The following is a 57,500-nucleotide window of genomic DNA, read 5'->3' as shown; positions in this document are numbered from 1 at the left end:
GGAGGGGGAGAGAAAGAGATGTTGAGAAAGAGACAGAGAGCGAGAAAGTGAGAGAGAGGTTGTTGTGGAAATAAAGTTAAAGTGATTACAGTGTCTCTACTTCCTCTCCAGCTGTTCTTCATTTCCTTTACACCTCCTCCCCCTCCAATTCTCTCTCTCTCTCTCTCCCCTAAACCTCCTTCTCATCTATCTCTCCTCTTTATCTCTCTCTCTTTCACCCTCCCATCCCCCCGCACTCCTCTACACATTTCTTCTGTATCTCCCCTCTACACCTCCGTCTCTTCTCCCTCTCTCTCTTTCCTATTCACCATTTCATCCCTCTGTCTCATCTGTTTTTCTTCTGTCTCTTCTACACTTCCTCACTGCTATCATTCCCTGCGTCTCCTCCACCACTCCTCGTCCCTCTCTCTCACTCCGGGGCGTCGCTGTGCTGCCGTGTAACTGTGTTGGGTTTTGTGACATCACAAATGCAACAGACATATGGGACGGTGTGGATGGGAACAGTGGGTTTTCAGGATACAGGCTCTTTAACGTAGGAGGGAGGGAGGTTGCCAGATCCTCACCAACTCAGACCAGGATGTGTGAGTGTCGCTGGTGATTTAGATGAGAGGCTTTGTTATTATTGTTATTATTAATATCATTAATAAACGGATGTAAAGTCCTGGGCCTTGTTAGAGCTGTGGGGACGTCTCCACCTCGGCGCTGACTTCTGTCCAAACACAAAGCAGCGGATCTAATAAATGCCTGAGAGTGACTTATTTCCCGACTTCCAGTGGGATTCTCTCCCAGACGCAAGAATCGAGGCAATGAATCCATTTCCACTCGTCCTAATATACACACACTCTCTCTCTCTCTCTCTCTAACTCTCCCCGACTGTCTCTCGCCCGGACAAGTCCGCTTCCTAAGCCCCATGCGCTTCTTACATTTTCCTGGGTTCCTTCCATCTCACAAATCCTGGCTTTAGTGAGGGATTTTGCTCTGAGAAAGACGTCACGGAGGTTATTCATGAGGTGTTTTAAAGAGAGAGAGCGCCATCGCCGAGGCTGGAGTCCTGGGTTTAGGTTTTCACACTCCTGTTGTTTCATTTTAACGTCTGTCTGCAGGAAATGAGCTTAAATATGGCATTTTCTGCATAACTTCACGGTAAAATCAAACACGACGTTTAAAACAAACTTTCCTCCCTCATCTCCACAGAGGAACACAGTTCTGTTTCTCACTGACCCCCCACAGCAGTGTTCTCCCCCTGTGTAAACAGCCCCTGTTCAGAACGCACCTGTTCCTTTAAATAATAATGAGCCGCTCGCTGTTCACCCCGACCCCGAGCGCACAGCAGTGAGGAGCGAGGAGCAGAAGCTCTGGTTTTTAGCCGTTTTCACTCTGTTCTCTTTCTTCTCCGTTTTTACTCAGTGCTCTTATTTCTCCGCGCTCGTTGTGTCTGTTTTGCTGAGTTTAACCTCGTCTTTGTGCACTCACATAAACACGGGTCCAGCGCTGTGATTGGACAGACTCAGACGAGGGGGCGGGGCCATTCTAAAGTCTCTGCACTTGACGTAGAAGCGGAGCAGAATCAGAACGACTCGTTTTACCCCGTGTTTCTGACTCAGGCAGCGCACAGAGAACTGACTGGGGTCTTGTTTCACTGTGTGTGGGTTGGTGGGCTCACATTTATGTGGACATGTGCTGAATAATACATCCCCTTTGTAATGTGCCAAGCAACAAAAACACAGAAGGCAGTCTGATCTGGAGAGGCGTGTTCTTTAAACATGTCCAAACCTCTGCACACGGCTGTATTTACCAGCGCCTGACGCCACATACATAAATAGTACAATATGCAAAGTCAAACAAATTGACACGGCCTCATATCAGCTGCATCTTCACCATTGTTCTTCTTTAGGAGGAAAACAACAAAGGCCTCTGTTTATGATCCATTTGAATTTACGCAAAAACACACAGATCAAATATCACTGATTTTCCAAAAGCTATTTCACAATGTGCCCAAAGCAGCTGGCGAACAGTGCAGCTACAACTTCAGCACACACACACACACACACACACACACACACACACACATATATATATATATATATACACACACACACACACACACATATATATATATACACACACACACACACACACACATATATATATACACACACACACACTTACACACACACACACACACACATGTACACACACACACACACACACACACACATACACACACACACACACACACACATACACACACACACATGTACACACACACACACACACATGTACACACACACACACATACACACACATACACTCACACTCACACACACATACACATACACATATATAAACACACACACACACGCACAAATATACACACACACACACACATGCATTTTTGTCATTGTCCAGTGACTGTGTGTCGTATGTGACTCTTCTCAGTCTCAGTCTCAGTCTCAGGCTCAGTCTCAGTGAGTGTGAGGAGATGAGGACATGCTCCGTCCAGTCCTCGACACAAACTGAGCTTCTGACACAAACACGAGCATCAGGACTTCACTCACTTCACAACATAAATACAGGCCCCGAAACGTACATCTGCATCTGCCAACACTCACTGCATCTCAGCCCTACTACCACACACACACACACACACACACACACACACACACACACACACACACACACACTCACAGTGATGGACACTCTCTTCCATTACCTTCTCCCTCTAAAGACTTTTAAAAGTTTACAACCTTACATCAGGCTCTGAGAGAGAGAGAGAGAGAGAGAGAGAGAGAGAGAGAGAGGGGGGGGGGAGACAGAGAGAGAGTTAAAGAGAGAAAGAAAAAAGAGACAGAGGGAGAGAGTGAAAGAGAGAAAAAAAGAGATAATGAGAGAGACAGAGAGAGTTAAAGAGAAAGAAAAAAAAAGAGAGAGAGAGAGAGAGAGCGAGAGAGAGAGAGAGAGATATTTGTTATCGTTAAAGTACCCTCAAATATCGTGGTATTATTTCAGAGCCATATCGTTTGTGATGTTTGTGATGTAATAAAAACAGCATTTGATTGATGGGGAAATCGTGAGAGTATCTGAGGTCACGTGACCCAGAGCAGCGCTGATGCAATCGTCCCGCTTCACTTCAGGACGCGACCACAAACATCCAGAACCTGTTCCAGCCTGCACTCACTCCTCCGACTGACGCTGTGACGCTGTGTGTGTGTGTGTGTGTGTGTATAAACACACACTGCCCTCCTCTATCTCTACTCTCTCCAGGAGGAAACCAGAATTTTCCTCAAGGCACTTTTCCAAAACTTTTAGGAACACACCACAGCGTTCTTCCCCACAGATGTAAACCATGTACAGAACTACACCCCGATCAGCCACAACATTAAAACCACTCTCTCCCCTCGTCTCACAGGACCTCACTGTGGGTCGGTTCTGACCACGGCACACGGAGAACACCCCACTCCACGGTTTACTCAATAAACACAGAGCCCAGTAAAACCTGTGTGTGTGTGTGTGTGTGTGTGTGTGATGGAAGTTGTCCCTTAGTTTTATGACTTCATTAATGACTTAAAAAGGGTCTGAACACTTTCCAGCACATCTCTGCATCCTCATTTCACCTGCCTCTCAGTCCACTCCAGCGGCCGTGGTCCGGTTCCTGCACCACTCTGGAGACCCTCTCCTCTCTCGGTTTAAAAGCATTACTTCATGAATAATTTCTCAGGGTGTAAACCTTGGGCTGAAAGCCGGAGTAAATCTGTCTCGGTGGTTTACAGGGCGTCGGGCTGCATCAGCACTTCCGCAGTCGGGCTTCAGGGCCTCGTTACCACTTTATACGACCGTCGTGACTCGGAATAAAAGCGTTTTCATTCCCAGTGACGCAGACGTCTGCTTAACCGGTTTCATCTGCGCGCCTGCGTCACTCTGACCTGCGACTGCACACGTGTCAGACCTCGGCTGCGGCTCTGTCTCCGTACGTCGCTCCTCCCCGGGTCGGCTCTCACCGAATTACAGTGTGGGTGGACTGAGGATCCCTGTGAAATACAACTACAGCACTTACGCGGCTCTGTAAACTACATCCGTCTCCATGGTAACGCATTCACCAGTTTCCATGGCAACTCCACACATATTCCCATAAACATGCTACAGACACATCCACGGTCATGAACGCCCTCATCTGTACTGTTTTCATCATTTACAGTCGTTTCCATGGTAACACTTAGTCGTTTCCACTGTTACACCACCTCAGTTTCCATGGTAGCACTACAGCTGTTTCCATGGCTGCACAACAGTCATTTCCACTGTTACAATACATCTGCTGCAACTGTTACACTACAGCTGTTTAATATTTCCATGGTTACCCTACAGCCAAATTAAGGTTTCCATGGTTACACTACAGTCATATCAATTTCTACACTACAGTAGTATCTATGGTTACATTACAGCCATTTAAGGTTTCCATGGTTACACTACAGACAAATTAAAGTTTCCATGGTTACACTACAGTCATTTCCATTATACCTCTACAACAGTTTCTATGGTTACCCTAAAGCCACTTAAGGTCTCCAAGGTTGCACTAGTCATTTCCATTATTACACTACAGCGGTTTCTATGGTTACACTAAAGCCACTTAAGGTTTCCATGGTTACACTACAGCCAGTTCATATTTCCATGGTTACCCTAGAGCCAAATGAACATTTCCATGGTTACACTACAGTCCATTTCTACACTACAGTGGTTTCTATGGTTACCATACAGCCACGGTTACACTACAGTCATATCCATTTCTACACTACAGTAATATCTATGATTACATTACAGCCATTTTAGCTTCCCATGGTTACCCTACAGACAAATTAACGTTTCCATGGTTACACTAAAATCATTTCCAATATAAATCTACAATGGTCTCTATGGTTACCCTACAGCCAAATTAAGGTTTCCATGGTTAAACTACAGTCTATTTCTACACTACAGTGTTTTCTATGGTTAGCCTACAGCCATGGTTACACTACAGTCATATCCATTTCCACACTACAGTGGTATCTATGGTTATATTACAGCCATTTAAGGTTTCCATGGTTACCCTACAATAAATTAAAGTTTCCATGTTTACACCACAGTCATTTCCATTATAACACTACAGCGGTTTCTAAAGCCACTTAAGGTTTCCATGGTTACATTACAGCCATTTGATGTTTACAGGGTTTCCAAAACCCATCAACAGTTTAATGTTTCCATGGTAACCCTACACCCAATTTGACATTTCCATGGTTCCAAAACAAAAATAATTATTTCATATGGTTTCAGAGACAACACCAAGTTTCAGACCCTCACTCAGAGGAGCCACAGAGTCACAGCGGAACCTCATTCATTCACTGGAGCTCATTCTCAGCGAGCGGCGCTAATCCTTCAGCCTCGCTCTCGCCCGGAGTCTGTAACTCAGCTGAAGGTCGGCCCACAGTGACCTTTCCTCGCCGTTACGTTCTGTTCTGGGTTCTGCTGATAACCTCAGCTCAGAGACTAATGATAGTCCTGAAGGGATCCTGATTCATCGGAGCGCAGAGGACCATCAGAAACATTCACTCTTCCTTCTCCGTTTTTACTCAGTGCTCTTATTTCTCCGCGCTCGTTGTGTCTGTTTTGCTGAGTTTAACCTCGTCTTTGTGCTCTCACATAAACACGGGTCCAGCGCTGTGATTGGACAGACTCAGACGAGGGGGCGGGGCCATTCTAAAGTCTCTGCTCTTGACGTCAGAAGCGGAGCAGAATCAGAACGACTCGTTTTATCCTGTGTTTCTGACTCAGGCAGCGCTCAGAGAACTGACTGGGGTCTTGTTTCACAGTGTGCGGGTTGGTGGACTCCAGACTCCAGCCAAAAGTAAGCATTAGTCAATTCAAACCTTTACAAAAACATATATTACATTTATATAATCATAGTTATTGATTGAGTGGATTCAGCTGATGATCTCCGACAGAACCGAGCCCCTCCTGCGCCCTCTGCTCCCCGCCGCTCTCTCCGTGGACGCTCTGATGGTCACAGTGCCATCGTCACAAATTAAAGTCAACAAGGCGCAGTGGACGCGGACCTGCTGGGATTAGATCAGACGGGAGTGACATCAGCGAAGGCCAGACGTCCGACCGAGAGTCACGCATCTGCTCGGAGCGCGTCAGAGCGGATTCTCACGCATCTCCATCATCAGAAACGGTCCTGAGCCTTCGTCTCGGATATTAACGTCTCACAGGGGAACAGAGGAACGGTGTTACACTCCTCACTGTGAGAGGAACAGAGGAACGGTGTTACACTCCTCACTGTGAGAGGAACAGAGGAACGGTGTTACACTCCTCACTGTGAGAGGAACAGAGGAACGGTGTTACACTCCTCACTGTGAGAGGAACAGGGGAACGGTGTTACACTCCTCACTGTGAGAGGAACAGGGGAACGGTGTTACACTCCTCACTGTGAGAGGAACAGGGGAACGGTGTTACACTCCTCACTGTGAGAGGAACAGAGGAACGGTGTTACACTCCTCACTGTGAGAGGAACAGGGGAACGGTGTTACACTCCTCACTGTGAGAGGAACAGGGGAACGGTGTTACACTCCTCACTGTGAGAGGAACAGGGGAACGGTGTTACACTCTTCTCTGTGAGAGGAACAGAGGAACGGTGTTACACTCCTCACTGTGAGAGGAACAGGGGAACGGTGTTACACTCCTCACTGTGAGAGGAACAGAGGAACGGTGTTACACTCCTCACTGTGAGAGGAACAGGGGAACGGTGTTACACTCCTCACTGTGAGAGGAACAGAGGAACGGTGTTACACTCCTCACTGTGAGAGGAACAGAGGAACGGTGTTACACTCCTCACTGTGAGAGGAACAGAGGAACGGTGTTACACTCCTCACTGTGAGAGGAACAGGGGAACGGTGTTACACTCCTCACTGTGAGAGGAACAGGGGAACGGTGTTACACTCCTCACTGTGAGAGGAACAGAGGAACGGTGTTACACTCCTCACTGTGAGAGGAACAGAGGAACGGTGTTACACTCCTCACTGTGAGAGGAACAGGGGAACGGTGTTACACTCCTCACTGTGAGAGGAACAGGGGAACGGTGTTACACTCCTCACTGTGAGAGGAACAGGGGAACGGTGTTACACTCCTCACTGTGAGAGGAACAGAGGAACGGTGTTACACTCCTCACTGTGAGAGGAACAGGGGAACGGTGTTACACTCCTCACTGTGAGAGGAACAGAGGAACGGTGTTACACTCCTCACTGTGAGAGGAACAGGGGAACGGTGTTACACTCCTCTCTGTGAGAGGAACAGAGGAACGGTGTTACACTCCTCACTGTGAGAGGAACAGAGGAACGGTGTTACACTCCTCACTGTGAGAGGAACAGGGGAACGGTGTTACACTCCTCACTGTGAGAGGAACAGGGGAACGGTGTTACACTCCTCACTGTGAGAGGAACAGAGGAACGGTGTTACACTCCTCACTGTGAGAGGAACAGGGGAACAGTGTTACACTCCTCACTGTGAGAGGAACAGAGGAACGGTGTTACACTCCTCACTGTGAGAGGAACAGAGGAACGGTGTTACACTCCTCACTGTGAGAGGAACAGAGGAACGGTGTTACACTCCTCACTGTGAGAGGAACAGGGGAACGGTGTTACACTCCTCACTGTGAGAGGAACCGTCTACAGGAAGTGAGCGCTGCTGGAATGTGTTACTGCTCCACAGTGATGCAACTCCAGCATCTGGATCCAGCGATACACCCCCCTCCCCCTGACCCTCCCAACACAGTTTAATGACCGCACAGAACACACAGCACTCCTCCCTCCCTCCCTCGCTCTCTCTCTTTCCCTCCCATTCTCTCTATCACTTTCTCCCCTTTTCTCTTCCATTACCTTATTTGCATACTGTCTCTCTCTCTCTCTCTCTGTCTCTCTCTGTCTCTATTACCATGGGGTCCATATCACTTTGTCTCTTTCTGGTATGGTTTCCCTTTCTCTCTCTCTCTCTCACGCTCTCTCTCTCTTACTCTTACTCTTTCTCTGACCCTAGCCCCGCCCCCTCGTCTGAGTCTGTCCAATCACAGCGCTGGACCCGTGTCTATGTGAGAGCACAAAGACGAGGTTAAACTCAGCAAAACAGACACAACGAGCGCGGAGAAATAAGAGCACTGAGTAAAAACGGAGAAGAAAGAGAACAGAGTGAAAACGGCTAAAAACCAGAGCTTCTGCTCCTCGCTCCTCACTGCTGTGCGCTCGGGGTCGGGGTGAACAGCGAGCGGCTCATTATCATTTAAAGGAACAGGTGCTGAAAGTGGGCGTTCTGAACAGGGGCTGTTTACACAGGGGGAGAACACTGCTGTGGGGTTTCATTAAGAAACAGAACTGTGTTCCACTGTGGAGAAGAGGGGGATAAAGGATCTTAAACATATTCTCCCGCTTGTTTTTGGGGGTGGTGAACACTTATTTTAAGGCCCTGGTGCTTGTTCTCAGGGCTTTTCTCAGAGTCGGTGCTCCAGGAAAACAGAAAGAGCTCCAGAAATCCATCGTCGCCATGGGTTACGGCTCTCGCTCTCACTCTCGCGCTCGCTCGGCTACGTCCCAAACGTCAGAGGGGGCCGGGGTCAGATTACACTCTCAGCTCAGGAATTCCTCCCCCTCCTCTCTCAAACACACACACACACACTCTCAGGAGAAAGCTCTTACTTCGACTGAATACTGAGTGAAAGACGAGCCAAAGAATGGCTCCTTAGGGCAGTTCTAGAGTAACACTTCTACATAATACACCACAAATCCCTCTCTCTCTCACACACACACACACACACACACACACACTCCCGTCATGTCGAAGGATGTTCTCATGCACCCGGCCAAGCTCCATTACTTAAGAGAGCAGACCCAAAAAGGTCCAAAAAACCGTCCAAACATGAACAGGAAATGACTATTGGGGAAAGATTCCACCGCGAGGCCGGAGCGGAGGTGAAATAAAGAGCTTCAGCCTCAACATCCTCGGGACATTTTCTCACCTCCAGCGGACCCTCCCTCGTCATATTCACTCAACTCAGCCTCTTTCTCCCAGTTTCTCCGTCTTATATAAGGTCCACAATGAAGTAACAGTAAAAACGCACTCCTCTAGAACCCTACGGCTTTTAAAGTTTAGCCAAAAGATTCTTTCATTTTCCAGAGAACATTCAAGCAGTTTCTGTTAAAGCAACAATATGTAATGCCATCAAATTCTCACCGCAATGTTCCAACATCTTTATCAAATCCTTCCTAGAGGAGTTACATGTGACTAAACTCCTGATTAATGCCCTTCGTCCCAGAATTAACTGCCGAATGTGTGAATTTATTGCTGTGACAGAGTGTAATACACAATGGGAAGTGTAGGGGGCGATACTATGGTTTGAAACACATTTTTAAAGAAAGAGTAATTCACCAGCGAAGAAAGATAAAGCACAAATATGTAATAGCAATAATAGTGTAATTAATTGATTCATTTTTGGACAAAGTAGTGCACAACAGATTTAAATAAAGAATTCAGTCGTCAAAATAAAAGTCATCTGCCGTAAATGTTTATTATTACAGTCTGTTACAACCCAGTAAAGGTCTATACTGCTCTAGAAAGACTGTAAACCCGATGTCGGAACACTTGCTGTGAGGATTTGATGGCATACATCCCCATAAACATCGGTGAGTTCACAGATTTACAACATAAATATTATTCACTTATTCATAAACAAATTATTAATTATTCATAAGCAATTGTTATTAATACTATTTACAAAAACACAGAGCTTTTATCGTTTTTAAAAATAATGTTTATAATAAAGTTAATAATAAAGTTTAGAACAAAGTCTGTCAGGAAGCTGAGCAGAAATCGTAGCTGGATTTTCCAGAAAGGCGGAGGTCAGTGCGTCATCGGTCAGGCGTAATTTACTGTAAACATTAAGTTACACTGCTCATCGCTATAGCTCTTCCTGTAGCGCATGCTTTAAACCCTGCTTAGACTACGCTAACCCATCCATCAAAACACACACACAAAGCCCACTGGTCTGAAGGGAGTGTGTGCAGATGTTTGTTTCCAAGTTGTATACGTTAAAAGCATGAGAACCGTTCACACAGAATGACTGATAACTCACCTTTAACCCCCTGTGGACAGTTAGCAAAGAACGAGAGGCAGCGCTGCAGTTACAGCCACAGTTATGGCATTTAGCAGATGCTCTGATCCAGACTGACCCACGATTTCAGGCTTAGACCAGAGCTAGGACCACCTACGCGTTTGGAAGGGTGTTCCTGTCCGAGTGGGGAACTGAACCATTAGCAACTGAAGTACAATACAATACAGAGGGCGTGTGACTCAGTTTATACGGACAGAACTATTTTACACTGTCCACCCAGAAACAGCGCTGTGTCACTCTGACGTATTGTAATAGCACTCAGGAAGTGCAGGGGGCAATAGAGTGTCTACTTTTTTTTTTTTTTTAATGGACTTTATAAAGCTGTACAACCTTCATATGATCCATAAGTCAAAGACCTTTGGTTTTTATTGTTATTCAAACGATAATTTAACATTTTTTAAAAACACTAAACAGATTTTAGTAATCTAGGTTTTTATTGGTTTTAACTTGAATCTTGTACAAGGACCGAAGATAAACTCTGCTAAACGTTTGTGGCCGATATAAACATCGCTAACATTAACAATATAGCGCTGGTTAGCATTGTTTTTAGTGTTCTCTGTGTTAAATTAATGAGAAACTCATTTTTGCTGCATCTTACATAGACAACAGCCAATTCAGAATGGCCCCGCCCCCTCGTCTGAGTCTGTCCAATCACAGCGCTGGACCCGCGTTTATGTGAAAACACAAAGACGAAGGTAAACGCAACTAAACAGACACAACGAGCACTGAGTAAAAACGGAGAAGAAAGAGAACAGAGTGAAAACGGCTAAAAACCAGAGCTTCTGCTCCTCGCTCCTCACTGCTGTGCGCTCGGGGTCGGGGTGAACAGCGAGCGGCTCATTATCATTTAAAGGAACAGGAGCGTTCTGAACAGGGGCTGTTTACACAGGAGGAGAACACTGCTGTTTTGTGTCAAACGTGTTGGGTTTGGACCAAAAGCAGGTCACAGACGTTTCACTGAGACACAGAACCATGTTCCAAAACGTCCCCTTTAAAGGGTTCAGGACACTGACGGAGGTTCAGTCCTCTCTCTGGAAGGTTTGAACACCCCTAACACACAGAGCCAACGGTGGTGGAGATGAAAGACAGCGGGAGGAGCTTCACGCCGTAAATGAATCATGCCTCATAAGAGAAGGATGAATCGTAGATCAGCGCCGTAAATCCCGTTGTTGAGTCTTCCTGCCCAAACCGTCCTCGGGCCGGAGAATAAAGGAGAGGAACGGCCGGCGCTGATGAGTGCTGTGTTTAGTTTGGGGATGACGGGTCTTGGCTGGGTTTTCTTAGTGATTTCGGAAGTGTGTCTCTAGCCGTGTAAACACACTGTGTGGCCTGTAAACTCGCCCTCTTCCTGTCATCGGCCCCGAGTCCCGCTGTTGTGGCTCGTGCCTCATTTTCAGTTTGAGGCGCAGCGCTGTCAACAAAACCGAGAGAGAATCAAACATGCCGCCGAGTCATCGCTCATCTGTGACTCGATAAATAACACGCACACACACACATGTAGATGACTTTGCAGCCACACACACGCTGAATTAATGGCCTTGGAAAGCTGTGAGAGCACAGTTTAACTCTCTCTCCATCAGCTGTGGCCCAAGCCGTGCACAATCAGCCCACAAACACAACGTACGCTCAAACACACAACACGCAGCAACGTCAGCAGCGTTACCAAAACAACACACACACGCTGCCTGATCCTCTTACAGAAGCATGCACTGGTTTGTGACATCACAAAACCAACAAATTCAAAGACAATGACTGAATTTTAAGCAGTGTACCAAACCGAACAGACACGAGAGTGGCTATAAAACCCTCGACCACAGAAACTTAAAGGGCACTTCTGCTGCACTAATAACGTTTGTAGACATTAATGTAGGAAAGTCGTACGAATTTGCCACTGCCCGTTTAAGGCTGATATATGCAGATGAACTGGGCTGTGGATGCCTGTGCTGTACTGTGTCCTAAAAGGTTGCTTATAACCTCAGCGTGAAGAAGGGCCTAACTTCTGTAGCACATCTGCAAGTGGATTTGTGACATCACAAACACAACTGACTCAAAAGATGCTGTTTTTGTGGGTTATTTTCCAATGAAGGCATACATTTTGACACATTACCCTATCCATAACCTGTGTAATATATTTGTAATCAAAATCCTGGGTTTGTTACAGGTCAGGATTTCACTCATTGGAGACGGTTCGGCTCGTTTCTACCGGACCAGAACTTGCGTAACGCCCACCAGCTGCCGTGCACATTGTGCAATGTCCACAGGTGCAAGAAAGTAATGAGAATAATAATAAATAAGGGTTGTGGGGCTGTGCCGAGACAGAAACTGTGCTGCACATGCCTGACCCTCCACATAATTCAATTCCAGAAGCTAAAGCCTGTCCGAAAGCACGGTGCGCGACATTCCCCCGGTACACGGCTCGCTCCCGGCTCGGATTGGGGAGGGCGGCCCGAGGGATCGGTTTAGGATTCCAGGGGCAGTTTAGAAAAAAACCTGGAGCCGTGCCACTCCCATTGAATTTAGAGGCATGACTCCTCTGCCTCTGCGTATTTACCCTGTCACGGATCCCGTCCATTTTACCCAGAGCGCCGGCAAACACTAACCGGCTCCGTCCCAAATCTCCATATATAACAGTACGGCTCGGTGGGTCTCTCCCTCTCGGTCAGGACCTGCTCATTTATGGTCATCTCCAGGTCTAAGAGCAACAATGGATAAGAACTGGACGTACAGAGCTGCGTGTGCTGACCATGGGCTTTCTGGGGAATAAATCGCACATCCATCGCATGCCAAAAGACACACGGGGCCTCGGCGGACGTCTGAGAAAGTTCACAATGACACAACCGAGAGAGCGAGTGAGCAAAAGAAATCAGAACAGAAAAGGACAAGCCACACTCACTGTCCTTATACGGGCTGCACGCCGCGGCAGCAATCATTTCAGAACAGGAACACAAAAAGCTCCAATCCATCAATAACGTGATTGGTCCGTACACGACACGTGGACATCACCTCAGTGTTCCACTGTGTTACTGAGTGTTTGTTCATATTTTGGTGCAATCACATAATTATGCTAAAATATTATCACTACATCAGCGTCATGAGATTATTTCTGGGAGAATACATCGACCACAGGACATTCCTATTGTGACCTGCTCATGATTCTACCACCACTGCCTCCTTCAGAACCCGACGGCCCACTGAACGCAGCCCTGGGATTGGTTAGAGAGCTCATTTGCATATTGTAGACGGCTGCAACATCAACACCACCAACTCTCATATCACAGTACAGATAAAGAAATGATATATTGCGCAGCTCTAACATCAGCTTCTACTACTAGCTTCTGTCCACAACTGGAACCAGCAAAGCTTCTGTCTGCATCCAGAACCATTCATTCATTCATTATCTGTAAACCTTATCCAGTTCAGGGTCGCAGTGGGTCCAGAGCCTACCTGGAATCATTGGGCGCAAGGCGGGAATACACACTGGAGGGGGCGCCAGTCCTTCACAGGGCAACACAGACACACACACTCACACCTACGGACACTTTCGAGTCGCCAATCCACCTACCAACATGTGTTTTTAGACTGTGGGAGGAAACCGGAGCACCCGGAGGAAACCCACGCAGACACAGAGAGAACACACCACACTCCTCACAGACAGTCACCCGGAGGAAACCCACGCAGACACAGGGAGAACACACCACACTCCTCACAGACAGTCACCCGGAGGAAACCCATGCAGACACAGAGAGAACACACCACACTCCTCACAGACAGTCACCCGGAGGAAACCCACACAGACACAGAGAAAACACACCACACTCCTCACAGACAGTCACCCGGAGGAAACCCACGCAGACACAGAGAGAACACACCACACTCCTCACAGACAGTCACCCGGAGGAAACCCACGCAGACACAGGGAGAACACACCACACTCCTCACAGACAGTCACCCGGAGGAAACCCACACAGACACAGAGAAAACACACCACACTCCTCACAGACAGTCACCCGGAGGAAACCCACGCAGACACAGAGAGAACACACCACACTCCTCACAGACAGTCACCTGGAGGAAACCCACGCAGACACAGAGAGAACACACCACACTCCTCACAGACAGTCACCCGGAGCGGGAATCGAACCCACAACCTCCAGGCCCCTGTGTGACTGCGACACTACCTGCTGCGCCACCGTGCCGCCTGTCACTCAGAACCAACATGTGATAAATGTATAAGAATACATAATAATGCTCATAAGCCGAGGCTCAGACGACATTCACAGCTAATGCAGTTAATACGGCAACAGCAGCGTGGTCAGTTCACTAGAGAGAGCAAGAGGGACACGAGAGTGAGGGCAGTGTGTCTCGCGCCGAAATAAGAAACAATGCAGGAAACAAACTGAAAAAAATCTCAAATATTACAGCAGTCTTTGTTTCTGTTTATTTGGTGTATTCAGGGTTAAAAAGCTGTGTTCACTCAGGAGCACGTGTGTGAAATGTGTGTCAAATAAAAAGCAGGGATCCTCTCTGCGCCCAACAGTGCAGCTCCTAAAGCAAACGCCCCGCTCCCTCCGTTTGGGAGTCCCGGGCTTGCACAGCCACATTAAAACAATCCCGTAAATCCTGCTACATTTCCCCTGACACAGATCCTCGTGTTCAAAACGAAACAGACGCAACTTGGGGGTAACCACAAACCAACATCCATCCGCCCTTCTCCCTCGCTTCAGACGGCGAAGAGAGCCGTGCAGCTCAGGCCTGACTCGGAAAAACTCACTGGAGAAGCCCTTTCCCACGAGCGCCCTTATCATGAGGAACCGAGTTCTCACACCCTGACCTCAAATACGGCTCAGAAAGACCGCTCACGAGCTCAGCCCTCCTCTTCCCCTTCTTTCTTCCTCTCTCCAGAACCGACCACTGGGAGACGAGACCAGACACACAACCTGGGGCTGTGCTTTAACTGTCAACAACAAAAAGTATCGTAAATAAAGTATCGCAATGAGAGGCCCGCCGTTATCGCCCACACTTCAGTGTGTGTTACGTCCTAACGGTGGGCTTCTGTGTGTGGAGTCACTGCTTTAGCTCCCAGGTCACGTTTGGGGGCTAAATGCACCGTCCCTGTACCTCTCCCAGTCTAAAGAGAGAGTGCTCGTCGATATGCGACAAGCACCGCAGCATCACGATACCTGAGCTGCTTTATTAACGATACTGTATCACGATGTTTTGGTTTTTGAAAATAATTATTCAATTACAATGGAGTTTATCCCAATACCAATATCACACTCTGAGTATCATACTTCTTCCCTATGACTCCCTCCTGAGACAATACCCAGGGCCTAAATACAGACGCCATCTTCAGTTCTTACACACTCCTCCGTCACTGGACCACACTCCTATAACTGTCCAGGCCCTGGGTCCAGTTATAACTCTGGCCGTCCACCTCAGCCTGGATTTGTAGCTTTTTCCAAAGCAGATAAGACTTCAATTGTCCAAAAAAATGAGCTCAGCAACTTTTACACTCGGAAAAAGCTGGACCGTATCAATAGAGTGAGGCCTTGGGCTCCAGAGGAAGCGGCGGTTTGTGCGGTGGAGAAGAGCGGCGTTTCTCTCACGTTATCAAACGTCCACACCTTGTTATTTCGTGGTTACTGGCTCTGTGTTAGAGCTGGACCCGTGTAAAAATATTACACTGTGATCTGTGACAGTTTTTATATTTAAATTAATGTCTACAGAACGTTAAACACCGTTTTTACCAAATTAACCCTTAAATTACATACATTTAATCATCTTGTCATTATTAGCACATCAGGGACATCACATATACTTTAAAATGCTAACATTTATCAAATATGAGTGAGTGAGTTTAAAATTAAATTAATTACCTATTTAGCATTTTTTTATCAAAGAACTGGCTTCTAATTCACTCACTCACACACACACTCTCTCATGTTTAATAACTGCGCCACAGGGGGAGCTATTCACTGGGCGCAAGGCAGGAACACACCCTGGAGGGGGCGCCAGTCCTTCACAGGGCGACACACACTCACACACTCACACCTACGGACACTTATCAACCTACCAACGTGTGTTTGGAGCAGCATAGTGTGTGAGAACTGAATTAATTTCATTGCACCTGTATTTAAAAAACGGCCATTACTGTAAGTATTATCATACTGTAATTATGACAATGCAGTTCTTCTCTGTATCGCCCACCTCTGTCACTAACACATGCCGATGTGAGTCATTTCAGCAGAAAGTGTCACATCTGCCCCTTGAACACTCCTCTTTGTGATACACGATAAACAATGCCTTTGTGAACAAAACGTGGACATCATTTGTATCTGTATCATCTGAGTCAGTATCGTCTGAGTCTGTACCAACTGAGTCTGTATCGGCTGAGTCTGTACCGTCTGAGTCTGTACCAACTGATTCTATGTCGTCTGAGTCTGTTTCACCGGAGTCAGTATCATTTGAGTCTGTATCACCTGAGTCTGTACCGTCTGAGTCTGTATCGTCTGAGTCTGTATCGACTGAGTCTGTATCGACTGAGTCTGTACCGTCTGAGTCTGTACCGTCTGAGTCTGTATCGACTGAGTCTGTATCGACTGAGTCTGTATCGGCTGGGTCTGTATCAGCTGGGTCTGTATCGGCTGGGTCTGTATCGGCTGGGTCTGTATCGGCTGAGTCTGTACCAACTGAGTCTGTACCAACTGAGTCTGTATCACCTGAGTCTGTATCACCTGAGACTTTACTCTGAGTCTGCATCGTCTGAGTCTGTATCGTCTGAGTCTGTATCGTCTGAGTCTGTATCGTCTGAGTCTGTATCACCTGGGTCTGTATCGTCTGAGTCTATGTCGTCTAAGTCTGTTTCACCTGATTCAGTATCGTTTGAGTCTGTATCGTCTGAGTCAGTGTCGTCTGAGTCTGTGTCGTCTGAGTCTGTGTCGTCTAAGTCTGTTTCACCTGATTCAGTATCGTTTGAGTCTGTATCGTCTGAGTCAGTGTCGTCTGAGTCTGTTTCACCCGAACCTGTATCGTTTGAGTCTGTACCGTCTGAGTCTGTATCGACTGAGTCTGTATCGACTGTCTGAGTCTGTACCGTCTGAGTCTGTACCGTCTGAGTCTGTACCGTCTGAGTCTGTACCGACTGAGTCTGTATCGACTGAGTCTGTATCGTCTGAGTCTGTATCGGCTGGGTCTGTATTGGCTGGGTCTGTACCAACTGAGTCTGTATCACCTGAGTCTGTATCATCTGAGACTTTACTCTGAGTCTGCATCGTCTGAGTCTGTATCGTCTGAGTCTGTATCATCTGAGTCTGTATCGTCTGAGTCTGTATCGTCTGAGTCTGTACCAACTGAGTCTATGTCGTCTAAGTCTGTTTCACCTGATTCAGTATCGTTTGAGTCTGTATCGTCTGAGTCTGTCCTGTCTGAGTCTGTATCGTCTGAGTCTGTTTCACCCGAGTCCATATCGTCTGAGTCTGTATTTTCTGAGTCTGTTTCACCTGAGTCTGTATCGTCTGAGACTTTCCTCTGAATCTGTATCATCTCCCAATGATTCATTTCTGTCTATAAAGCCGTGTCTTTAGCTCTCAGCTCACGTCTCTCCAAACACAAACACAAAAACACCATTTCTGCCTGAAAACCGTGAACGTCTCGGGGCCTAAACGTGGCCAGAATCGCGAGCTCGTGCGTCCTGCCGGCTGTCTGCGTTTACTGGCCTTTACGTGCAGAACATCAAACGGATGCAGGACGTTTTTTTTGAATGTGATTTTTTTTATTTGGTCCAGGACCGAGGCTCAAAGCCTGAGCTGTCAGAACCAGTGACGAAGAGGAAAAGAGGGGGAGAAGAGGGGAGAAACCAGGAGGAAAAGGAGTGTTTAATTCGTTTTTAAAGCAACACAGCATCTGTTCATCATCGCTGGGAGAAGAAGAAGTGAGATTACATCATCAGAGGAGAGGTGCAGCGCAAAAAGAGCGGGGGGTTCTTATAATAATCACATTACTATTGTTATTACTTTAATGTTCATTTAAATATGATTCGGCGACACTTACCTTCCCTGGCTTTTAGGAGTACCGTGTTGGCAACGATGTTCTCCAGCTCCATTAAAAATCCACTTTCGATATTCGCCCGGGGGAGGCAAAAAAAGAGGAAAAGAAAAAGAAAAAAAGAAAGAAAAGTCAAGAGCTTCTTCGCTCCACCTCCTCCTCCTCTTCTCTGCGTCCAAAAAAATCCCAAATGAAAAAGAAAATTGCTGTTTGTCTTTAATCTTTTTCTTCTTTCTTCCTTTGTGTGCAAACGTTAATAATAATTGTGAGAATAAGAATAAAATCAAAGGTTGTGCATTGTTACAGTTTCCATCTCCTCCACCTCCTCCTCCTCCTCCTCCTCCTCAGCAGCAGCTTGTGTGTGCACAGAGAACAATAAATAAATGATGCACGAGTGTGTGTGTGTTGTGTGTGTATCTGTTAAAAAACAAGGTCCCATCAAATGAGAGATGTGCACTAGGCCGAGCCTTCCATCCTCCCCTGGTGATGAAGATGATGAAGGTGATGAAGAGGAAGAAGGGGATGATGGTGCATGCCACACGGAGCGGATAGAACCGAAAAGAAAGAGGGGGAAAAGAAAGAGGGGCTCTTGGTGAAAAAGCTCCAGCCCGAGCCCCAGCCCCGCGGTCGCTCTCAGAATCTCCGTCCGGCCTCGGTGCGCTCTGCCCCGGCCACAGGCTCCAGCCGCGCCGCCCTTTCTCCCGGTTCTTCTTCCTCCTCCAGAGAAGAAGGAGAGGACGAAGCGTCGGATCCTCTCCTCTTTTCCTCTCCTCCGCTCTCACCCCCGAGTCCTCGCCTTCGTTCTCTTCTTCTTCTCCTCGTTTCCAGCCCGTTCGCCGTGGCTGCATTCCCCGCGGCTCCCGCGCGCGCGTCCGTGGAAAGCGTCACACACACACTCTCTCTCGTACACACACTCACACACACGGAGCCGAACGGACGAGGCGGAACGAGCGGAACGAGCGCGGGCCTACGGCGCGTGCGGAGCGGTTGCCATGTTCTCCGCATTCACAGCCGCTCACCGCCAGAGAGGAGTCAAACTCCCGGAGTCGACTCCCGAGAGTGAGTCGGTTCCTCAAGAGTCGATTCCTGTCTAGATCATAGGCAGCCGAAGATGGCAAGGTAGAAGGAATTATTTAGACGCTAAAGCACGATTTTTTCAATTTAATAAAGTTTTCTCTCAGGTTTTACTACAGTGTCCCCTAGATTTAATAAATGATTCCTTTAATAAACTCTTCCCTCAAGTTGTTCCTTCAGATTTCAGTGGTGTCTCTTCAATTCAATAAATCACTCTTTAATTTAATTAACTGTTCCCTTAATTTACTCCTCGGTTCATTAACTTCAAAACAGCAAAGTTTCTACGGCTGGCAAATTTCCAAAAAAAAAAAAACCCAGGGCAGGACTAGTAACAAAGTTTGACATAAAACCATGTAAAACATGAATGTCACATCGGCGTACACTAATTTAAGAAACGGTTTTAACAGTTCCTAACAGCAATTTTCCATATTCTTTTGGAAATAAAGACTTGGTTTTATGAAAGAAGTGGTGCAAAAAACAAAAATACTGACAGCTCTGATACGATGACTGACAGCCAATGAGAAGTGCGTTCTCTGTGTAAAAGTATGGAGTATCTTCCCACTTTAAGTGTCCAAACACGGGACAGTTCCTTATTTCACAGCACGGGTGACAAAACCAGCAGGAACCCCACACTACACCAATCCCTGGGCAAGACTCCTAACACTGAACTAGCATGCTAACGATACTATAATAGGGTCAAACTGAATGGTGCATGAGTTCATTTAGAACTCATATATTTATTTAATTTGTCCGACAGAAAATGTAAATCTGAATCAGAGCTGAAACACTCGTTATAAATTCAGTGTTAGTGGGCAGGGCTTCGGTGTTAGTGGGCAGGGCTTCAATGTTAGTGGGCAGGGCTTAGGTGTTAGTGGGCAGGGCTTCAGTGTTAGTGGGCAGGGCTTTGATGTTAGTGGGCAGGGCTTCAGTGTTAGTGGGCAGGGCTTCAGGGTTAGTGGGCAAGGCTTCAGTGTTAGTGGGCAGGGCTTCAGTGTTAGTGGGCAGGGCTTCAGTGTTAGTGGGCAGGGCTTCAGTGTTAGTGGGCAGGGCTTTGGTGTTAGTGGGCAGGGCTTCAGTGTTAGTGGGCAGGGATTCAGGGTTAGTGGGCAGGGCTTTGGTGTTAGTGGGCAGGGCTTCAGTGTTAATGGGCAGGGCTTCATTGTTATGGTGATGGCTTCACATTTGGATGCCCTCCAGGGCCAGTGATGGGACCAGGATGGGTTAAACACATTCCCATCTGGGCTGTGTTGTGGGTACCAGGGCGCCCACAGTTATAAGCAGCCCCTCAGGATCTTATTTATAGCCCATATACCGAACCACACAGAGCCCATGCCCACCCTGAACTCAGCCAGCCCATGTAGACCACACTGAGGTGTGCAGTCTGGGTTCTGGTTCCTTGTTCTTATCACAAACTCCTTTAAATCTAATTATTCAAAGTTTTACCTGTTGTTTTTAACATTTGTAATAACTTTTCCCTACAGTAGAAATACTGCTTTAAAATATTACCAAATAAATCGTCTTTAAAACAAACTAGATATCACCAAAAAGGGTTCGGCTACTGTTAGAAAAAGCGAACCCATTTTTGGTTCTGTATAGGAACCATTTAGCTTGGAGATTTGCTGTAAAAAAATCAATTCGTTTAATCAAAAGATTCGATTCTTCTTTGTGTGCTGAGTCAATTAATGTGATTCACTAAAAAAGATCCGGAATGCCTATCACAGTACCGCTATAACCACGCCCCCAGCGGTTGGAGGGGTGTGGTTTAATAACTTAGCTTAGCAATCTCTACCATGTATATATTTTTATGAAAACAAGAACGTTCACTTTTCACATTTAACATTCGCTGGCAACGCTAGCACTGGGTAGCATAATGTTTTGTCACTTTCACACTTAAACACCTAGTTAGCACTGCATTAAGCATAAACCAAAATATTAAATGCTTTTTTTATTCCAGTACAGGGCTCATATAACGGCCTTTCTGTGCTCATAACGATATATTTCCGTTATAATAACGGATAAGTTGTTTGTTTCGCTTTCCACTCACTATGCCACATTAGCTTTAGCCTAACTTCCTTTGTTTTAACCATTCAGTGCTCCGTTAGGATTAGCATCAATGCTAGCGCAGCTTAGCAAAGTCCCTCCATTTACAATGGCAAATTAGCCTTAGCATCATTAGCTTCACTGCTAACTTTGCTAGCGCCGGTAAATCTGTGTTCCAAATGGCCCGCTGCTCCCTACGTAGTGCCCTACAAAGGTCGCGAAGACAACTCAAGTATAATTATGATCAAAATAGAGAAATATATAATGAAATTAAAGTCTTTAATATGCCTTTTCCCATATTATTACAATATTTTAATTAAAGTTGAAATGGAAGTGGTCTAAATAGCAAATAAATAAACATAGATGACAGGTTTGTGATTTTAAATATATTTATACCATTGCAATATACTGAAATGTTCACAGAATACATTTTTTGTCCGAATTCCTTATCTATTTCTCATACTGATAAATATTATAAAAATACATTGATTTTAAATGTTTGAAAGGGAGTTTGATCAGGGAGTTTTTTTTCCATATTTTTGTTTAATACATTTACCATCATTAGCTCAGTCTGACTTATTTACACAAGGCCTGTTCATCCACTGTTTAATTTCAATGTCAGTTTTACAGATCATGAAGGATTCTGTGGCTCCAAACTGTTCATATCTCATCATAAATATCACCCCCACTATCACTTTAAAATCATACCTTAATTTGAAGTGGTGTAAGGGTTAACCACGTGATTTTGAGTGTATTTTATTAGAAATGAGATACAAGAGAGTTAAAGCCCTAAGAGAACAACATCACTGAAGTCTGGAGGTATTAAAGGATGTAGAAACTGCTGCTGCTTTTCTGTCCTTTCTTTAGCTACATGGTGTAATTCCGCTGAAACCTTTCAGAAAGCTGGCATTTTTGCAGACCACCGAAAGCACTGCAGATCTTTGCCAGAGATAACGACGCTTCGCTCTGAAGAGTTACTGCTGATACGTATCTGCAGTTTTTATCACGTTCAGCAGCTAACAACAGGAAACCTTTGGTGCAGCTGCTGCAAAGAGGCTTGTAGGTTTTAAACCTCCACCAGGAGCTGCTGGCACTGTGTAAGAGCTTTGATTAAACAGAACCATGTCACAGTGATTACATCAGAAACTGTGGGAGAAACACATACAGCAACTTTAAGGGCTTACAAGGCAGTGGCATAAAATGGAGGCTGTTTTCCCCCTAAGACGCAGCAAATGTAAAATCTGAGCTCAGAAATTGTTTAGAAAGGTGTTGAGATGTGAGACTTTAAAGAACTAGAATTCCTCTTTAAACACACCGTGAGAAACATGAGCTCAGACGGTAAAACGGGGCCAGTTCTGGAGTCAGACTTCAGATAACGTTCATTCATCTTCTTTAAGAGCCTCATAATGGTCAGGGATGAGCTCTCTCTCCCTCTCTCTGTCTCTCTCCCTCCCCCCCATCTCTCTCTCTCCCTCCCCCCCATCTCTCTCTCTCTCCCCCTCCCCCATCTCTCTCTGTCTCTCTCTCTCTCCCCATCTCTCTCTCTCTCTCCCCATCTCTCTCTCTGTCTCTCTCCCTCCCCATCTCTCTGTCTCTCTCCATCTCTCTCTCTCTCCCCATTTCTCTGTCTGTCTCCATCTCTCTCTCTCTCTCCCTCCCCCCCCCATCTCTCTCTCTCAAATCAAGACCAAAGATCACTGTTTCAGTACAAAATAGGTTTTAATTGAACAAAAATATCTTCAGTGTTGTGTGTGTGATTTCACATGGCATTAACAACATAAACTCCACTGTACAGTCGCACTGACAAACACAAGACACCGAGCTCACGCTCCTCACACTCCTCTTCACAAAACAAAGTTCAAAACTAAAAGCCCTAAGGCCAAGTGCTTGTTTTCGCTCCACCTCCTGCTTCTGCCAGACGTCGGTCGGCCGAGTAAAAGATGGCGGGGGGATCACGTGATTCACGTGATTTATTTATAAAACAAAAAAAACCTCAGGATCACAGTCTCCTGTGACGCGCTGAGAGAAGGTCACGTGTGTAACTCTACACTAAAACAGAAAGAAAAAAGGTGGTCAAGGCATTTCAGAAGTCGTCCAGAGCGTCTGCCTTGGGGATGGATAAGCCTCGCTCCTTCACCGCCTGCATCTTCTTCTTCTCGGACTCCTGCTTGGCCTGCTGCTCCAGCCGCTGCTCCTCCAGGATCTCCTCAATCGACACTCTCTGTAGGATCTGATCACATTCTTTATCCAGGTCCTGGAACAGAGAGGAAAACCAGCCCCAGTCAACTTCATTTCAAATGTTATTTTTGTGTGGAACATAATTCTGATTCTAAACCAAACCCCACAGCAGTGTTCTCCCCCTGTGTAAACAGCCCCTGTTCCTTTAAATGATAATGAGCCGCTCTCTGTTCACCCCGACCCCGAGCGCACAGCAGTGAGGAGCGAGGAGCAGAAGCTCTGGTTTTTAGCCGTTTTCACTCTGTTCTCTTTCTTCTCCGTTTTTACTCAGTGCTCTTATTTCTCCGTGCTCGTTGTGTCTGTTTCGCTGAGTTTAACCTCGTCTTTGAGCTCTCACATAAACACGGGTCCAGCACTGTGATTGGACAGAGTCAGACGAGGGGGCGGGGCCATTCTAAAGTCTTCCGGCGTCAAGTACAGAGCGGAGCAGAGTCAGAACGGCGTGCGTCATCCCGTGTTTTCTGACTTGGGCAGCACACAAGAAACCGATTGGGTGGTTTTGTTTCACAGTGTGTGGGTTGGTGGGCTCCATATCTTTACAGTAATGTGCACATGCACTGAACAAGGGGTTTATTTATAATAATAGGTGCCCTTAAAAATAATTAATGAATATTAAAAAAAAAAAAAAAACCCAGAGCAAACCGAGGTCTGCACTCACGACTTCTCCGAGCAGGACGACGTTCTCTCCTCGGACCACAAATATCCCTCGGGGAATGTCTCCAAACTTCTTCTTGACGTGGATGCGCTCCACTGTTTGATGTAAAACTAAGTTAGCTGTGGGTGAGAAGAGGGTGGACATTAACTGAGGTGTTGTGTTAATTCAGGTTTGACTTCTGTGGTGTGATTATAGGAGCATTTCTAAAAGATAACGAAGTAGAAACAGCTCTGGTTCTGACACTTCTCTAAACACAAGCGAAGGAGGGGACACAGCAGCGCGGACGAACACACTCCATTACAACACAAGCATTTAAAGCAACACTAGGTATGATTTAGTGCATTTTCTCCTGGCTTCAGTTGAGGAGCGCAATTTTCTACCCTCTCCCAAAGGTTACATAGTGTAGTTTCTGCAGTGCTGAGCTTGGAGCAGCAAAGACAAAGGCTCTATTCTGCCCTTTACACCTCAGTGGAGCAGCACAGGGATTTAAACTAAAAATACTGCAGTGTTGCTTTAAAAAATAAACAAATAATAAATAAATTTATAATAATATATTTATCAGAGAAGGACTTTTGTAAATATGACGCTCACCAAACTGATCTATGCTTCTGAGGATCCCAATTAACGTTCTCCCATCTCTGAGAAGAACGAGGTGTTTTTCTGGAAGAAGGAAAAATATAAAACTCCATCACACAGAGGGAAATATTACAGAGACCCGAATACACTCAATATTCCACTACTTTAAAGCAGCTCTGGACTTCAGTTTAAACAAAAACAAATGACCCCCTGCTCATTTCACACTGTGGAGAAACTGACTTTGAGCTGGAGTTTTAAGGTGGAATACAGCACTGAAATAAAAGCCCAGCTTCAGCTGAACTGAGGTAACTACTGCACTATTTAAGGTGGAATAAGAGGTTACGTTTAGGTTAATAGGAGCATCTAGTGCATTATTTAAGGTGGAACGGAGAATTAGAAAAAGAAGCCCAACTTCCAGCTACATTATAATCTGAGGTTTTACAGTTTAAACCTTTACTAACTTACTGTCTATATCCTCGATGAGGCTGGCGGTGCCCGGCATGTAATTCATATTGCAGACATCCAGAGACTTTAATAAAAATAAATAAATAAATCACAGAAAAACTGTATATGTATTAAATCTCTAACCGTGGACAGACAGCTTCAGCGGCGGCGCTTTCCACAAGAACAACCGGGTCACGGCGAGCCTTTAAAGGGCCGCCCGCCTGTTTCTCTGGCGTTTTTAATTTACTTTTTATTTTAATTTATTTTGCAAATTTTTAACTTTCAATTTAGATTTCAATGATCGCTGTTTGCTTTTTATTTACGGGCTATTTTTATTTTATTTTATTTATTTTTTTAACCATGCTTTTATTTTCTTAAATTTTAACGGTTTCGTTTTTTTATCTTATTTTTATATTTTATTATATATGTATATATATTTTAAACACTTTTATCTTTAATTTCTTGTCGTTTATTGTTCATATATGTTCTATTTATTTTGCGTTACATTATTTATTTATTAATATATTTATATGTTACATTTGATCATATTTAATAGTTTTTTTTGTATTTTTTAATTTTCTATTTTGATTAAATAATTTTTTTACATTTTTAAAAATTTGTTACCAAATTTAAAATGTTTTATTATATTTCACAATGTATTTTTAAAATGTAATAAATTATTTATGTTCTATCATTTGTTTTCATATTTATTACAGTATTTTTACTTTCTTAATTTTTTATATTACGTTAATAATTTTATTTGAATTAAAAAATATATTTTAAAAAATGATAATTTTAAACGTCGTTTACTTTGTTTTTCGTGAATCAACTGTGGTTACACGTCACTGCTCGGCTGTGATTGGCTGGAGTATTGAGTACTTGTCTTCTGATTCGTTCGTTCCTTTAACTTAATGGGTTCCTGTCTATTTGTGATAGGGCTGTTTTATTTTCACCTTCTCGTATATGATTGGTTGTTGGGTTCCCATTCTCGTGTCTCGTTGGGTGTTGAGTAGTCAGTCTCGTTCTCTGATTGGCTTTTTCTGTTTTTATGCTTTTAAGTAGTTTAAACTAATAAAGATTTTTTGTTGTAGTAAGGAATTGAACGCGGTTTATGGTTGAATATTTATATTTAAATATTTAATCATTTATATATTAAAATGACAAAGAAATATTGGCTCGTTCGTGTCTGGGTCGAGCAGCAGCGCGGAGACTGAGGAAGACTGCAGCTACGTCCGACACGATGGCGTGAATAATAATGAAATAATAGGAATAATATTAATAATAACAGTAATAATAACGACCTGGGACTGTGAGCGGAACGTATAGAAGCTTCACAACGAGCTGGAGATCAGAATTAAAGCGGGAGAAAGCAGCTGAGACGCAACAATGGTAAAAACCGGGGCTAAAATAACACAAACTGGCTGTGGCTCGTGTCTGTGTCGGTTCATTGTTGTTGTGTTTACCTCCGTGTTTCCCTCAGTCTCTGATTAACGTTGTTCTGGAACTCACCCGCCTGGGCTTCACTGCCCCGTTACCCGCCGTGTGTTATCAGTTAGCTCTTAGCTCTCAACAAAACAACATATGTAACGTTTACAGCTTATTTGACGTTAACTGGGGCTCACCATTGTCTCCTAATGTATCAGTGCACTGTTGTGAACCGAGGAAGAGTGAAAAGGGCTTATGTTTCTCAAGTATTAGCAGTTTGTTTTTATCACCATGAAGTTAGCCTCGTCTCAGACTTCCTCACAGACACTAAGCCTCTGTATAGACTTCATTTCATTTGTAAATAACAGGTTTATCATCAGTTAATCCTCAAACATACGGCGTCTTGGATAAAGAGCTGAGCAGTGTTTCACAGACAGAGGTCCCTCACTCTTTGAACACTTCTTCTGAAATGAAGGTCATAATCTGGAAACAGCACTGAGTGTTAGAAGTGATGTCACAGACACTGAATCCACACACACCACTCAAAATGTAACGGCCGGGGCTCCATCGCTTCCAGAAAACACACTTTCACTGCTCCACGGCTGAATGCAGGGAGGTGTGTGCCCCTCAACTGTGATCAAAACTTTAATGTTGTATTTAATTAATATGTTTTCCGTGTTCATAAGGACTCAAATCCATATTGCGGCTATCCACCAAACTACTGGTACCCTCATTCTCACGCAGCTGGGCCTTATGGGAACGCCTACCCCTCGGGAGCAGAGGTCAACGGACAAGCGCCGTATAATCCCCAGGTACAGTATGAGTCCAGCCTTTAGGAGCTTTCCCTGTGGGGTCTGTGTGTGTGAGGAGCTGATTTTGGTCTCCAAAGGTAGACAAATGAGAAGTGTATATGTTGGATTCATAGTGGATTATAATCACTCAGGGGTTATTCCAGTCAGACTGCAAAAACTACACACACCATAAACTCATTCTGGACTAAAATGACTCCACAGTTATCGCCTGGTGGTGAGGAACTGGGCGTGTAACTGGAAGGTTGCTGGGTCGATCCCCAGAGCCGGCGGGCCCTTGAGAAAGGCACCTAACCCCCACCTGCTCCCTGGGTGCCGTGGCTAGGGCTGCCCACCACTCTTGGCACTGCTCGCTGCCCCCTAGTGTTCACTAGTATGTGTGTAAATGTGTGTTTCATGACACGAATTGGTCACTCTGTGCAGCACAGTGGCCAGTAAAGTGATTCTGATTCTAAGAATAACATACTGGTCACTCGTTATGGAACCTCCCCTGGTAAAGATCACCCAGCTTTGTACATGCTCAGAACCCTGACTGTCCTGTGTCCTTTTCCAGGCGATGTCCGGTTACCCGAACGGAGTCTACACCCCGGGACAGTACTCTGCGAACATGCTGCACCCTTCCAACCCGTTCTACTGCAGCGATCAGCTTCCTCCAAGACAACCACCTCAGTATCACAGTCAGGGCCCCGACAGGACCTCGGGAAACTCCCCCCAGCCCCCCTACCCCGTGCCACACTGCCAGGGGGTAGGTGTCGAATCAGACTCTTAGCACATTGCCCTGTAAATCAGAGAACGAGAGGCATGTGCAGTTTCCCTTTACTTGTCTACTCACAGTTTATCCAACAGTGTTTCTCTCCTCCTTCACTCTCTTACCTCAGGGTCCCGGATATCCCCCCGGTTCCTATCCGCACTACGGAGACGCCTGCCCCCCCAACGCTCCGTATCCCTCCCAGCAGTCCCTGCATGCGCGGCCCCAGCCGGAAGCCTGGCCTCATTCAGGCGGATACGGAGCGGCTCCGCAGCAGCAGTGGCAGTCCGGCAGCCAGCCGGCTCACGGGCCTTACGCTAACCCGGCTAATCATGCTAATCACGTACGACCTCCTCATCCTCCGCCCTGGCAAGGCCCCGCTCCACCTCCGTACGAACACAAGGTAAAAACCTGCCTCGTTCAGAAGCGTAGAATTGTAATCCAGAGTTCAGACATTCTCCACTCTTTCGTCATTTTACGGTGACTGTTATTCGTATTAAAAATCACAATTCTGATTTTATTCAACAAAAAAAGAACCTAAAAATGAAGCCGTGTGAAAAGTGAAGAGTTTATTGGGCGCTGCATTCGTTCTGAAAAAGCTGTTATGGGTTTGTTCTGATCAAATTCGACTCGTGGACGGAGCTGTATCTCATTAACCAGTGAAGAAAGACCATAGGTGAGAAATAGCGCCCCCTGTGGTGCAGGTGATAACCGTTAGTATGTGAAGGGACATGTAGGAGACCCACTCTGTGGAGCATAAACTGGTTTATTCAGAGTCGCACTTGTAAAACTAATACGTAACCACTCTCATGAACATATTTAGCTGTTCCTCGCAGTCGTAAAAACAACTGATTGCTCCTTTAATGTGACCTCAGACCGTCGATAGTGTTGTATAAGTCAGAGAACTGGAGGCTGACAGTGGAGCGTCCTGTGGAAGAAGTGAAAAGTCTCCGAGTTTAAAACCTAAGGATGGAGGAGTTGAGCTCTGTTGCATAACGTGCTTTCAGACGTCAGTACGGCCACTCAGGGTCAGCCCAATGTGTTTTCTTTAAGCTGGAGTTCCCTTAAGCTCCTCCAGTGTGTGTGTAAAAGTAAGACATGAAAAGACTGGACTGAACTCTGCTCAGTTACATCACCCGGTCTGACCCTGGATGTCTTCAGCTTTTGCGCACGTTTTTGACGAACGTGTCTTTAACCGCCGCAGCGTCCACTTCTTCAGAGTTGAGGAGTCCTTGGGCCACGAGCTTCTCCTGAGACGACGTTTATAAATCTCTAACTGTTAAATATGATGGATGACCTTGTGAGGGTGGGACTGAGGTGGGCGATGTGATGGTATCACGGGTTCCAATAGGTTTTAAAGCCTTTTTTGTGTAATGTTTAACTGCGATTCAGAACTCAAACCTAACTCTGCCTCGTATTAAAATCACATTCTTATTTTATTCAATTAAAAATGGAGCCGTGTGGAGAGTGAAGAGTTTATTGGGCGCTGCGTTGGTTCTGAGCTCCATCAGGAAAAAGCTGCAGAAGACTGTGATGGGTTTGTTCTGTTCTTGGGGACAGTACTGTGTCCTAAAGTCCGTGTGAGTGTGGGTTTAGACCAGTTACAGATGGGGGTTTGGATGTTAGCGAACATGAATGTAGCGTATTAATGATTTTTTTTATTTAAATACTTTTTAATGCTTTGTACAGGAACTCAAACTCAAAAGACACTCCTCCAAACTTGAGAAGCAGTGTGGCCTTGCCCTTAAGCGAGGGGACGTCTCGGACTCTGTGGAATCGCCAGAGACCAGCATCGACTCAGCAGAGGTGGCATAGGAGCTATGTTCGCTCAGTCGGTACAGCAGTGTGCAAGCCATTCACTCGCTTAAGGGCAAGGCCTCCCTGGTTGGAGTTTACCTCTTGACCTTTGAGTTAAAACAAACCACTAACATAAACCTACCTCGCTCTCATTTTTCAGCAGGAACCTCCGTATCCCGGTCCTCCTCACATCCCTCCCCGAAATCCAGTAACCGGCCCCAAACCTCGGCCCAACGCCCAGAACCCGAACCAGAACCAGGGCCCACCCAAACCGACCGAGTTCAGCGCCCCTCCTCAGATGTACAACAGAGGACCCGCCGGCGGAGGAGGAGGAGTGAAAAGCGGTGGCGAACCCAATCCGGCTCAGAACGACCCGCAGTATTCAAGCTCCGCCCCCTCCGTGGCTCCGCCCTTCGAAAATAACCCAGGCCTAGCTCGAGTGTGTCAGGTCCTGGCCAGAGTCCAGCTGCTCCAGGAGGACGTGGACGAGTTTGTGGGCAGAAAGACGGACAAAAGTTACCGCTGCCTCGAGGAGCTTCTGACCAAAGAGCTGCTGGAGCTGGACTCCGTCGAAACCAACGGCCAGGAGAGCGTCCGTCTCGCTCGCAAAGAGGCCGTCCAAAAGATCCAGGCCATCCTGGACCGGCTGGAGAAGAAGGCTTTCTAGACCGCCCGCCAGAATAAAAGCTCCCAGTCAGGGCTGAACTATGCGTGGAGGATTCGGTTCGGTTCTGTTTGTCCACCAGGATGTGTCCAGGCTCAAGGCTTGTTTTTGGGCCACATTTCCCCACGTTATAAAGGAAAACGGAACTCCTCCATATTGCGATTTCATGGTGAAAATGATTCGTGGTTCAGTCCTGCTCGGAGAGAGCGGGTTTGATTGGCACTTGGTTTGACTGACGCTCATATCTCAGTTTGTAGGGGTTTTTTCTTTGGTTTTGGGTTTGGATTTGTGTTTGTTTTGTTGGTTTGGTGTTTGAGACTGAATTCAGGGCCTGTTTCACAAAGCCAGATTTCTCAGTGTCGCCTGAAAACGTACGCCGCTTTTCCACTGCATGTTACCTACAAGACCACGGCGTAATTTTACGAGCTGCCGTCGTGAGTCGGATAAAAACAAACGTGATCTCTGCTGCAGCTGGAGATTTTACAGATGGAGAGTTGGTGCTGGTCGTCTGCGTTGCGTGGCGTAGAGTGACGACTCTCTCTGGACGATCAGCGCTCTGCAAGGTTTACACGCCACGGTTTAGTCCCTACTCGACTTGCTCTGAACCATGAGAGAACAGCCACTAAACAAGAACCTGCTTCCAGAACCAGGACCTGATTCACCTGGTGGAGGAGAGTAGGGACCCTGCAGTGGAAAAGCAGCAGTAGAAACTGAGGGTCAACTGAGCTCAGGCTCGGTTTTGACTTCAGTATTTGGCTTCAGCAAATACCCACTCTGTCAATTCTCTTCGGCCAGTCTTCCTACCCTCTTCCAAAAGTTACATAGTGCAGTTTCAGCAGTGCTGAGCCTAGAGTAGCAATAACTGAGGCTCTGTTCTCCTTATTACAGCTCAGTGGAGCATCACAAAGATTTGGAAGCTGTCATTTTAAGGTGGAAATGCTAAACTGTGTTGCTTTAAGAGCCTTATTTCAGGCTCCGTCTGGCTCTGTGGAACTTGTCCCAGTGTTTGTTTTGTCTGTTCAGTGTCTGGCAGGTGCACTATTCTCAGGACGGTGTCCTCATATTGCTCTCTGTGCCATGAACATCAGCTCAGCTCTTTTCTGATTCGTTCCCAGCGGTTTAGAGTTAATTTAATGTGGGTTTAACACGGTGTAGTTAGAGAGCGGCCCGTTACGAACATCACTGGACACTCTTAGGGATTTACGACGTGGTCCTGACAGTGACTGCAGGGTTGTGATGTCATTAACGGTGCCATAGCTCCTCGGAACCAACACATACCCTCCACTGACTGTAGCTCGTGTGTAGATTTCCCAGTCACTGCCGTCTCCACGCGTCCTGCTTCATACACAGCAACGGCTTGAGGAACGAGGGAACGTCTGCTTTTCAGCTGTTGATTTCTTTTCCTGTCTGTTTCTGAAAACGATAAACATTTTTAAATATCTATAAATACGACAAATTCACCTGTAGGGGTTAAAAAGAGGTTTTTATCTGGTGTTTGTTCCTCTTTCTTTCTTCCAGAAAGGCTTCGTGTCAGATTTCGGACCATTGCTGTGAGAGTTTGATGGCATCCTGCCACATACGCGTCGGAGGATTAGCTCCGGGTCCCAGCGCCTCACACGTGGTGTTAGATGGAGCTGTATCTCTTCGTAGAGCCCAGGTCCACGTCGGCTTTGGGCCGTGGTGACCTCGGGCCGGTGTCGTGATTATAACTCACAAACGATACGTTGTACAGCCCCGAGCTCATAGCTGTTGTAATAATATTGTGGTGATGACTAGACGATCGCCTTGACTTGAGCTGTGACAGTGTTTCTGAGCTGTTTCTGGGTTAGTCTCGCTGCTCCAGCACACGCTCACGCTCACGTTTCCCTCCAGAAGCAATACCGACAGCCCTGTTTACGAGGGCTCACGCAGCCTTGGACGTCTTCTCTCTCCTCTTCGTTTGGTTTGTTTCTTCGTTTCTCCGACTCTTTGTGAGCGTGTGTCACCGCGGAGACGGCGGCGAGCGTCCGGCCTCAAAACAACCGCCGTTTACAAACTGCGGAGGAGGCCTTTTTTTAAACGCAGCGTACCATTTGTATCTAAACCGTCTGAGGGAAGGCCGGGCGACTTCGGGACTTTCTCGAAGCAAGAAGAAAAGAAGAGGATGGAAAAGAAGAACTTTATGCCACTCTTTAATACTTTGCACCAAAGTCACTTTGCCCCCGGAGCGTTGGCTGCTCTTCCTCCAGTCGCGAAGGATGTTTTGTAAAGGGGAAATATAATCGTGCCATGTTATCGGCAGGTGCTTTTCATACACGACGGTGAACTATAACATACCTGAAGTAACAGTAAGTCGAAGGTTGTACTCTGCATGTGATAACGTCCGATTACTTTGTCGTCTCTGTGTTCCCTCCCTCTCTCTCTCTCTCCCACTCTCTCTCTGTCTCTCTGTACAATCTCATTATATCAATCAGAAATTGTATATTAGAAGAAGCTTTACAGAAGAAGGAGAGTATATTTGTATTACATGTACATAGAGAAAACACACACAACCCAGAATAGGACCAAAACCTGCTTGCTGAGGTTTCCGGTGTAATGCATGTTTTTGAACACAAGAGGGGGCGCTTTCCCCCCCACTCTCATGATGATAGGCTGATCACAATAAAAATAATATTGAAGTAAATTGTGTTGATTTGTGTGTTTCTGATTCACTATCACTTTCACACACTCACCCAGACACTCACACACACACACACACCTGTGGACAGTTTCACACACTCACCCAGTCACTCACACACACACACACACACACACACCTGTGGACAGTTTCACACACTCACCCAGTCACTCACACACACACACACACACACACCTGTGGACAGTTTCACACACTCACCCAGTCACTCACACACACACACACACCTGTGGACAATTTCACACACTCACCCAGTCACACTCTCTCACACACACACACACACAAATGTGGACAATTTCACACACTCATCCAGTCACTCTCTCTCTCACACACACACACCCAGTCTCACACACACACACCCAGTCACACACACACTCACCCAGTCACACACACACACTCACCCAGTCACCCGCGCACAAACACTCACCCAGTCACCCGCACACACACACTCACCCAGTCACTCTCACAAACACACACTCACCCAGTCTCACACACACTCACCCAGTCACACACACACACTCACCCAGTCACTCACTCACACACACACACACTCACCCAGTCACACACACACACACATACACTCACCCAGTCACTCGCACACACACACTCACACTCACCCAGTCATTCACACACACACTCACCCAGTCTCACTCACACACACACACACTCACCCAGTCACACACTCACCCAGTCACACACACACACACTCACCCAGTCACTCACACATACACACACTCACCCAGTCATTCACACACACACTCACCCAGTCATTCACACACACACTCACCCAGTCTCACACACACACACACCCAGTCACTCACACACACACACACACACTCACCCAGCCATTCACACACAGTCACCCAGCCATTCACACACACACACATACACTCACCCAGTCACACACACACATACACTCACCCAGTCACACACACACACACACTCACCCAGCCATTCACACACACACACTAACCCAGTCGCACACACACACACCCAGTCACTCACACACACGCACACTCACCCAGTCATTCACACACACACACTCACCCAGTCACACACACACACACTCACCCAGTCACACACACACTCACCCAGTCACACGCACAAACTCATACCTGAGGACAGTTTCACACACACACACACACACACACACCTGTGTACACTTTTACACACTTACCAGGTCTCACACACACACACCTGTGGACAATCTCTCTCTCACATACACAGCTGTGGACAGTTTCACACAGTCACTCCACTCTCTCTCTTTCTCTCTCTCTCTCTCTCTCTCTCTCTCTCTCTCTTTGTCTGTCTGTCTCTCTCTTTCTCTGTCTCTCTCTCTCTCTCTCTCTCTCTCTCTCTCTGTGGGGGCATGTCCTGTGTCTTTTTGTCTAAACAGATCTGTGTTGACCCCCGAAGCTCACTCTGAGTGGCAGTAATCTAGGGCAGTGGCTGTATTTAGAAGTGCTCCTCATAAAGAGATTCAGGTCAGATATCAGCTATCAGATCTGCACACAGCTGAGCGGCAGCAGCCAATCAAAGCCCTGCACTTCTGCATGTTTCTGTTAGGGTCTTAAAGGGAAATGCTGCGGTGAAGATGTGAACAGTGTGAAGTGTTTGATTGTTGAGAATGGAACCAGGCGTCTCAACTGTGTACACCACCTCCACCAGCAGTGACCTCCACCTCATTCATTCACACATCTGCTGTAAGCACTTCGTCCTGATCAGAGCCGCACGGGTCCAGAGCCTGGGGACAGTGAGAACAACGCTGTACTGTCTCCAGTTAAAACTCAAAGAATTACCACTTCCTCACGGCATTGTGGAGATTTATCACTTGTGATACATTACAGTGTGTGTGTGTGTGTAACTGCTCTGTTCTGAAAGTGTGAGCCCAGCGATGTTGATATAAGGCCAAGTCCAGAGTCTGAAAATAGCTGTGAGTAACTCAGCCTCCTGAAACCTGACGACGCATGAATCCACAGCTTTGAAACGGACTGAACTCCTCAAAGCGATGCCTCTGTCGTCTCAGGTTTCATAACACAACCTCAGAGACTCCTTCCACACAGATGTCTTCCAGGACAAAGCTGTCAGAATGGAGGAGCGACCCTCGCTCATATAAAGCAGAGATAGACTTCTCCTCCCCTGGTTTGGCCGTGATGGAGGTGGAGCGACTCCTCTTCGCCGGGCGAGCCATCAACAGCTCGGCCAATGAAGTCTGGCCCAGACTTTACATTGGAGACATGTAAGTGGCATAGGCTTCCTCTGTTCAGACTTTTAGTAACACTTTACTGTAGGTATCTCTCTGTACTGGAGACTTCATCTAGGGAGGATTATCCTCCAAGACTGTCTGTGAGGAGTGTGGTGTGTTCTCCCTGTGTCTGCGTGGGTTTCCTCCGGGTGACTGTCTGTGAGGAGTGTGGTGTGTTCTCCCTGTGTCTGCGTGGGTTTCCTCCGGGTGACTGTCTGTGAGGAGTGTGGTGTGTTCTCCCTGTGTCTGCGTGGGTTTCCTCCGGGTGACTGTCTGTGAGGAGTGTGGTGTGTTCTCCCTGTGTCTGCGTGGGTTTCCTCCGGGTGACTGTCTGTGAGGAGTGTGGTGTGTTCTCCCTGTGTCTGCGTGGGTTTCCTCCGGGTGACTGTCTGTGAGGAGTGTGGTGTGTTCTCCCTGTGTCTGCGTGGGTTTCCTCCGGGTGACTGTCTGTGAGGAGTGTGGTGTGTTCTCCCTGTGTCTGCGTGGGTTTCCTCCGGGTGACTGTCTGTGAGGAGTGTGGTGTGTTCTCCCTGTGTCTGCGTGGGTTTCCTCCGGGTGACTGTCTGTGAGGAGTGTGGTGTGTTCTCCCTGTGTCTGCGTGGGTTTCCTCCGGGTGACTGTCTGTGAGGAGTGTGGTGTGTTCTCCCTGTGTCTGCGTGGGTTTCCTCCGGGTGACTGTCTGTGAGGAGTGTGGTGTGTTCTCCCTGTGTCTGCGTGGGTTTCCTCCGGGTGACTGTCTGTGAGGAGTGTGGTGTGTTCTCCCTGTGTCTGCGTGGGTTTCCTCCGGGTGACTGTCTGTGAGGAGTGTGGTGTGTTCTCCCTGTGTCTGCGTGGGTTTCCTCCGGGTGACTGTCTGTGAGGAGTGTGGTGTGTTCTCCCTGTGTCTGCGTGGGTTTCCTCCGGGTGACTGTCTGTGAGGAGTTGGTGTGTTCTCCCTGTGTCTGCGTGGGTTTCCTCCGGGTGACTGTCTGTGAGGAGTGTGGTGTGTTCTCCCTGTGTCTGCGTGGGTTTCCTCCGGGTGACTGTCTGTGAGGAGTGTGGTGTGTTCTCCCTGTGTCTGCGTGGGTTTCCTCCGGGTGACTGTCTGTGAGGAGTGTGGTGTGTTCTCCCTGTGTCTGCGTGGGTTTCCTCCGGGTGACTGTCTGTGAGGAGTGTGGTGTGTTCTCCCTGTGTCTGCGTGGGTTTCCTCCGGGTGACTGTCTGTGAGGAGTGTGGTGTGTTCTCCCTGTGTCTGCGTGGGTTTCCTCCGGGTGACTGTCTGTGAGGAGTGTGGTGTGTTCTCCCTGTGTTTGCGTGGGTTTCCTCCGGGTGACTGTCTGTGAGGAGTGTGGTGTGTTCTCCCTGTGTCTGCGTGGGTTTCCTCAATGAATGAATATGTGTGGATGGAGAGGAAATATAAAACTGAATGTGTGTTGTAGACAAAAATACACCTGGAAATCAGAAAGAAATCTGAATTAATCAACCACTAGTTTGAACTAACCCCAACTGTTGAAAAGTCAGAACATTCTTGTTTGTTGTTAAACAGGGATTCTGCTGAGAACCGCTCAGAGCTGCGGAGACGTAACTTCACTCACGTCCTGAACTGTGCCCACAGCTCCAGGAGAGGGGCTGAGTTCTACGATGGGATGGGCATCACGTACCTGGGCATCGAGGCCCACGACTCGCCCGCGTATGACATGAGCGTCAACTTCGACACGGCAGCAGCGTTCATCCACAGTGCCCTCAGAGGAGGAGGTACGGAGTCGGTAACCAGCAGTGGGTGGAGCCTTCTATGTATGCAGAACAACAGGGGGAGGAGTCAGAGTAGTGGGAGGGGTGTGGGTTCTTAAAAATCCTGGTTATTAAAATGCAGAAAAAGGTGTAAATAGCATCCTACCTCATGTATTGTGTAATATATGAATGAAATGTATGTGTCTATAAATGAGAACCATCATAACAGACTGTTTTCTCATTGTAGGTAAAATCCTGGTGCACTGTCACGTTGGTGTTAGCCGCTCGGCTACTATAGTGCTAGCATACATGATGCTGAAGCAAAACATGACCCTGGTGGAGGCGATAAACACTGTTAAAGAAGGACGAGGAATCATCCCCAACAAAGGATTCCTCAGACAGCTCATAGATCTGCACATTAAACTTTACGGATACAGATCCTGAAGACTTTAACAGTTAGCATTGTATTCACAAAGTCACTGTTTTTAGCAAAGATCAGATTGGAATTGTTGTAATTGTGAGCAATAATGTAATCCTTAATGTGAATTACACAGTGAGCTGATTGGACAAAGGCCTGGACTCGGAATGGACCGTGAAAATGTATTGGAGATGGAGACCTGAGAGCTACTTAACTCTGAAAAACATCTTTCTGTCTTGTTGGTGTCTTATTTTGTGTGAATTTCTTACAATTTTCACATAAAGAGAAATCTATATTTAACACAGCTGTGTGATGTGCTACATCTCGCTTTCTAACTTTGCCATTGATTAATGCGGCTAGGTTTGAAATGCTGTGCACACTTCTCTCCAGCACTTTCACCCATGGACTCCTCCAGCTGTAGTCTGGCAGTGGTTGTACATGTGTGTTGGAGGAGTTGGGCTGAAAGTAGAGAGAGGGATTTATTTATTTTTTCAGAAACTAGCGTACACTTGCTACCTTCTAATACCCACTCCAGATTTAACTAGAAATTTAGGGCACACGTCTGAGGAGACGTATCGGTTGGTCTTCTAAAATATTCCCAATTAAAACTAATACAGTTGTCCTTCTTGAGTATTTTCGACTCAAGAACATTAGTGAGTAACTGAAATTGTTCATATTTAGATTCAAATGTACGTTTGATTGTATTCTGTTTTACTAAAAACCTGTTAAAAGCCACTCTGTGCTCACTATGTAGTGCACTACTTTAAGGTGTCAGTTGTAGCTTCTATATTCAATGTTTGTTCCTGTTCAGAACCGTGTACACGAAGTACAACGCTTAATGACTCTTTATTAGATGGTTTTGGGGCAGAAAACAGTGTTTAATTTGTCCCTAGTGCACTAGGTAGGGAATGAGGGGACACTGTAGATTCTGAGAAGCGCCCAACGGTGTGTTTATGACGTAGTTGCCTAGCAACACCGCAGTAACGCCAGTGAAGCAGCGCCTGAGAGGATCCCTCGCTAAAGAGAGTGAACACAGAGACTGTGAGTTAGAGGAGCTCTTGTTCTCCTTCTGTATGTTTTTAATGGTTTATTTACATATTTTAGAGTAAAAGTGTGCTGTTTATTACACAGTTAATGGACGCGGCGCATATTTTGGAGCAGTTGGCCTTTGGCGAGCGCGCCCTCCCGCGGCTAGCAGCGGAGCTACAGAGCCCAGAGCGCCGGATCCGCCAGGGGGCGCTACAGGCATTGAGAGAAATCACCCACGACCCGGAACGGGCTTACGAGGCCATTCACCACGGTATGAGACATGCTTTAACCCCTTAAACCCCTCTCTTCAGAGTTACTGATGGCAAAGAGATATTTACAAATGCTGTAAGGGTCCCAGCCCTTGGAGGGGCGTGTGCCGTCCCAGTAACACCTGCTCTGTGGTGGTCCCATAGGGGCTCATGTGAGACAACCCGAGAGAAATGAGAAAAGAGCTAGCGTCCACTCTCTCCAGCCTCTCTCGTGTCTCCCTGGTTTGTAGGATGCCTGGAGAGGCTGAAGGCTTTGCTGAAGGATGAGGACGCTTCTGTCAGGACCACCACGGCCGAGGTGCTTTATCAGCTGACCACACACAGCGTAGGACGGTGAGGCGCTCACTCACAACGATCACAAACACCCCCTTCTACTGTCACTGACCGGCCGCTTTATCAGAAACACCCCCCTCGGAGTCGAAGTGCTGTTTCAGCTTCAGGATCTTCACACACATCTGGATATGAGCATCTTTGACAGGTTGTAAGTAGGTCAGTGTGTGTGTGTGTGTGTGTGTGTGTGTGTGTGTGTGTGTAGGCAGGCCTTCCTGAGGCTGGACATGGTCAGTCCTCTCCTGGAGCTGCTGGACGAGCCGGTGGACGCCTGCCGCAAAAACGTACACAGAGCGCTGAAGATGATTGTAGACTTTCCTGAAGGTGTTTACATCTGACCCTCACACACACCCCACTGGACACTGGCCCTCACACACACCCCACTGGACACTGGCCCTCACACACACCCCACTGGAGACTGACCCTCACACACGTCCCACTGGACACTGACCCTCACACACACACCACTGGACGCTGACCCTCACACACACCCCACTGGACACTGGCCCTCACACACACCCCACTGGAGACTGACCCTCACACACATCCCACTGGACACTGGCCCTCACACACATCCCACTGGACACTGACCCCCACACACACCCCACTGGACACTGGCCCTCACACACACCCCACTGGACACTGACCCTCACACACACACCACTGGACACTGACCCTCACACACGTCCCACTGGACACTGGCCCCCACACACACCCCACTGGACACTGACCCTCACACACACACCACTGGACACTGACCCTCACACACACACCACTGGACACTGACCCCCACACACACCCCACTGGACGCTGACCCTCACACACGCCCCACTGGACGCTGACCCTCACACACGTCCCACTGGACGCTGACCCTCACACACGCCCCACTGGACGCTGACCCTCACACACACACCACTGGACACTGACCCTCACACACACACCACTGGACACTGACCCCCACACACACCCCACTGGACACTGACCCTCACACACGTCCCACTGGACACTGGCCCCCACACACACCCTACTGGACACTGACCCTCACACACACACCACTGGACACTGACCCTCACACACACACCACTGGACACTGACCCTCACACACACCCCACTGGACGCTGACCCTCACACACGTCCCACTGGACGCTGACCCTCACACACGTCCCACTGGACGCTGACCCTCACACACGCCCCACTGGACGCTGACCCTCACACACGCCCCACTGGACGCTGACCCTCACACACGTCCCACTGGACGCTGACCCTCACACACACACCACTGGACACTGGCCCTCACACACACACCACTGGACACTGGCCCTCACACACACACCACTGGACACTGGCCCTCACACACACCCCCTACTGGACACTGACCCTCACACACACACCACTGGACGCTGACCCTCACACACACCCCACTGGACACTGGCCCTCACACACACCCCCTACTGGACACTGACCCTCACACACGCCCCACTGGACGCTGACCCTCACACACGCCCCACTGGACGCTGACCCTCACACACGTCCCACTGGACGCTGACCCTCACACACACACCACTGGACACTGGCCCTCACACACACACCACTGGACACTGGCCCTCACACACACACCACTGGACACTGGCCCTCACACACACCCCCTACTGGACACTGACCCTCACACACACACCACTGGACGCTGACCCTCACACACACCCCACTGGACACTGGCCCTCACACACACCCCACTGGACACTGGCCCTCACACACACCCCACTGGACACTGGCCCTCACACACATCCCACTGGAGACTGACCCCCACACACACCCCACTGGACACTGACCCTCACACACGTCCCACTGGACACTGGCCCCCACACACACCCTACTGGACACTGACCCTCACACACACACCACTGGACACTGACCCTCACACACACCCCACTGGACACTGACCCTCACACACACACCACTGGACACTGACCCTCACACACACACCACTGGACACTGACCCTCACACACACACCACTGGACACTGGCCCTCACACACCCCCTACTGGACACTGACCCTCACACACACACCACTGGACGCTGACCCTCACACACACCCCACTGGACACTGGCCCTCACACACACCCCACTGGACACTGACCCTCACACACATCCCACTGGAGACTGACCCTCACACACACACCACTGGACACTGACCCTCACACACGTCCCACTGGAGACTGGCCCTCACACACACACCACTGGACACTGACCCTCACACACGTCCCACTGGACGCTGACCCTCACACACGTCCCACTGGACGCTGGCCCTCACACACGTCCCACTGGACACTGACCAGTGTCTCTCTCTCTCTCTCTCTCTCTCTCTGCAGGGGTGGGGTGTATGGTGTCTCTGGGTCTGGTACCCAGGCTGGTGATGAAGGTTGCCGTGGAGACGGAGGATGTTCTGAAGCTGGTTCTGTCCACTCTGAGCTGCTGTGTGAGAGTGGACGCTCTTTCTGCTTTGAACAGCGGCGCCGTGAGTGCCCTGAAGGAACGTCTCACACACTCGTCCACCAACATCCGCAGAGCCGCCGCGGAGGCCGTGCTGACCCTGAGGTGGGGGACCTCTGTTACACTGTGACCTTAAAGGGCCTCCACTGGGGACACACACGTTCACTTCCACTGAGACACTCTGTATTACCTCTGTAGGAATGGAATGAAATGAGATCTCTCTCTCTCTCTCTCTCTCTCTCTCTCTCTCTCTCAGTGTTCCTGTGGAGGGGAAGGTGAAGGTGTGTGAGGAGGAGGTTCTGCCGGTTGTGGTCCAGTTATTGAGTGATGAGGATGCAGGGGTCCGAGCGAATGCTGCTGGAGTGGTCATGAACACTGCGGTCATCACCAGGGGTCAGCACACACACACACACACAAGCACACACACACAAGCACCCCCCCCCCCCCACACACACACATTCATACACAGAAACTACACTACAAAGAACTACTGAACACTTCACACTCACCAGAATTACTGTGTGTGTGTGTGTGTGTGTGTGTGTGCAGGTAAGTTCCAGGCCCTGGAGGCTGGAGCCCTGGCCCCACTGCTGCATTTGGTGAAGTGTGAGGAGCGTGCGGTGTGTGTGAATGCGCTGAGGGCCCTCACCTGTCTGGCCGAGGCGCCAAGGGCCCGAATACTGCTCCGTCAGCACCTGCCCCTGATCCAGACCAAACTAAACAACCCAGAGCCCATCATCCAGAGAGCAGCACACACAGCTGTACAGGTCATCTCCTGGACACCGTGAGAGAGAGAGAGAGAGAGAGAGACAGAGACAGAGACAGAGAGAGAGAGAGAGAGAGTGAGAATGAGAGAGAGAGAGAGACAAAGACATCATGTGACTTAAGAATAAAAGAAAGAAGAGTTTTTTTTCTTGCTCCTTTTCTTGGTGTTGAAAACCGGGTCGTATTTTATATTCTTCAAACATGTCTTTAAAGGTTCCGTACTCTCCCTCTTCTCCACAGTGGTTCGCCCTCTTTCAGCACCTGTTCCTTTAAATGATAACGAGCCGCTCGCTGTTCACCCTGACCCCGAGCGCACAGCAGTGAGGAGCGAGGAGCAGAAGCTCTGGTTTTTAGCCGTTTTCACTCTGTTCTCTTTCTTCTTTTTACTCAGTGCTCTTATTTCTCCGCGCTCGTTGTGTCTGTTTTGCTTTGTGCACTCACATAAACACGGGTCCAGCGCTGTGATTGGACAGACTCAGACGAGGGGGCGGGGCCATTCTAAAGTCTCTGCACTTGACGTCAGAAGCGGAGCAGAATCAGAACGACTCGTTTTACCCCGTGTTTCTGACTCAGGCAGCGCTCAGAGAACTGACTGGGGTCTTGTTTCACAGTGTGTGGGTTGGTGGGCTCCAGATGAACACATTAATGTGAACATGAACTGACCAAGTGAGTTTTTCAAAATGCAGTATGTCACCTTTAAGGTCTTACACAGATATGAACAGCAGGGGTCGCTCTAGAGACGGGGAAGTCATCCATCCTCTTACCACACAGACTCCATGGGTCAGAATGTGTTTGACCAGAGGAGGACGGTCCCCTGTGAGTCTTGGTTCCTCCTGAGGTTCTCCCTCGAGGGGTATTTCCTGCAACAGTCGCCTTTGGCTGCTCCTCTGGGGATATATATATATCTATTTATGTTGTCATTCTCTGTGTCTGTGACGCTGTTGTGTGACATCATCATGGTGTAAAAAGAGCTACGCAAACAAAACTTGCCTTGCCTTGATATACCCCTCGCCTCTCAGCAGGGGGCGCTGTAACCAGAGCCTCAGTGACTCATTTACTCATGTCACCTGCCAGTGGTTGTAATCTTGTGGCTGATCTGTGTTTTTAGCTGCTGATATTCTCAGAAGCAGAAAGAGCAACCAACTTCTCAGAATGAACTTTGGAAACGTGGGAAAACGAACAACCTTCCGTCCAATAAGGACCGTCCTTCATAATCACTTCCAGCCAATCCCAGCGCAGGGGGCGTGATGCAATGAGCCAATCACAGTAGAGCGGGCGTGACTTTCCGTGGTCGTGCCTAAAGTCTCCGCCCCCCCGGCGACTATCAGAGCGCGCAGGGGCTTCAGCACTGATAACACACACGCACACACACACACTGACACGCGCGCGGATCATAGGAGCGCGTGAGGGGTAGTTTGGGGGCAGAAACACGAGGATAACAGCGTTTAAAGGTAAGAGCTTCTTCACATACGAGGTTTCACAGCATCAGCTGGTGGTGACAGGTGGACGTGCGCGTGCACGACGGGGATGGGTGTATGTGAAATGTAACTGCTGTACTATTTAAGGTGGAACGGACAATCCCAATAAGATGGTTATTTATTCATTGCGTCCATGCGTGAGCACGTGAGCACGTGTGATGTGGTCATTAAAGCAAGTGTCAGAAGACAGTGGACTGCTCTAGAACTGCCCCACTGAGGGGTAAACTGGTATATAGACCTGCCACAGTAGTGTGGACCAGTCCATAACTGCCCCACTGTGGGATGTACTACATTTAACTGCCCTGTTCCTGAGTGGCCAGTGAGTGAAGGACTGATGGATCTTTTAAATGCTGAATGCCATCAAATCCTCACAGCAATGGTCCAGTGTCTACTGTTAAGGCTTCCTAGAAGAGTGTGTGTGTATCTTTTGCAGTAAACGGGCACATTATGTGACTGTCCACAAACTTTTGGCCACATGTCGTTATACAGAGGTGGATGGGTGTAGTGTTAAGAGTCTTGCCCAAGGCCCGAACGGGGAATCAAACCCCAAACGAATGCTATTACGAATGGAATGCGGTCCTATAGTTGCCCCACTGCACCTAGAACTGCCCCATTCAGTGGCAGACTAGTCCAGAGCAGCCCATTGAAGGTGGCCTGCCACAGAGCCTTTGACTTGAACTGCTCTATTGAAAGATAGACTGCCCCTCTGTAGGCTGGAATAGTCTGTAACTGCCCCTCTGTTTGGTGGACTGGTCCATAATTGCCCCACTGTAGATTGGACTAGACTATAAGTGACACACAATATGAAGGACTAGTTTATATCTACCCCACTGAGGGACAGACAAGCCTAGAACTGCCCCACTCAAAGGTAGCCTCGTCCAGAGCTGTTTAACAAAGGTGATCTGCCCTACTGAAGAGTGGAATCATCTGTATCTGCCCCACAGAGAGGTGGAATAGCGCAGGACCCTATTGTAGTTGCCCTTCTGATAGGAATGATAGCATCCCTGACGAACTGAATGATGCTTAGCCTTCCTTAACTGCCCTGCCAATGGGTAGACTAGCTTTACTGACTCATTAAAAGTGCACTAGCCTACTGCAACTGCCCTACTGTGGGGTAAACTAGTATAACAGACCCATTAAAGGGTGACTAACCAACTGTAACTGCCCCAACTGAGGGGCAGACTAGCATTACTCACGACTCACTAAAAAGTGGACTAGCTTACTGTAGCTGCCCTACTGAGGGGTAGACTAAGGGTACTGAATCATTAAGGGGGGGCATAGTCTAGTTACCCCCAAAAAGTGGGACAACATATTGTAACTACCCTACTGAGGGGTATATTAGAATTACTGACCCATTAAAGTGTGTACTACCCTACTGTGACTGCCCTATGGAGAGGTAAACTAGCATTACTGACCCATTAAAAAGTCTATTACCCAGCTATAACTGCCCTGAGGGGTAGATTAGCATTACTGACCCACTAAAGGATGCACTGCCCAACTGTAACTGCCCTACTGAGGGGTAGATTAGCATTATTGACCCACTAAGGGATGCGCTACCCTACTGTAACTGCCCTACTGAGGGGTAGATTAGCATTACTGACCCACTAAAGGATGCGCTACCCCACTGTAACTGCCCTACTGAGGGGTAGATTAGCATTACTGACCCACTAAAAGATGCACTACCCCACTGTAACTGCCCTACTGAGGGGTAGATTAGCATTACTGACCCACTAAAGGATGCGCTACCCTACTGTAACTGTCCTACTGAGGGTAGATTAGCGTTACTGACCCACTAAAGGATGCGCTACCCTACTGTAACTGCCCTACTGAGGGTAGATTAGCATTACTGACCCACTAAAGGATGCGCTACCCTACTGTAACTGCCCTACTGAGGGTAGATTAGCATTACTGACCCACTAAAGGATGAGCTACCCCACTGTAACTGCCCTGAGGGGTAGATTAGCATTACTGACCCACTAAAGGATGCGCTACCCCACTGTAACTGCCCTACTGAGGGTAGATTAGCATTACTGACCCACTAAAGGATGCGCTACCCCACTGTAACTGCCCTACTGAGGGGTAGATTAGCATTACTGACCCACTAAAAGATGCACTACCCCACTGTAACTGCCCTACTGAGGGGTAGATTAGCATTACTGACCCACTAAAGGATGCGCTACCCTACTGTAACTTTCCTACTGAGGGTAGATTAGCGTTACTGACCCACTAAAGGATGCGCTACCCTACTGTAACTGCCCTACTGAGGGTAGATTAGCATTACTGACCCACTAAAGGATGCGCTACCCCACTGTAACTGCCCTGAGGGGTAGATTAGTATTACTGACCCACTAAAGGATGCGCTACCCCACTGTAACTGCCCTACTGAGGGTAGATTAGCATTACTGACCCACTAAAGGATGCGCTACCCCACTGTAACTGCCCTACTGAGGGGTAGATTAGCATTACTGACCCACTAAAGGATGCGCTACCCCACTGTAACTGCCCTACTGAGGGGTAGATTAGCGTTACTGACCCACTAAAGGATGCGCTACCCCACTGTAACTGCCCTACTGAGGGGTAGATTAGCATTACTGACCCACTAAAGGATGCGCTACCCCACTGTAACTGCCCTACTGAGGGTAGATTAGCATTACTGACCCACTAAAGGATGCGCTACCCCACTGTAACTGCCCTACTGAGGGGTAGATTAGCGTTACTGACCCACTAAAGGATGCGCTACCCCACTGTAACTGCCCTACTGAGGGTAGATTAGCATTACTGACCCACTAAAGGATGCGCTACCCCACTGTAACTGCCCTACTGAGGGGTAGATTAGCGTTACTGACCCACTAAAGGATGCGCTACCCCACTGTAACTGCCCTACTGAGGGGTAGATTAGCATTACTGACCCACTAAAGGATGCGCTACCCCACTGTAACTGCCCTGTGGGGTAGATTAGCGTTACTGACCCACTAAAGGATGCGCTACCCCACTGTAACTGCCCTGAGGGGTAGATTAGCATTACTGACCCACTAAAGGATGCGCTACCCCACTGTAACTGCCCTGTGGGGTAGATTAGCGTTACTGACCCACTAAAGGATGCGCTACCCCACTGTAACTGCCCTGAGGGGTAGATTAGCATTACTGACCCACTAAAGGATGCGCTACCCCACTGTAACTGCCCTACTGAGGGGTAGATTAGCATTACTGACCCACTAAAGGATGCGCTACCCCACTGTAACTGCCCTACTGAGGGGTAGATTAGCATTACTGACCCACTAAGAGTGATGTAGCCTGGAGCAACCCACTGAAGTGTGGACTACCCCCCGTCTGCAAAAGGCATGGTGTCTTTCTCAAGGCCCAGCACATTGTACCATGGTCTTCAGGTCTGTAGGGCACCTAGAATTAATCTGTTTTCCGGTTTATTTTTAGTATGTGAGCGTGTACGGTCATGCCTCGGGGCAAGTGGCCTTCGGAGGATTAATATCTGTGTAATTGCAGTCTCCATGAAGTAATCACTGCAGAGTTTGACTCTCGTATGTCTTTAATGACACACAGCTCCACTGTTTTCACTCACTGAGCTTCACTGAGAGGTTTGTGTTGCTGTTATATCATGGTTTCTTTTGGCTGTGTGTTTGCCGTGTGTCTGTATCAGAGCTGTAAGCTTTAGCGTTCACATAGCAACCAACAACCAATAGCATAAGACGTGCCTGGGCTAACGCAGTTGATCTGGGTCCACACATATGAATGGATAATCTGGATGAACAAATGTTTAATACAATGCTAGACATGTTGGTGTAAGAATGAGGATGGTACAGATTATAGGGGGGTTGGTGTCTGTGTGTGAGTGTGTGTGTGTGTGTGTTTGGGGGGGTATGAACATCCCTACAGTGGCCCATACCATTTCTGAACTGTGCTGTAGGCTAAAAGTATATTTTAAATAAAAGCTGACCTCTGAAAATCCTTAAAAAATACACTGAGGAATATAAATGTGGGTTTGTAATCTTTGCATTCGCTGCTACAGGAAACATAAACAGCAAACTGCAATTCATGATATAGTTGCATAACTTTAGCATATTATCACAGATTTCCACTTACAGAAATTTAAAGGAACACTAGGTAAGTGTTGATGTTTCTGTTCCTGGGCTTCCCCTACAGTTACAGAGTGTAATTCACATTTACAGCTCTGTTCTGAAATCAAGGCCAGGAGAGAGAGTGAAAAGGGTGGTTTTCTACCCTCCTCCAGATGTTACATAGTGCAGTTTCTGCAGTGCTAAGCCCGGAGTAGCAACGACAGAGGGTCTGTTCTCTCCTAATTATAGCTCAGTGGAGATAGTGTTGCTTTAACATCCAAATACCTGCATGCTGGCTTCCCTGTGGTAGCGTAGTTACCCCCAGTTCCGGCCACTTTAATTACAATATTGGAAATCTTAGCTAACTGTAAATAAATAGAAGGACTTTACTCACTCAAATCAACATTTTTCAGGAGTCAAATATGTGTAGATTAATGGCCAAGACCTGTTTGACTTTGAAAGAAAATATGTTTTTAGATAAAAACGCTTTTGTTTAAGTAGGTGCCAATACTGCTAAGATTACTAGCGCCCCCTAACTTCAGCCACCTCCCCTGCTTGTGACAGTCAAACGAGACCGTTACCACCACATTCAGTGGTTTTGAGAGGTTCACAACGAGATTAAATTTGTCCTGTGTTGGTATCCGTACTCTACATGTAAGGATTACAGTGGCGGTAGATTTTCCCCTCAGAGAAAAGGAAGCTAACCGCTAAGCTAACTTTTACACTGAGGGAAATATCTGTCGCGAAATGGAAATGTGTTGTGTTCCACATGCAGTTTTACACACAACGAATTACAACACTGTTAGAGACACTTAAATATTGTTTAGATGTGTGATTTCTTGCAAGACTGATTTTTAAATGCCCTACTAAGGCTTGATCTTACGTTTCATTGTTTTACCCAATATGATCGGCGACGAGAGACAGTGGAATTTCATTAGGGGAAAGACTGATACATTACAAGCTTTTCCACATCTTATGCGACAGAACCAATGACTAAATATCAAAGAATACTTAAATGTTCTCCAGAAAATTAAGATCATTTAGCCTGACTAATTATATATATATATATATATATTTTATATTTTAGAGGAATTTCATTCTCTGTTACCTTCTTTGGACTATGGGAGTGCATTAGGCAGGTCAGATAGATAAATAAATACTTTTGTTAAGGGTTATTTAAAGCAGGACACATAATATGAGTTGCTAAGTAGAATAAATAAAATTAGCTTACATCTCTTTGGAACGACAACCTACGATCTGTAAATCATATCACGCCTTTTTCTAAATGTGGCTAACATGGATTTATATGTTTATTACCCATTAGGGACATTAAATAACATGGAGAATGCTAGCAAACAAGGCTACAACTTCTCTCACTACTTTAATTTTTAGACAAAACATTCCAAACAAAACAGGCTAATTCCGCCTGTGGTGAACCCTCCCTCCTTCACACGGCTCTATGCTAATCTTAGCTGGAAAAACATCTTGTTGCTAGCTAGCTACATCTACCATGGTTTAATGCACAGTAGAGTGGAAGCTGCCAGGTCCACACTGGTTTATCGCTGGTTTAAACTGGGCTGTGCTGGTCCGGTTCTGGCATAACTGGTCACCCTACCCACTCGTGCTGGTCGGGCTGAGTTCCAGCACTGAAAACATAGCACATGCTGGTTTTGTGGTAGCTTGTCGATGCTAGTTCTAGGAATGTGTAGCTACACAGAGGAAGAGTATGGATGAATTGAGAAGGTGTATTTATCCATCTGGCAAAGAAAGAGCCATCTGTCCCTCAGTGATTCATCAGACAACACACTGTCGCTTATTAACAGGCTTCAGTGAGTAAGACTCTGAAATACAGTAAGCTCTTTAGGAACAGTGTGTGTGTGTGTGTGTGTGTGTGTGTGTGTGTGTGTGTGTGTGGAAATGGTAGGTACGTAGGAGCCTTGACAGAGGCGGAGAGAGGAATGGATTACCTCTGCTCTTCTCTTGATTAGTTTCTATTCTGGATGTACGTCATATTGCTGTGAGGATTTGATTGCATTCAGCCAGTCAGGTGCCAAACAACACTATAGTCTTAGTCTTTTACTAAAACCTGTAGTTTTAGGCTTATTTTAGACATGACATTATTCTTACTTTAGTTTGACAAAAATAAAAACGTCGTGGTCTAATTTTAGTGCATTAAATTAAAACGTAGCCTAACGCTGCTCCTGAGCGTCCTGTTTAGTATCCTGTCCTTGCCAAGCTGTGGGTTTAAAGCTCTGGTCGTAACTCAGTGTTTGTTGCTGGTTGGGGTCAGAGCATTCAGTTGAGAAGATAAAGTGTAGCTGAGGGTTTTAGTGTCCACCCTAAAGACCCCAATCCACTATGAGACCACCACGGAGCAGTAGGTGGCTGTGATGAATGGTGTGGCCCTGACAACGACACAGGGGTGGGCTTTCTTAAATATCACTGCCTTTTAGTATCTCTTTAACTGTGCAGTCCATCAGTGTCCTCATCCCTGGCCACTTTATTGGAAACCCCACTCTTGCTGGTGAACGGTTAGAGGCTGTTGCTCATCTGTCTGTCCTAGAGTTCCTTTATCAAAGGTCAGTTTCTGATCAGAGTTGGGCTTTGGGATTTGATGGCATTCAGCCACGGGAGCATGGGTTAGGTCAGGTATCGATGTTGGCCGATTAGTTCTGGATCAGTTCTAGATCAGATCAGAGATCTGTCCCCTGCTCCACAGCCCAGTGCTGACTGGGGATTTATAACACTCTTGCCATTGCCTCTAGGCCAGTGAGTGTCAGTAGAGGGGGGGTGTTTCTGATAAAGTGGCCAGTGAGTGTCAGTAGAGGGGGGGTGTTTCTGATAAAGTGGCCAGTGAGAGTCAGTAGAGGGGGGGGGGTGTTTCTGATAAAGTGGCCAGTGAGAGTCAGTAGAGGGGGGGGGGGGTGTTTCTGATAAAGTGGCCAGTGAGAGTCAGTAGAGGGGGGGGTGTTTCTGATAAAGTGGCCAGTGAGAGTCAGTAGAGGGGGGGGGTGTTTCTGATAAAGTGGCCAGTGAGAGTCAGTAGAGGGGGGTGTTTCTGATAAAGTGGCCAGTGAGTGTCAGTAGAGGGGGGTGTTTCTGATAAAGTGGCCAGTGAGTGTCAGTAGAGGGGGGGTGTTTCTGATAAAGTGGCCAGTGAGTGTCAGTAGAGGGGGGGGGGGTGTTTCTGATAAAGTGGCCAGTGAGAGTCAGTAGAGGGGGGGGGGTGTTTCTGATAAAGTGGCCAGTGAGAGTCAGTAGAGGGGGGGGGGGTGTTTCTGATAAAGTGGCCAGTGAGAGTCAGTAGAGGGGGGGGGGGTGTTTCTGATAAAGTGGCCAGTGAGTGTCAGTAGAGGGGGGGTGTTTCTGATAAAGTGGCCAGTGAGTGTCAGTAGAGGGGGGTGTTTCTGATAAAGTGGCCAGTGAGTGTCAGTAGAAGGGAGGTGTTTCTGATAAAGTGGCCAGTGAGTGTCAGTAGATTGTGTTATGTCATTTTACAGTATGTCACATGGCCCAATGCACGTGTGTGTGTGTGTGTGTGTGTGTGTGTGTGTGTGTGTGTGTGTGTGAGAATAAGAGTAAGACATGAAAGCAAAATGCAACACGACCGAGTCTGTGCTCCAAGGCCTCAGACCAGGGCCTTTATGATTGAGTGTTCTGTGCTGCGTCTTAACCCCTGACCCCTGTGGTGAGACGGAGGAGATTACACAGCTCTGAGAGGAGAGTTTTAATTAAAAGGAGAGCGGTACCTTCACGGGGCAGAGACCTGGGCAGGGAGAAATGAAGAGTACAGAGAGGTGGAGGGGGCTGTGTTGAAGGACAGAGGAGAATAAGGGCTTTATTCATGTTCTGAATCCCGAGGCCTCTACATATCATTCTGACTTCGCTTCTCTTCTCTTTTAAAGGAGCAATCAGTCGTTTATCACCAGAAAAGTAGCAAACAAAGTTTATTACAGTGATTATGTATGAGTTCTACACCTGTACCGTGACGTCCAGCTCAGCTGCGTAGAATCAAACGGCTCTGAATAAACCTCCACAGAGAGGGTCACACTGTGGGGGCAGTCATGTTTAAAATAGGTTTAGTACAGAATCTCTGCCACATCCAGGCCACTAGGTGTCAGTGTAACGACTGTATCATGACATGAAGAAGAATCTTCTTTAACAGATGGTAGACTAAGTGTCTGTGTTTGATTCAACTGAATTGAGACATGAGTGAGAAATGAACCCATTCCTTTGAAACCATGAAATTGGGGTAGTGTAACCATGGAAACAAGTGTGGTGTAACAATGAAATTGGGGTAGTGTAACCATGGAAACAAGTGTGGTGTAACAATGAAATTGGGGTAGTGTAACCATGGAAACGAGTGTGGTGTAACAATGACATTGGGGTAGTGTAACCATGGAAACGAGTGTGGTGTAACAATGACATTGGGGTAGTGTAACCATGGAAACAAGTGTGGTGTAATAATGAAATTGGTGTAGTGTAACCATGGAAACAAGTGTGGTGTAACAATGAAATTGGGGTAGTGTAACCATGGAAACAAGTGTGGTGTAACAATGAAATTGGGGTAGTGTAACCATGGAAACAAGTGTGGTGTAACAATGACATTGGGGTAGTGTAACCATGGAAACGAGTGTGGTGTAACAATGACATTGGGGTAGTGTAACCATGGAAACGAGTGTGGTGTAACAATGACATTGGGGTAGTGTAACCATGGAAACAAGTGTGGTGTAATAATGAAATTGGTGTAGTGTAACCATGGAAACAAGTGTGGTGTAATAATGGAAATAACTGTAGTGTAAGCATCCAAATTAATGTAGTATCACATGCTTCTGAGCTGTGGTGTGTGTGTGTGTGTGTGTGTGTGTGTGAGTGTGTGTATGTGTGTTTGCATATGTTACAAAACACAAACCCAGGTTGAGGAAAGTCTGCTTTACTAAAAAAGTGTGTCTTGAGCATGTGTGTGTGTGTGTGAGTGTGTGTGTGTGTGTGAGTGTGTGTGTGTGTGGTGTGTATGTACTCCCTCTTATCTCCATTAGCAGCTTGTTGGTGTTTTGCTCAGAGTGTGTGTGAGCAGTGAAGAGAGTGGAGGCCTTCCTAAGGTGATGTGTACACTCCAGCCGCCAATCAGAGCAGTGTCGTCACGGTGACCGCTATCTCGCTGGGTGTGGCCTGATCTTGTTCTTTCCAGATAAGTTGGTCTGGACAAGACGAGACGAGGGTCTGACACAGTAATATTAATAAAATAATAATAATACATTCTTTAATAGGCACCTTTCATTTTAGAAACTGTATGTGATTGCCTTGGACAGTGAGACATGGGAAACATTGGGATGGACAGAAGAAATCAGAATAGGATGAGAGAAAGATAGCAAAGAGAGAGAGAAAGAGAGACAGAGAGTGAGAGAGAGAGAGAGAGAGAGAGATGCCACATGAAACTTTCTCATCACATGAAAACGTACTCTAGACGTGTTTCTGATAAAGTGGTCAGTGAGTGTCAGTAGAGGGGGGGTGTTTCTGATAAAGTGGCCAGTGAGTGTCAGTAGAGGGGGGGTGTTTCTGATAAAGTGGCCAGTGAGTGTCAGTAGAGGGGGTGTTTCTGATAAAGTGGTCAGTGAGTGTCAGTAGAGGGGGGGTGTTTCTGATAAAGTGGCCAGTGAGTGTCAGTAGAGGGGGGGTGTTTCTGATAAAGTGGCCAGTGAGTGTCAGTAGAGGGGGGGTGTTTCTGATAAAGTGGCCAGTGAGTGTCAGTAGAGGGGGGGGTGTTTCTGATAAAGTGGCCAGTGAGTGTCAGTAGAGGGGGTGTTTCTGATAAAGTGGCCAGCGAGTGTCAGTAGAGGGGGGTGTTTCTGATAAAGTGGCCAGTGAGTGTCAGTAGAGGGGGGGTGTTTCTGATAAAGTGGCCAGTGAGTGTCAGTAGGGGGGGGGGTGTTTCTGATAAAGTGGCCAGTGAGTGTCAGTAGAGGGGGGGGGTGTTTCTGATAAAGTGGCCAGTGAGTGTCAGTAGAGGGGGGGTGTTTCTGATAAAGTGGCCAGTGAGTGTCAGTAGAGGGGGGGGTGTTTCTGATAAAGTGGCCAGTGAGTGTCAGTAGAGGGGGGTGTTTCTGATAAAGTGGCCAGTGAGTGTCAGTAGAGGGGGGGTGTTTCTGATAAAGTGGTCAGTGAGTGTCAGTAGAGGGGGGGTGTTTCTGATAAAGTGGCCAGTGAGTGTCAGTAGAGGGGGGGTGTTTCTGATAAAGTGGCCAGTGAGTGTCAGTAGAGGGGGGGTGTTTCTGATAAAGTGGCCAGTGAGTGTCAGTAGAGGGGGGGTGTTTCTGATAAAGTGGCCAGTGAGTGTCAGTAGAGGGGGTGTTTCTGATAAAGTGGCCAGCGAGTGTCAGTAGAGGGGGGTGTTTCTGATAAAGTGGCCAGTGAGTGTCAGTAGAGGGGGGGTGTTTCTGATAAAGTGGCCAGTGAGTGTCAGTAGGGGGGGGGGTGTTTCTGATAAAGTGGCCAGTGAGTGTCAGTAGAGGGGGGGGGTGTTTCTGATAAAGTGGCCAGTGAGTGTCAGTAGAGGGGGGGTGTTTCTGATAAAGTGGCCAGTGAGTGTCAGTAGAGGGGGGGGTGTTTCTGATAAAGTGGCCAGTGAGTGTCAGTAGAGGGGGGTGTTTCTGATAAAGTGGCCAGTGAGTGTCAGTGGAGGGGGGGTGTTTCTGATAAAGTGGCCAGTGAGTGTCAGTAGAGGGGGGTGTTTCTGATAAAGTGGCCAGTGAGCGTCAGTAGAGGGGGGGTGTTTCTGATAAAGTGGCCAGTGAGTGTCAGTAGAGGGGGGGTGTTTCTGATAAAGTGGCCAGTGAGTGTCAGTAGAGGGGGGGTGTTTCTGATAAAGTGGCCAGTGAGTGTCAGTAGAGGGGGGGTGTTTCTGATAAAGTGGCCAGTGAGTGTCAGTAGAGGGGGGGTGTTTCTGATAAAGTGGCCAGTGAGTGTCAGTAGAGGGGGTGTTTCTGATAAAGTGGCTAGCGAGTGTCAGTAGAGGGGGGTGTTTCTGATAAAGTGGCCAGTGAGTGTCAGTAGAGGGGGGGTGTTTCTGATAAAGTGGCCAGTGAGTGTCAGTAGGGGGGGGGTGTTTCTGATAAAGAGGCCAGTGAGTGTCAGTAGAGGGGGGTGTTTCTGATAAAGTGGCCAGTGAGCGTCAGTAGGGGGGGGGGTGTTTCTGATAAAGTGGCCAGTGAGTGTCAGTAGAGGGGGGGTGTTTCTGATAAAGTGGCCAGTGAGTGTCAGTGGAGGGGGGGTGTTTCTGATAAAGTGGCCAGTGAGTGTCAGTAGAGGGGGGTGTTTCTGATAAAGTGGCCAGTGAGTGTCAGTAGAGGGGGGTGTTTCTGATAAAGTGGCCAGTGAGTGTCAGTAGAGGGGGGGTGTTTCTGATAAAGTGGCCAGTGAGTGTCAGTGGAGGGGGGGTGTTTCTGATAAAGTGGCCAGTGAGTGTCAGTAGAGGGGGGGTGTTTCTGATAAAGTGGCCAGTGAGTGTCAGTAGAGGGGGGGTGTTTCTGATAAAGTGGCCAGTGAGCGTCAGTAGAGGGGGGGTGTTTCTGATAAAGTGGCCAGTGAGTGTCAGTAGAGGGGGGTGTTTCTGATAAAGTGGCCAGTGAGTGTCAGTAGAGGGGGGTGTTTCTGATAAAGTGGCCAGTGAGTGTCAGTAGAGGGGGGGTGTTTCTGATAAAGTGGCCAGTGAGTGTCAGTAGAAGGGGGGTGTTTCTGATAAAGTGGCCAGTGAGTGTCAGTAGAGGGGGGTGTTTCTGATAAAGTGGCCAGTGAGTGTCAGTAGAGGGGGGTGTTTCTGATAAAGTGGCCAGTGAGTGTCAGTAGAAGGGGGGTGTTTCTGATAAAGTGGCCAGTGAGTGTCAGTAGAGGGGGGTGTTTCTGATAAAGTGGCCAGTGAGTGTCAGTAGAGGGGGGGGTGTTTCTGATAAAGTGGCCAGTGAGTGTCAGTAGAGGGGGGGTGTTTCTGATAAAGTGGCCAGTGAGTGTCAGTAGAGGGGGGTGTTTCTGATAAAGTGGCCAGTGAGTGTCAGTAGAGGGGGGGGTGTTTCTGATAAAGTGGCCAGTGAGTGTCAGTAGAGGGGGGGGTGTTTCTGATAAAGTGGCCAGTGAGTGTCAGTAGAGGGGGGGGTGTTTCTGATAAAGTGGCCAGTGAGTGTCAGTAGGGGGGGGGTGTTTCTGATAAAGAGGCCAGTGAGTGTCAGTAGAGGGGGGGTGTTTCTGATAAAGTGGCCAGTGAGTGTCAGTAGAGGGGGGTGTTTCTGATAAAGTGGCCAGTGAGTGTCAGTAGAGGGGGGTGTTTCTGATAAAGTGGCCAGTGTGTTGATGTTAATATGATGGTGTAGCTCTGGTATTTGAAGCTGCAGTGAATTTTAAAGAGAGGTGAAATGCTCTTGTTTTCTTCCCCTTGTTCATAATCCTCCCACACACACACACACACACACACACACACACACACACACACACACACACGTGGGCAGTGAAAACTCCATCTCTGTGTGAAAGACCGTCTGAATTCTGACACACTCTGATTACAGCAGTGCCGAACAGAGGCTGCTGGTAATAAACAGCTGTAAACATCTCTGCTGTGGCGCTAATTTCACTTAGCGCCCTCTTGGGATTCTAGTATTACATTAGCACTAAGCTAACACACATTCATTTAAACCCCTACAGTCTCCTCTCTGTTCAGAGTTACAGACGGAGAAGAGGCATTGCTGCAGATCGGATCATAAACAGTGCTGTAAAAGTGGATTACACCCTGCAGGGGGAGCCCAGGAGCAAAAATACAAACTCTTACCTAGTGTTTCTTTAACTCTAAACACGGGCCGTCATTCACAGTGCAGTTTTATAGTGGGATTCAAATGTAAGGATCTGTCGCTCTCTGAACAATTTCTAACTGGATTGAGTTGTTGTGATGTCAGAGATTTACACCCCTGTTTTCTCTATGGATCTGTGTGTGTGTGTGTGTGTGTGTGTGTGTCCACTCTGCGGCCAGAAAAGCCCCCTAACCCAATCAGAGCTGTAATGGATTCCTCAATAAAAGTCCATCAGGCGAGCGATTAGAGCATAGAGCAGTGTGGGTGGGCTTCAGTTTACACTCAAGATCAATCACACACACACACACACACACACACACACACTCCTGCTTTTTTAATTATTTGAACCCCGCCGCTGCCCTGACGTTGTATGAATATTCATGATGTTTGGACCAGTAGAAATGCTCCAAACGTATTTGGGATAAAAGCTTTTTTACTTTGTGTCCTTGTTTCCAGGACTCGTGTGTGTGTTTGTACTTGTGTAATACA

The 57,500-nt window shown here is 47.5% G+C and overlaps 4 protein-coding genes across 5 annotated transcripts; 3 read left to right on the top strand and 1 right to left on the bottom strand.

Moving 5' to 3' along the window:
- Nucleotides 1-23,048: 23,048 nt before the first annotated feature.
- On the bottom strand, nt 23,049-25,436 carry lsm1 (LSM1, U6 small nuclear RNA associated). The gene is made up of 4 exons (XM_066644604.1): nt 25,275-25,436; nt 24,825-24,893; nt 24,237-24,352; nt 23,049-23,594 (listed from the first exon to the last, which is right to left on the bottom strand). Exons 1-4 carry the CDS (start codon nt 25,318-25,320, stop codon nt 23,424-23,426), a joined length of 402 nt encoding a protein of 133 aa, XP_066500701.1. The 5' UTR covers nt 25,321-25,436; the 3' UTR covers nt 23,049-23,423.
- Nucleotides 25,437-26,288: 852 nt separating this feature from the next.
- bag4 (BCL2 associated athanogene 4) lies at nt 26,289-33,348 on the top strand. 2 transcript variants are annotated; one of them, XM_066644670.1, is made up of 5 exons: nt 26,289-26,642; nt 27,365-27,490; nt 28,041-28,232; nt 28,366-28,638; nt 30,196-33,348. In XM_066644670.1, exons 1-5 carry the CDS (start codon nt 26,640-26,642, stop codon nt 30,697-30,699), a joined length of 1,098 nt encoding a protein of 365 aa, XP_066500767.1. In that variant the 5' UTR covers nt 26,289-26,639; the 3' UTR covers nt 30,700-33,348. The 2 variants fall into 2 exon arrangements, with proteins under 2 accessions (XP_066500767.1, XP_066500766.1); XM_066644669.1 differs by having other exon boundaries at nt 26,294-26,642; nt 30,193-33,348.
- A 1,425-nt stretch (nt 33,349-34,773) lies between these two features.
- Nucleotides 34,774-37,942, top strand: LOC136666227 (dual specificity protein phosphatase 26-like). The gene is made up of 3 exons (XM_066644312.1): nt 34,774-35,609; nt 37,141-37,349; nt 37,573-37,942. Exons 1-3 carry the CDS (start codon nt 35,434-35,436, stop codon nt 37,767-37,769), a joined length of 582 nt encoding a protein of 193 aa, XP_066500409.1. The 5' UTR covers nt 34,774-35,433; the 3' UTR covers nt 37,770-37,942.
- Nucleotides 37,943-38,664: 722 nt separating this feature from the next.
- rsph14 (radial spoke head 14 homolog) lies at nt 38,665-42,722 on the top strand. The gene is made up of 7 exons (XM_066644311.1): nt 38,665-38,784; nt 38,875-39,043; nt 39,272-39,374; nt 39,577-39,695; nt 41,741-41,966; nt 42,118-42,254; nt 42,411-42,722. Exons 2-7 carry the CDS (start codon nt 38,878-38,880, stop codon nt 42,647-42,649), a joined length of 990 nt encoding a protein of 329 aa, XP_066500408.1. The 5' UTR covers nt 38,665-38,784; nt 38,875-38,877; the 3' UTR covers nt 42,650-42,722.
- The last annotated feature ends 14,778 nt before the right edge of the window (nt 42,723-57,500 follow it).

This window comes from Hoplias malabaricus, chromosome 14 (genome assembly GCF_029633855.1).
Source record: "Hoplias malabaricus isolate fHopMal1 chromosome 14, fHopMal1.hap1, whole genome shotgun sequence".
Classification (NCBI taxonomy): domain Eukaryota; kingdom Metazoa; phylum Chordata; class Actinopteri; order Characiformes; family Erythrinidae; genus Hoplias; species Hoplias malabaricus.
Note: the sequence above shows the minus strand (reverse complement) of the source record. Positions and strands in the feature narration are given on the sequence as shown.

Bases quoted from the DNA above. Each gene is read 5' to 3' on its own strand.
- lsm1 (XM_066644604.1), bottom strand. From the start codon at position 25,320: ATGAATTACATGCCGGGCACCGCCAGCCTCATCGAGGATATAGACA. The intron at 24,894-25,274 runs GTAAGTTAGTAA...TCCTTCTTCCAG, and splicing joins CCTCATCGAGGATATAGACA to AAAAACACCTCGTTCTTCTC. The intron at 24,353-24,824 runs GTGAGCGTCATA...TCTCACCCACAG, and splicing joins CAGAAGCATAGATCAGTTTG to CTAACTTAGTTTTACATCAA.
- bag4 (XM_066644669.1), top strand. The intron at 28,233-28,365 runs GTAGGTGTCGAA...CTCTTACCTCAG, and splicing joins CCGTGCCACACTGCCAGGGG to GGTCCCGGATATCCCCCCGG. The intron at 28,639-30,192 runs GTAAAAACCTGC...CTCATTTTTCAG, and splicing joins CACCTCCGTACGAACACAAG to CAGGAACCTCCGTATCCCGG.
- LOC136666227 (XM_066644312.1), top strand. From the start codon at position 35,434: ATGTCTTCCAGGACAAAGCTGTCAGAATGGAGGAGCGACCCTCGCTCA. The intron at 35,610-37,140 runs GTAAGTGGCATA...GTTGTTAAACAG, and splicing joins AGACTTTACATTGGAGACAT to GGATTCTGCTGAGAACCGCT. The intron at 37,350-37,572 runs GTACGGAGTCGG...TTCTCATTGTAG, and splicing joins CAGTGCCCTCAGAGGAGGAG to GTAAAATCCTGGTGCACTGT.
- rsph14 (XM_066644311.1), top strand. From the start codon at position 38,878: ATGGACGCGGCGCATATTTTGGAGCAGTTGGCCTTTGGCGAGCGCGCC. The intron at 41,967-42,117 runs GTGGGGGACCTC...TCTCTCTCTCAG, and splicing joins GAGGCCGTGCTGACCCTGAG to TGTTCCTGTGGAGGGGAAGG. The intron at 42,255-42,410 runs GTCAGCACACAC...GTGTGTGTGCAG, and splicing joins CACTGCGGTCATCACCAGGG to GTAAGTTCCAGGCCCTGGAG.